This window comes from Chionomys nivalis, chromosome 1 (assembly GCF_950005125.1).
Source record: "Chionomys nivalis chromosome 1, mChiNiv1.1, whole genome shotgun sequence".
Taxonomy (NCBI): domain Eukaryota; kingdom Metazoa; phylum Chordata; class Mammalia; order Rodentia; family Cricetidae; genus Chionomys; species Chionomys nivalis.
Window position 1 is genome coordinate 22,622,219 of NC_080086.1, and position 62,924 is coordinate 22,685,142.

The window sequence follows — 62,924 nt, forward strand, 5'->3', positions numbered from 1 at the left end:
AGAACAAGATTTCTTATTGCTTCTACCTATCTATACACAACAGGAAATAAGATATAAAAAGACAGGTAAAGAATAGGAAATCAAAATTTTTGTCAAACTAGCAATAATCAATATCCATCCAAAGATACACAATCTCATCAAGGGAGCCAAATGTAGTATACATTTAATTTTATGAAAAAACAATTTTCAAACAAACTTTTCTCCTGACCCTCCTAGAGCCTCACACATGATAGGAAACACAAGGTCACTGAGTAACATTTCAGTCCTTTTTTTTTTTTTTTTTTTTAATTTGAGCGATGATCTCACTTTGTTCCCCTGGCTGGCCTAGAACTCACTGCATAAACCAATTTGGTCTTGAGCTGGTGAGCAATCCGCGCCTCTGCCACACAAGTGCTGGCATTATAGCCCTGTGCCACCCCACCTTTCCCCAGCCTGCTCTCCACTTCTTATTTTGAGTCAGGGTCAACAAATTTCTCAGGCTGGGCTTAAACTCACTCCTGCTCCCAGGCTAGCCTTGAAGTTATATCCTTCTGCCTCAGTCTCATGAGTACCAGGGGCACAGACATGCATCATAATAGCCAGCAAAATAGACAAACTTCAATCTTATGATGACTGTATATTAATTTCCTTATTTTCATGGCTCTGTAAAGTAGATCAACCAGTCCTATCTTGGAAAACAAAGAGAACAATGAATCAATACTGATGAAAATGTTTTATTTCATCTGTGAAAAATTCAATATGAATACTTATCAAATAGAAATCATTCCCTTATAGAATAATCAATCTTTATTTCCTTGATGTTTCGTGATTTATTAAATATGTACATATGGCTTAGGTACAGCTGAACTGTCATTTTCTTTATAATAAATGAAGATAAGAGAACCATAAAAAAAATAAAAGTCAAATTTCTACACATTGGAGGGAGGGCTGGGGAGGTAGTTCAATCAGTAAAATGCTTCCCATGTAAGCATCAGGACCTAAGTTTGTATCCCAGCATTCATTCACATAAAAAGCCAGGCATGGAGGTGTGCACCTGTGTTCATTCACACAAAAGGACAGGTGTGGAGGCATGCACCTGTGTTAATTCACATAAAAGGCCAGGTGTGGAGTTATGCACCTGTGTTCATTCACACAAAAGGCCAGGTGTAGAGGTATTCACCTGTGTTCATTCACATAAAAGGCCAGGCATGGAGGTGTGCACCTGTGTTCATTCACATAAAAGGCTAGGCATGGAGACATGCACCTGTGTTCATCCACATAAAAGGCCAGGTATGTGTGGAGGTGTGCACCTGTGTTCATTCACATAAAAAGCCAAGTGTGAAGGTATGCATCTGTGTTCCTAGCCCTATGAGGCAGAGATGGAATGATCACAGCAGCTTGCTGGCCAGCCAGTGTATCCAATTGGTGAGCTCTTGGATCAGTGAGAGATGGTTGCCTCCAAAATTAAGATGGGGAGCTGTTGGGAAGGTACCTGATGACATCATCTGACCTCCACACTTACATGCATCCTCAGACACACACACCTGTAATGTCAGACTTTCGCTGGGGAGGCCTGACACAAACATCTATTCACCCCAGAATAGGAAGCAATGACAGAACAAAGTCATGATTCTACCAAGGTCTAACTTGGCTTTATTTATTTCAATTTCTTAAAAAAGAAAAAGAAAAAAAAGACACTGAGGGACACTGAAGCACATACCTCTAAGCTTACCTTATCTAACATTCTGAGGTAAATTTCATTTATTATGTCATTTGGGAGAAGGCATTGCTCCCTGAATTACCAAGAGCAGATTGATATTAGATATTAGTATTCATTGTCCTTTTTTAAAAAAAATCAGACATATTGATTGATTTCATCAAACTGTGTGATTTATTTTATTTTTTAATTGTTTAAAGTGCTGAGTATTAGTCTGAGTTGCTGGCAGCCTTTAGGCACAATTTTTCAAATTTTACGGTAACTTCAAAAAGTCAATAAAAGAATAGAGATGGTATTGGAAATTATCTGGAATTGATTTTTTTAATAGTTAAGTGGTTAATATGTTACAAAAATAAGTGGTTGGTAGTTTACTTTCATTGCCCATCAGGTAAAATAAAAGCCAGTGGCTCTGGACAACGATCAGAGGTCAAGGGACCGAGGGCTCAGAACCATTCTCCGTTTCTGGCCCTCTCCACCATGAGGGGAAACCAGCAGCTCACACTAGTCTCCTTTTTACTGTTACTGCTTCTTCCCAGAGATGCCGCAGCTACTGCAAAACCGTAAGCAATTCTTACTTCATAAAACCCTTCCTTCCTACCGTGTTATCTCTTTCCTGGCTTCCTATGCAGTTACCCATTGTCAAAGAACTTGGAGGGACCAGTAAGTTGTCATGGGTCATGTAGAAGATCTACTCCAGTTCTAGAAACTTCAGATATATGGGGCAGGAATCTTGTCAAACAGCACTAGATAAAAATATAGAATTTCGGCCAAAAAAAAAAAAAAAAAGGATAAACTGTTTTTCACAGTGGTTCTCAACCTTCCTAACGCTGCAACTCTTTAATATAGTTCCTCATGTTGCGCTGACCCCAACCATAAAATTATTTGTATTGCTATTTCATTACTGTAATTTTGCTCTGTTATGAATTGTAATGTAAATATCTGATATGCGGGATATCTGACATGTCACCCCTGTGAAAGGGTCGTTCAGTCCCTCAAAGGGGTTACAACCGACCGGTTGAGAACCACTGGTTTATCAATTCATAAATGCCCTGCATCGTCCTGGTATTGGGAAGTAGCTCAGTGTCTCTGTTTCCCTAAGTTGAGGGGGCCACCCAAGGCAAATGGATGAGAGACTGCATGAGTCTCTTTTTTGAATCTTTCAGAAAACATAGGGGCTGCAGTAGATTTTAGAAAACATTGACAAAATTCAGACCCTTCCTGAAATATCTCACAATATGGAAAAAGAGATATGGTACTCAAGAAAAAGAAAGAAGTAAAGAGATAGCCCCAAAGAGAAACAGCAGAGACCCATGAAGAAAATCTTAGTCTTCATAGGGCCGATGCATGAAAGGGATCTTTGACAAGTTTGGCAAGTTCTAATGAGATAAAAATTTTCAGGACAGACAGACACTCAGGAGGTGAGAAGCAATGTGAAATATACAACCTTGCGGAGCGGGGCACGTTCGGGTGCCTGACCGTGAACAGCAAGGACGTGCCGGGAAAGGCGTGTTCTCCTCTTGGCAGTGTCTGGGATGTTTGCTGATTACATCAGCAGACTACTGGCTTACATCACCAGAGAGTGAGGGGAAGGAGGGAGCTGAGGTTGCTTCTTAAACTTGATTGTGAAGCAATTCAGCTTTCCCATGTGTGGCATGTTAGTTTCTAGTGCTTTCTGGGTGAGAGATTTGTGGTACTCGTATAGAGCCTGAGACCACAGACGGTTGAGTTTTTAAGGCTTCCAGTGATGAACTACTGATTAGTTCATGGTTTGGAAATTTGGAATTTTTAACCAAAATATATGATAGCTGTCATGTTGTAATAAGAGCGGCAGGGCTGCGTCCCCGGCACCCAGCCGCCCACATGGCTAGCTTATGCCCCGAAATAATTACACGGAAACTGTATTTTTTTAATCACTGCCTGGCCCATTAGTTCCAGCCTCTTATTGGCTAGCTCTTACATATTGATCTAACCCATTTCTAATATTCTGTGTAGCACCATGAGCTGGCTTACCAGGAAAGATCTTAACCTGCGTCTGTCTGGAGTGGGAGAATCATGGCGACTCCCTCACTCGACTTCTTTCTCCCAGCATTCTGTCTGTTTACTCCACCCACCTAAGGGCTGGCCTATAAATGGGCCAAGGCAGTTTCTTTATTAAATGAAAGAGAGAGTCTCCTACAGGGAGCTTGACTGGTCCAGGGACATCTTAGAGGCAACTCGGCCTCCTCTCTTCTCTCCAGAGGTTGTTCACTGCTTCTGTAACCATGGAGAGATGTCATCAATCCTGCTGGTCTCAGCTCTCCAGAACTCATAAGATTTACTTCTTGAGTCTCAAGTTCCTCCCTGCCCCTCTCCAGGAAGAAATGTTCCAATTTGGAGGAAATTGCTACACAGCAATAACTTGAATTGATCTCCCAAAGTCTCTAATATTAGATGTTGATATTAAACATTCTGTGGATGAACATTTCCTGAAAGCCAGAGAATCACGTCAGTATTTAATCTGGGATTTTTATGGTGACCTCTGGGGAACCCAATCTTGCTGAAACCTATTACTGATGGCAATATGAAATACACTAGGAAATTACATCCTTTTAATCCTTCATGGTTAATCCTCCTCCTCCCCACAGACAATATGTGGTGCTGGTCCCATCACAGCTTGACGCAGGAGTTCCTGAAAAGGCCTGTGTCAACCTCCAGCACCTGAACGAGACTGTGACCCTCGACATAATTCTACAGTATGAAAAGCAGACTACGAACCTCCTCACAGGCCAGATGGTAGAGAAGGATTCCTTCTACTGCAGCCCTTTCACGGTCAGTGTCCTTCCCGGGATGTGTGGTACTGGTAGAGAAAGAGTAACCAAGTTGAACGTTATGTTCTCATCTATCAAAAGGAAAAATATCTTAAGGAAAATCTAACTTAAATTTCTTTTTATGAAACTTACAAACAGATCTAATGAAGTGCTTGAAAGGTTACCATAGCTATAGGAAAGATTTAATTTTACGTTAAAATGACTTCTGATGGGGCTGGAGAGATGGCTCAGTGGTTAAGAGCATTGCCTGCTCTTCCAAAGGTCCTGAGTTCAATTCCCAGCAACCACATGGTGGCTCACAGACAGAATATTGTATACATAATAAATAAATAAATAAATATTTTTTTAAAAAAATGACTTCTGAGGTAAATACTCTTTATACTTTTACAGTATAAAGTATAAAGTATTGAGATTCTTCTTTTAAGATTTATTTTCACAAGCTGGATGGTGGTGGTGCACACCTTTAATCCCAGCACTCGGGAGGCAGAGGCAGGTGAATTTCTGTGAGTTCAAAACCAGCCTGATTTACAGAGCGAGTTCCAGGACAGACTCCAAAGTTACACAGACCCTGTCTCAATAAAACCAAAAAAAAAAAAAAGATTTATTAAAAGATTTATTTCACTGTCCATGTCTCTGTGTATGTGCACATGAGTGCAGGTAACTACTGAAGACAGAAGGGGGCACCCTAGAGCTAGAGCTGTGGAAAGTGGTGAGCCTCATGACATGGATATGGAACCCTAATTCCTCTGCAAGGGCAGTGTGTGCTCTTAACTGCTGAGCCATCCTCAGAGGTCTTGAATACAAACTCATAAAAGCCAAGTTACTCATGTAAGACAGACAGCTGATACTGGCCTTGGAAGGTGGAATGTGATAATTATTTTTAATACCAAGACTTCACTTGAAAATGAAGACACCATCTGCTTCATTGTGGTGGCTGCACTGAAGGATGTCCCGCTGTTTCCTCCCTCGACCTAAGTAGTGAATTGCTAACATCACGTGACACAATCGTAGCAGTCTCTGGATGTGACCGGAAATTGAATCCTTGACATTCCCTTGCCAGTTCTCAGGGTTTCACACGGAAAACAGACCCTGTAAAAGCTGAGCACTCAGACGCGAGTTTCTGTCTTGCAGATCTCCAGTTTGCCAGCATCCTCAGCATTCATTATCGTGCAGATAAAGGGACCGACCCAGAACTTCACAAGGACAAGGCCAATGCAGATAAGAAAAGCAGAGAACATAGTCTTTGTCCAGACAGACAAGCCCATATACAAACCGGGACAAACAGGTATAAGGAATTAACTGAGCAAGGACAACTGTGGGGATGTGGGTGGGTTGGTATTCTTTATGACTAAGCCGCAGTCACGGCACCTCTGGCCCTGGGTTCCCACTGTGCAGGAGTGGGGAGACTGTGTGCTCATTTCCCACCCCCCCACACCCAACACAGAAACTTTATTAATTACAACACTCTTTGGTCAATAGCTTAGGCATATTTCTAGCTAACTCTTACATCTTAAATTAACCCATTTCTATTAATCTGTGAATCACCCTAAGGGTGTGGCCTACTAGTAAGCTTCTGACTGGCGGCCAGTGTCCTTCTCCTTCAGCAGTTACATGACATCTGACTCCACCTACTTTCTCTCTATATCTCTGTTTGGATTTCCTGTCTGGCTTCATTCTATTAAGCCATTGGCCAAAACAGCTTCTTCAATAACCAATGGTAATAAAACATATTCATAGCATACAGAGGGGAACCAGTGGAGTCTCACAGAGAAAATCTCTGTTTCAGTGAAATTCCGTGTTGTCTCTGTGGACACCAGTTTTCACCCGCTGAATGAAACGGTGAGTCTCCTTTTGGTGGATGAATTTAAATGAGAAAAATATGCAAACACTTAAGTCTCATTCATTAAAAAAATAATAACTTGAAATCATGAAAGAGATACTAAGTCTACCACAGAAGATTGCCCGAGCGTACCAGTACCAGAAGCGTATGCAGTGGTGGCGTCCATGCGGTTCACCAACTGCTTTCTTAAAATAGATAAAGCACTCAAAAACAAGCAGCCATGGTGATGTATGCTCCTAGTCCCAGAATATGGGAAACTGAGTTGAAGGGTCACAAGGCCCTGGCCGCCTGTACCACACAGTAAGACACTGTCTAAAAAATAAATAAATAAAAAGATATTCAGTTGAAAATGTTCTCTTAAGAGATTCCAGTCACTCCAAAAGTGCATCTGGTTTCTCTTAAGCAAATATCATTTGCAAAACAATAGTATACTTATTATTCAGCTCTTTCACCCAGCTAGATTTCCTCAATCAGTTGTCATAAAAGGAAAGTTGTGACTTCTGAAGAGATTTATGTTCTACACTCAGGAGGCAGAGGCAGGCAGATTTCTGTGAGTTCGAGGCCAGCCTGGTCTATAGAGTGAGTTCTAGCCAGGCGATGGTGGCACATGCCTTTAATCCCAGCACTCGGAAGGCAGAGGCAGGCGGATCTCTGTGAGTTTGAGGCCAGCCTGGTCAGGAACCAAAAGCTACGGAGAAACCCTGTCTCGAAAAACCAAAAAAAAAAAAAAAAAAAAAAAAAAAAAAAAAAATTAGAGTGAGTTCCAGGACAGCCAGGGCCACACGGAGAAATCCTGTCTCGAAAAATGAGAGAGAGAGAGAGAGAGAGAGAGAGAGAGAGAGAGAGAGAGAGATTTATGTCCCAAACCAAACATGTAAAAAAGCTACAGATCAAACAGGGGATCTCTCCTAGCTCTGACAAGAGAAACAGAGACTTTGGTCCTCTGCGTCACAATTGCCTCTGACATCCGTGAATATGTGGGCAGCATGATTGGACTTTGGTGGGGGAAAAAAAATAGGAAGAGGAAGACCTGAAGTTGGGTGGGTAGAGAAGAGGGTATGGATCTGGGAGGAGAGGGGTGTGTGTGAATATGGTCAGAACACACTGTACAAAATTCTGAAAGAATTGGAAAGGACAAGTGATATGGGACAAGGAAATGAATCATAAATGAAAAAGGAGCAGTAAGTTCAGTAAACTTCTGAAGTTGTAATTTTATTCCACCACACACTCATATTCCTTTTTTTTCTTTTCAGTTCCCTGTCATTTACATTGAGGTAAGTCACAGACTGTACACCTAATTTAAAAGGAGGGTGCCCTACAAGACACTCTAGATTCTTTTCTCCTTTTAGATGCCACCTCAACTAAACAAGTGCTACATTTTTTTTTTGCCTACCTCAAGTTTTTTCTAAAAATAAAAGTTAAATGAAGAATTGCAGTTCTTTAGGGTAATGTGATTTCATGACTCCTCAAATATTTCAGGCCAAAATAAACATGTATCAAAAAGAGATTTACTATATCACATAGATGCAGGGTCTCCCTTCTAACCTGCTTGACTTCCAACATCAGGAGAAGTTGATGCATTCGGATGGTACAGCACAGGATCCATAGGATCCACAGCTGGTACACACACTGTCTGTTTTCTGTTATTCAGTCTGGGATTCTTTTTAAAAGTGGGTTCATGACTTTAGATCTAATTCTTCAACCACTGATTAATCTCCCAGTGTTATTATTGCCTGAAAAGCTGATCCTTAATCAAACTATATGTTTGAATTGTTTACACAACTCATATCTTTCTGTAGAATCCCAAGAGGAAACGAATTTTTCAATGGCTAAACATCGATTTACAAATAGGACTCCACCAGCTCTCTTTCCCACTGTCAGCTGAGCCAGCTCTTGGTACCTACAAGGTTGTAGTACAGAAGGACTCTGGGAATAAAATAGAGCACTCCTTTGAGGTGAACGAATATGGTAAGAAACCTCCAAGTATTTATGACACTGGAATCTTGGGGTTACTTCTGTGTATATGTGAGGTGCATGCATGTGTGTGGATGTTGGGGGCTGTATGTTTGCACTCTGTGTATTCATATGTGGATGGCAGAAGTCAGTGTCAGAAAACCAATTGAAAAACATGGCTCTCAACACTCCCGGAGCCTTCATAAGGTAGTGCCTTTCACAACCGTGAGAGAGGTTGGAAGAGAAGGATCCAACAAGAGGAAGTGGCAAATCTTAGAACGTGACTAACAAGTTCTGAAGTGGGCACAGGTTAGTTAGAGCATGAGGAAGTTGGGGTGGAAGAGGCGGCACCTTCAGCTGCTGGAGTGGAAGATTCCTGGGAATCAAAGACCCGCAGAGAGCTGTCACCTCTGATATTCTCCCACGCAGTAGACCACGGCTCTGGTAGCAAGGCTGGGGATGTCTGTCAGACTAGCTAGCACTTGATAAAAATGAGAGGCGGGGGGGAGGAAGCGAGGGAGGGAGGGACGGAGGGACGGAGAGAGGGAGGTCACACTGGAGCCCACTGGCCCTCTGTTCCTACATCTAACTGCGGTGGTCTTCAGACTCAGGGATATTCCACCCACCTTTGAAACCTTGCACAAAACTAGAGAAGTCTGGGAAATGCAGTCCCAATTTCACCAAGTTAGCACACAAACTGTCACAGTAATGAGTGCCAGCGTCTCTTTCCCGGTATTGACACTGGTGCTCCTTCCAGGTGACTCTATATCACAGGTTCCTCTAGTGAAATCCCCTGGTGGTAATGATGAGGTCTCCTACCGACTCTCACCTCCCTTTTCCCTCTATTCAAAACAGTTTTGCCCAAATTTGAGGTGAAAGTAAAATTGCCCAAGATCATTGCTTTCCTGGAAGAGGAATTTGAGGTGTCAGCCTGCGGCTTGTGAGTTACATCATTTTTTATCTTATTTTAATGTCCATATTCGATTTGAGAGGATGTACCTTAAATAATATTTAGTGGTGCATTACTTATCAGCACATACAAGCATTAGAAGGGATCTACAAAGCCGGGCAGTGGTGGCGCACGCCTTTAATCCCAGCACTCGGGAGGCAGAGGCAGGTGGATCTCTGGGAGTTCGAGACCAGCCTGGCCTACAAGAGCTAGTTCCGGGACAGGCTCCAAAACCACAGAGAAACCCTGTCTCGAAAAACCAAAAAAAAAAAAAAAAGGGATCTACAAGAAGAAAGCTGTGGCCGTGAGGCTATACCAACCTCCCGGCTGGGCAAAGGGGAGACTTTCAGGTATCGTTCTATATCAGCTCTATGGGAGGAGCTTAATTAAAATTAGAATCCCTGGCCCCACTCACAGAAATTCTAATTACAAATCTAAGGCAAGAGTCAAGAATCCTCCACCACAACAAGGATCACAGGTCTAAAAGAGCAAGCCAAGTCCAACCTTGCATGGTTCCTCACATCATATCCAGCAGAGACAAATTGAGTTATCGTGATATTATTTATAAATTTTGTAGATATTATTTATAAATTTTGTTGCCACTGCTTTCCCAAATCATCCTCTCACTATTTTAAAATACTTAGAAATATAGTCATTATATATCTTTCTCTTTTTTAAAGCTAAAATAACTCCGGTAATCTGATGCCAGAGACAATCGTTTTTTTAAATTAATTGTGTGGGTATGTAGGTATATGTATATACATGGACAGGTGCTCAAGAAGGCCAGAGGTATCAGATCCACTGAGGCACTGAAGTTGTAGCTGCAGAGAGTTGTGAGCCACCCGATGTGGGTGCTGGGGACAGAACTCAGGTCCTCCGGAAGCGCAGTAAGCACTCTTTGTGTGTGCGTGGCGGGGGGGGGGGGTTGCCCACAGTTATGTCTATGTACATGCATGCCTGATGACTGCAAAGGCCCAAAAGGGACATCAGATCCCATGGAGCTGGAGCTCCAGACAGTTCTTGACCACCAAGTGGATGCTGGAAACCAAACCTGGGTCCTCTAGAAGAGCAGCAAGTGCTCTTAACTGTTGAGCCACCTCGCCAGTGCACAAGGCAGTCTTAATAGCAAAACCTCACCTAAAGGAGAGAGAAAACTACGTGTTTAATCCCAGTACTCAGGAGACAGAGGCAGGCAGAGTTTACACCAGCCTGGTCTACACAGTGAAGACTACATAATGAGACCCAGTTTTTAAAAATTTTTTAAAAGGAAAGAAAAAGAGATAGAGGGAATGAGGGAGGGAATGAGGGAGGGAGGGAGGGAGGGAGGGAGGGAGGGAGGGAGGGAGGGAGGGAGGGAGGGAGGGAGAGAACTTTGGAAAAATACTAAATCAGTATCTTTCCATTTAGAGGCATTTTCAAATAACTCTCTGACTCTTTTGTCTTAGAATTATAGACACATTTCCATCCCCACTTAGATGTCAGGATGCAGCCTGTTGTCACAAGCTGTTCTAGAGTGCCAGGGACATAAAACAGGTGCTTTAGATGAAAACAATGGACCAGTGAAGGGGTCTGGTGAAGAGACATCTAAGTCATTCATACACAATGGCATTTGGAACGACCATTTTATTGTTCTAGATACACATATGGAAAGCCCGTTCCTGGTCTGGTGACGATTAGCGTGTGCAGAAGATATTCACGATTCCACTCCCAGTGCCATGGCCAAAATTCACAAAGTATCTGTGAAGAATTCAGTGGCCAGGTATGTAGAAACCACTCCAGGGGGTGCATTTGAAATGTCACCAAGCAAAACGTTGAGGTAGGGGAAGGAACGTGAGAATGGGTGGTTGTGGTAGGGGGCCAATTGAAGATGGAGCACATGAATCTACGCATGCATTTGACCAATTCTGTGATTTATCTTGCCAACAGCAATCAACATGCCATGTTCTAAAGGGATAAAGAAGTGTTCTGGTTTTTGTCACAGAATAGGTCAGGTGTTGAAAACTGGGATAGTAGCCAGGAGGTGGTGGTGCATGTATAATCTCAGCACTCAGGAGGCAGAGGCAGGCAGATCTCTGTGAGTTCGAGGCCAGCCTGGTCTACAGAATGAGTTCTAGGACAGGCTTCAAAACTACACAGAGAAACCCTGTCTTGAAAAGTCAAAAAAGGGGGGGGGGAGGAGAAGGAAGGAAGGAGAACTGGGATAGTGTGAGGATCCAGTGGCATGTCATCTCCAAATGGCAAAAAAAAAATTTTGAACAATGAATGAGCATCTGGCCCAGAAGGGGAAGATCTAGAAAACACAATTAGAGAGCCTATTATGTCACGGAAGAGATTTAATAAGAATAATTAAGAAAAACAACTGAGAGAAGAATATGTTGCATTGAAAACATTTAGATGCAGCCGAGTGTGGAGGCTCACACCTGTAATTCTAATAATTGAGAATCAAAGGCAAGAACAGGAGTTCAAGGTCATCTTTGGCCATATAATGAGGTCTAAGCCAGAGAAGGCTAAAAGAAAACCCATTTCCCCAAAAAACTGGAGAGACAGCTCAATGAGTAAGAGCACTGGCTGCTTGCTCTTGCTGAAGATCTAGGTTCAATTCCTAGAACCCACATGGCAGCTCACAACTTTCTGTAACTCCCATTTCAAGAGTATCCAACACCCTCTTCTAGCATCCGTGGGCACCGCATGCACGTGGCGCACAGACACACATGCAGGCAAAACGTCCGAACACATAAAATACAATTTAGAACAAAAATTTAAAGTTGGGTGCATGAACTCTGTTTTCAGGGGAAGAATTATAAAAATTCAGGGAATAAAAATTCAGGGATGGCTATTAGAGCAGACACTGCAAGGAGGCTATGATGGAAGTTATGGAGGCTGCAGGGGGCTGGTGAGCGAGAGGCTGCCATGGAACGTGCAAAGACGACCAGTAAGAAAAGCGCTGATGAACAAGATCAGTCCAGTCACACTCTAGTTGTCCCGGTCTTTAAAACAACTCGAAGACTAGTACAAAGTTTTTATTTTCAAATGACTCACAACGTCTATAAATTAATTATGATCAAATTTGAGGGGTCCACGTGTGTTGAGACTCACCAGTTGTTTTTTTTTTGTTTTTTTTTTTTTTTTTTTTTTTTTTTGGTTTTTTCGAGACAGGGTTTCTCTGTGGTTTTGGAGCCTGTCCTGGAACTAGCTCTTGTAGACCAGGCTGGCCTCGAACTCACAGAGATCCGCCTGCCTCTGCCTCCCGAGTGCTGGAATTAAAGGCGTGCGCCACCACCGCCCGGCCTCACCAGTTTTTTTGAGACTTGTTCTCTTTCAGCCCCCACTGGCTTCAACCTCATTATGTAGCCAAGGATGACCTCGAACTCCCGTTCTTACTTTCGCTTCCCAATTTTATAGTTAGCTTGGAATTCACTATGTAATCCAAACTGACCTCAAATTCACAATAATTTTCCTGCCTCAACCTGCCAAATGCTGGGATTACAAATGTTTGTCAAGTTGCACACCTATGATATGATCTTTATTAAAACCTAGGTCACAACATTTAGTTCAGAAACCTAATTACTATAAGGGTTTGTCTAGTCAATGGATATGCATGCTCCCAATGTTTCAGACATCAGTCACATGATTTAGAAAATACAGTCATAAATATGTAGAGTCCATGAAATAACAACAAATGCTGGCAAGTATACAGAGAAAAGGAAACCCTTATATAGTGGGAATGTAAGCTGCTCCAGCCACTAAGGAACCCGGAATGGAGGTTCAAAAGAATTAAAATAAAAGTTGATCTATTGTATGACCAGCTACAGCGGAGTCTTTACCTGAAGGACTCTAAGTCAACACACCACTGAGATGCTTGCTCATCCACCATTATTGTGGCATTGTTCACAATAGCTATGTTATAAACCAACTGAGGTGTCTGTCAGTGGATAAAGAAAATGCGGTGTAATCTGTACAATAAAACTTTTCAGCCATAAACAGAGCTAAATTATTAGGTTTTGCAGGAAAATGGACAGAATGAAAGATAATTGTGTTAAGAGAGTTGTCAATCTTGCCAGGCAGTAGTGGTGCATACCTTTAATCCCAGCACTCGGGAGGCAGAGGCAGGTGGGTCTTTGTGAGTTCGAGGTCAGGCTGGTCTACAAGAGCTAGTTCCAAGACAAGCTCCAAAGATACAGCAAAACCCTGTCTTTGAAAAAAGAAAAAAAAAGTTGTCAATCTCAAAAAACAAACATCACATGTTTGCTCTCATATGTGGATCCTATCTTATGTAAAGATACATAAAGTCATGCAAGCGTTTACCTATGGTGTGAAAATAGAAGCAGAACACCTAGGCCAGTGATTTTCAACCTTCCTATTTCTGTGACCCTTAAATACAGTTCCTCATGTAGTGGTGACCCCATAAAATTATCTTCATTGCTACATCATAACTATATTTTTGGTACTATGAATTGTAATGTAAATATCTGTGTTTTCCGATGGTCAGAGGTAACATCTGTAAAAGGATCATCCGACCCCCAAGAAGTCACAACCCACAGGCTGAGAACCACTGACTTAGGTGGACAAAAGAACTAAGGGGAGGGAGATAAAGAGAAGAGAGGGGAGAACGTGTTCAAAGTAAACCATAGACCTGCAGGAAAATATCCTGATAAAACCTGCTACCATATACAGTGAATGTTGACCAATATATTTAAATATATAAAAAGGGCACACATCCCAGTCAGTGTTGAGCTAGAGATGGTTATGGAAACCTCTTGGAAAATGTAATGCCTAAGTTGAGTTTGATAAGCAGGGGCTGTTTGTCAAGGGAAGAAAAAAGAGAAAGAATATCATTATTTGAGGAGCAACATATGCAAAGAATTACAATTACAAAATATGATGGCACACTTGGAAACTCCAGGAGAGCTGATGCGGTGGAAAAAGGATCCATTTTTGGAAGAGAGGAGAGGCAAAGGTTGGCTATAAATAACCCAGAGATTAACGAAGAAACCATTCATCCTTAGGGTTGGGAAAGGACACACACAAAATAGGTATCTGAATGCTTAAAATGCTTTTGCAAACTTATAATTGGCATTTTGATAGCAAATAAAAGAGCTTGGGAACTCTCTCCTCTTCTCTTCAGGCAGATGATAAAGGATGTTTCAGACAAGTTATAAAAACCAAAGCATTTCAGCTAAGACAAAAAGGCCATGACATGAATATACAAGTGGAAGCCAAGGTCAAAGAGGAGGGCACAGGTCTGTATTATTTTAAAATAAATGTCAATTAAGTGGGAACTTATCAAACTTCCATTCCATTTGGTATACTTTATAGAGTCTACATATTATGAAAATGACAGGTCACTGATCTCAAGAAATTAAATGTTTAAAAGCAGAGGGTGTACGTGTGTTGAGTGTATGTGTATAACTGTGATCAAATTTCCATAAGGAATTTGGGACTTAAGTAGTTAATTCTAATGCAGAGACAGAAGGGGGACCCTTACGCCGGCATTTGATGCACTCTGTGGTGGATGAGTGACATTTTGAAAGATTAGCAATAGGCCGGGGAAAGCACAAAAGCACTCTCATTCTCAGAATGAAGGAAATTGAGTCAGACGATGAGGTGCTTACTTGTGCTTCTGAAAAGCATGTCTAGCTTCAGATATATTTGATAATGACCTAAACAAACTGATATTTCAAAATAAGCCTAACAGAAGATGCAGGATAAATAAAAATGTATTGGATGTGATACCTCATAAAATTATTCAAAGATTAGTGGGCATTCTGTGATAACGGATGAGAGCTGAGGTGGAGGTAGAAGTGAGTTTGGGATTGATAAAACTAGCTTCTCTTTTATTTTTTCAGGAATGGAACTCACTGGTCATGGATCATGTGAAATAACAAACACCTTAAGCACACTGACATTTACTAAAGTGGACACGCACTACAGGCCGGGGCTACCTTTCTTTGGGCAGGTAAAATACTTTCCCCCATGATCATACTTAGGGGCATGAAATGTTCTTCTGTGTATATGTTTGTGCAGTCGTGATACACATACATGTGCATATGTCTTTACATAAGCGTAGGCACACATGTATGTGGGTACACTTGTGCTTGTGGTGTGCATGTCGGGAGACTCCAGGTTGACCCCAGGAGTCTTCCTCGGGCCTTCTCCACCTTATTCTTTGGCTCAGGGTCTCTCACTTGAACTCAAAGCTTGACAGTGCTGGCTAGTGTAGCTAGTCAGCTTGCTTCAGAGAGCCTCTGTCTCAGCCTTCCAAGCTCTGGAACCATAGGCAGGCTGCCATTTCCACTCAGCATCTCTGCAGTGCTGGGAATCGGAACCCTCGTGCACATACGAGAAGCATTTCATCCACTGAGCCATCGCCCCAACCCCAGGCACAAGATTCTTTTTTTTTTTTTATTCTTTTTTACTTAAAATTTCCAACTGCTCCCCGTTTCCCATTTCCCTCCCCCTCCTCCCACATATTGCCCCCTCCCCCGCTCCCTCCCCTTATCCCCACTCCACTTCTCCTCCCCCTAGTCCACTCCCCCTCCCTCTCGATACTGAAGAGCAGTCCAAATTCCCTGCTCTACAGGAAGACCAAGGTCCTCCCACTTCTATCTAGGTCCAGGAAGGTGAGCATCCAAACAGGCTACGCTCCCACAAAGCCAGTTCATGTATTAGGATCGAAACCTAGTGCCATTGTCCTTGGCTTCTCATCAGCCTTCATTGTCCATCTTGTTCAGAGAGTCCAGTTTCAACCCATGCTTATTCAGTCCCAGTCCAGCTGGCCTTGGAGAGCTCCCAATAGATCAGTTCCACTGTCACAGTGGGTGGGTGCACGCCTCGTGGTCCTGATTTCCTTGCTCATGTTCTCCCTCCTTCTGCTCCTCATTTGGACCTTAAGAGCTCAGATGGTTGATCCAAATTGGGTCTCTGTCTCTCTCTCGATCCATCGCCAGATGAAAGTTCCTGTGCCATTCTCCTTGGCCTCTCGTCAGCTCTCATTGTCCACCACATTCAGAGAGTCCGGTTTTATCCCATGTTTTTTTCAGTAGCAGTCCAGCTGGCCTTGGTGAGCTCCCAATAGATCGGCCCCCCTGTCTCAGTGGTTGGGTGCACCCCTCATGGTCCTGACTTCCTTGTTCATGTTCTCTCTCCTTCTGCTCCTCATTATAACCTTGGGAGCTCAGTCCGGTGCTCCAGTGTGGGTCTCTGTCTCTATCTCCATCCATCGCTAGATGAAGGTTCTATGGCGATATGCAAGATATTCATCAGTATGATTATAGAATAGGTTCATTTCAGGTTCCCTATCCTCAGGTGCCCCAATGAACTAACTGGGGACATTGCCCTGGGCTTCTGGTAGCCATTCCAGGTTCAAGTCTCTTGCCAACCCTTAGGTGGCTCCCTTAACTAAGGTATGAGTTTCCCTCTCCCCCATCCAACCTTCCTTTACCCCCAATCACCCCGATTCCCCCAGTTCCCCTCATCCTCTCCTTCACACTTTTCTCTCCCCATCTCCCCTCATCCCCATCCCACCCCACCCCCCAAGATTCCCATTTTTTGCCCATCAATCTTGTCTATTTCCCATAGCTGGGAGGATATCTATATGTTTTTCCTTGGATTTACCCTCTTGTTTAGCTTCTTTAGGATCACAAATTATAGACTCAGTGGCCCCTATCCATGGCTAGAAACCAATTATGAGTGAGTACATCCCATGATCTTCTTTTTGGGTCTGGGTTACCTCACTCAGGATCGTATTTTCTATTTCCATCCATTTGCATGCAAAATTCGAGAAGTCATTGTTTTTTACCGCAGAGTAGTACTCTAATGTATATATATTCCACACTTTCTTCATCCATTCTTCTATTGAAGGGCATCTAGGTTGCTTCCAGGTTCTGGCTATTACAAATAATGCTGCTATGAACATAGTTGGACAAATGCTTTTGTCATATGCTAGGGCATCTCTTGGGTATATTCCCAAGAGTGCTATTGCTGGGTCCAGGGGTAGGTTGATCCCAATTTTTCTGAGAAACCGCCACACTGATTTCCAAAGTGGTTGCACAAGTTTGCAGTCCCACCAGCAATGGATGAGGGTACCCCTTTCTCCACAACCTCTCCAGCAAAGGCTATCCTTGGTGTTTTTGATTTTAGCCATTCTGACAGGTGTAAGATGATATCTCAAAGTTGTTTTGATTTGCATTTCTCTGATCGCTAAGGAGGTTGAGCATGACCTTAAGTATCTTTTGGCCATTTTAACTTCTTCTGATGAGAATTCTCTGTTCAGTTCAGTGCCCCATTTTTTAATTGGGTTAATTATCCTTTTAAAGTCTAGTTTCTTGAGTTCTTTATATATTTTGGAGATCAGACCTTTGTCTGTAGCGGGGTTGGTGAAGATCTTCTCCCAGTCAGTAGGCCAGGCACAAGATTCTTAAGAAAAAAAATTTAATTGCAAAATCAAAATATATTACAGCAATTACATAGAAAAAGAAATAATAGAAAATTTCACGTTTATCAAGGAGAGTGAACTGTTGAAAAACAATGCAAATCTTAAACTATCACCTTCCTTACAGAACTCTGTAATTTTTTTTTCTGTGTAGTTTGGCTATGTTCTCTTTCATTCCCTCTTTATAAAAAAATAAAAAAAAAGCTTTTCTAATCCAGTTTTCCCCAGAAATAATTTTTAAAAGTAATTATGTTAGTCAGCTTTCCATTACTATAACAAGATACCTGAGACCCTTAACTTATAAAGGTAAAAAGTTTATTTTGGCCCAGGGAAGTCTCAGTCCATTGTGAGTTGTGTCTGTAGTGACACCACACATTATAGTGAAGATAAAAAGAAGGGCAAATTCTCCCGAGAGAGAGAGAGAGAGAGAGAGAGAGAGAGAGAGAGAGAGCCTAGATTCCAGTCTCCTTGGACAACACACTGCCAATGACCCAAGGACTACAAATTCAGTACCAATAGCACCACACTGGAATCCAAGCCTTTGGGAAACATTTAACATGCAAGAGATATCAACAGCCTTTTGTCTAGATGATAAAATTTTTAATTACTGAAACATTTTTAAAGATTTATTTTTCAGGGCTGAAGCAATGTTTGTAATAGCAACACTGGTAAATTCTAGGCCAGATAATACAATGGAGTAAACTGCCCTTTTCCTTTCATATATCGCATAGGTTTTGGGCAGTTTTCAACTTTGCTTTCACGACAAATAATCTTTGGACTAAGTTGATGAGCAATTTCCTCACTTTGCAAGTTTATATCTGAATTTGACTTTTATGCTTTCTTCATTCATTTTTACTATTTCCTATCAAATTGGAAGAGACACGGATAAGTGTGTTGGGGTTTGGCAAGGCCTTCACAGGTAGAGAGAAAATCACGAGAAAACGGAAACATGTGAGTTCCCTGGAAATGAAAGATCGAAAGGGAGATAGCAGCCTAACAGCCGGAAGTCAGGGCAGGAACTCAAGGCAGGAACCTGGAGGCAAGCATTGAAGCAGAGGCTATGAAGGAGTGCTGCTTACTGGCTTGTTCCTTATGGTTTGATGGGTTTACTTTTTTATGAAACCCATGGTCACCTGTCCAGGGGTGGGCCCACTCACAATGGACTGGGCCTTCCCACATCATCATAAAGAAAGTGCAGCACAGACTTGCCCACGGGCCAACCTAGGGAGGGCAACTTTTTTCAGTTCAGGTTCTGTCTTCTAAAAGGACTTTAGTTTGTATCACACTGATATAAAAGTAACTAGCACAAGGAGTTGGGGAGATGGCTCGGTGGTTAAGAGGTGGCTCCTCCTGAGGACCTGAGTTCAATTCCTAGCTCCCACATCAGGCAGCCATAATGGATAAGTTCACTAAGTGGATATAATCATTCTACATTATATGAAGTTATCAAGACATCACATCACATTGTACTCTAAAATTTAGACAGCATTCTTATTCTTCAATTAAAAAGAGTAAAATAGGGAGCTGGAGAAATGTGTCAGTGGCTAAGGACACTAGCTGCAGTTTCAGAGGACCCAGGTTCAATTCCCAGCACCCACAATACAACCACCTGAAACTCAGGGAATCTGATGCCCCCTTCCGAATTCCGACACACACATGGCACAAAATAAGAGGTAAATATGGTCAATTAAAAAAACAATAAAATTTTAAAAAATTAAAAAAAAAAAACAATAAAATAAAAATAAACTTTCAGGTTTTAAAAACTTAAGGAATATTTAAAGGAAATATCACAGTTTAAAACTCAGAAAATGTCTCATTTACAAATGTAAAGATCTTCAGTAAGGGACAGGGACAGAGCAAGAGGCAGAGATGTAAACAGAACAGACTGGAAAGATGGTGTGACTAGCTGGCATTGGTAACCAGACATCGCTTTCCTGTTTCTAGGTTCGTCTTGTCGATGAGAAGAATCAGCCAATGCCCAACAAAAACATAACTGTCCACGCGGATGTATATAAGTACCAGTCCACTTTCACCACTGATGAGCATGGCTTGGTCAACCTTGCCATTGACACGTCCAACTTCACGTCTTCATTCATGGGCATCACAGTAAGTGGAAATGGGAACGTGAGGCCGAAAAGGTTTAGGTCAGGGGACTACACAACATGAGGATGTGTGAGAGGTGCATGAACTCTGGGGACAAAAGAAATCATGATAGGAAATAACACAGAGTAATGTGGAAACTTTAATCAGGAAGGCCGGAAAGTTCTGTGTCAGGGACACTTACAGCATGGCCAGTCTTCAGGAACACAAAATACCAGCCTTGTATTGCCTTGAAGTTTTAAATATTTTCATAGTTCTATTACCAGTTAGATTATCCCTGATTCCTTTAGCATAATACGATTTTTGTTTGTGCTTAAACATTCAAATAATCTTAAGCAATAAAGTTTTAAGAAGATAAAGCAACAGCTACCTACACAAGACCTGTACATAACCGGGCCTATCAACACTTCATAACAGATGGGGGGTCATAAGGCCCCACCCTGCCAGAAGAGCAGATTGTGGAAGGTTGCAGGGGGAGGGGAATCATATTCCACATTGCCCCCACTCAATCAAATAACCCCCAACTGGGTCACACACAAAAAAAAAAAGGCACAAAAATAGAGAGGTTCAGGAAGAAGAGACTTAGTTCGATGGTCAATGGGATAAGAAAAAAAAATAAGTTTGAGGACTTGATTAAGAATATAGATATGAAATTATAAAAGGATGAATAAGTAAAGGAAAATAAGTATCCTGACATGCAAATAATAAAGTAAATCTATACAGAAAAAATTATACATGAGCCTTACAAGCACAGTGAGCATTCCTTCTTTCCTTTCTTTTTTCCTTCCTTTCTTCATGCTTCCTTTCTGGGCCAGAGGATTTTGAGACAGCCCTGGCTGTCCTAGAACTCACTCTGTAGAGCAGGCTAGCCTTGAGTTCACAGAGGTCTACCTGTCTCTGCCTCCTGAGTGCTGGGATTAAAAGTGTGCACCACCACATCTGACTCAGGGTGAGCATTTCTTAATCCCAGAACTTAGGAAACAGAAGGAAGAAGTGTAAGCTTTAAAGCCAACCTGAGATACAGAAGCTTAAATAAACTTGAGATGTTGACTGAGTTTTCTGTCCTGCCCAGTTTCTGCAATCATTAAGTCCCAAAGAAATCACACAGAGGTCTACACTAGTTATAAACTGATTGGCCCAGTATCTCAGGCTTCTTATTAACTCTTACAACTTATATTAGCTCATTATTCTTGTCTATGTCAGCCAAGTGGCTTGGTACCTTTTTCGGTGAGGCAGTTACATCTTGCTTGCTCTGTGGCCGGGTCAGGACTGCAGAAAGAACTTCCTTCTTCTCAGAATTCTCCTGTTCTCATTGACCCACCTCTATCTCCTGTCTGGTTGTCCCGCCTATACTTCCTGCCTGGCTACTGGCCAATCAGCATTTATTGAAAATATAATTGACAGAATACAGACCATTAAGAGGGAGGTGGGAAAGCAGCTATCGACTTAAGAAAACAGACTTTTTACAATATTTTTTACAAAAAGATATTGTATAGGTAGTTAGACAGACAGACAGACACTAAGCACAAATGTGCTCTTCGTTTTCCCATTAGGTCTCCTACAAGGAAAACAATAACTGCTATGATAACTGGTGGCTTAGTGAATTCCACACACAAGCACATCATTCCGCAACTCGTATCTTCTCCCCGAGCAAGAGTTATGTTCATCTTGAACTTGTTCTTGGTACTTTGTCCTGTGGGCAAACTCAGGAGATTCGGACACAATACATTTTGAACAGAGACCTCCTGAAGGATGAAAAAGATTTAACCTTTTACTATCTGGTAAGAATGAGAATCCCTGCATCTCTTTCTAATTGTATAAACTCCAGATTTACTAAATTCCTCTCAGAAGAGCAGGTTTTGTAGGACATCAGTGTTAATATTGGAGTTTTTGGGGGGTTGTACTAAAAGATAAACTGCTTCCTATGAAATTACTCAGGCTTTAGTTCATCATTTTTCCTGTTCACCACTGAAATATTGACTCTAGACATTTCTTTATTTCTTTGAAGAGGTAACAGATTTATAAGAGTTTTAATTTCTGTTTCATCTCTTCATGGTCCTGGGACCTTGGATAATTTACTGGACTTCATGCTCTAAAATGAGTAGAAGTCAGCTCACCTGAACACTGGAAACAACAGTCCACGTAATTATTATATATTTAATTATTATATATATATTGATTTCATATATTGATTATATATATTGATTTCAGAATCAGGCCCACAGAGAGCAAGTTTTGTTTATTTTAAAGGAAGAGTAACAGCAGAGGATACTTCTATTTTACATTTACCTCCACTGTTTACCTCACATACAGTAGGTGCTAAAGACGTACACATACATACTTTTCACAGATTCCTAGGAATGATAAATATTGAACAACATAAAACACAAAATTGTGTACTTATTATTTAAAATGTATATATGTACATATAGGAAAATGGTGGGAGGAAAATACCGTGATAGAAATAACTCCTAAGTTGCAGTAACATGGTAGTTGATTATATATCGTAAGTATGCTGAAGCTAGGCAGACAGGCCTTACGATGGATTTCCTTCTGTCTTCAGATAAAAGCAAGGGGAAGCATCTTTAGCTCAGGAACCCACCTGTTGTCGTTTGAACAGGGAAACAGTAAGTATCTTCCCTTTTTTATGCCCTCACATCTTGCCAAACCCTCTGGGCAAGATGGAAGCCCTCTCACATTACAGGAAGTGCATGCAGCTCTCAATTATCCCTGGAGGAAGCTGCTCTGAACACTTCTGCATCTTAGGGTATTTTCCCTGAATGAAAGAATATTAAATTTATAACTATTTTCAAAAAGTCAAAAATAATCAAAATGCAAGAAAAAAATGACCAAAGAAAACTTCTCTTCAGGTATTTGTGTGACAGATCCCTGTTGCTGCCTTGATGTGATACCACACATTTCCTGGCATATAACACATTTCTGTTCAGAAGCCTCACTGGGCTCAAGTCAGTGTATTAACAGGACTGCCTTAGATCTGCTAGAAGGACCTAATGTCCTTGCCTCTCCTACGTGCCTTTGCTATGTCCTGATTGATTCCTTTACCTTCAAAGCCAGCTCCAGCCTCAAAGCTCACCTGCCTTTGAAAACCATCCTTGTAATGACCTTGACTCTACCTGGATAATTCAAACTAATTTTCACATCTCAAGGTCCTGGTTTAGCATCTGGAGAGACTTTATTGCCACATAAAACAACATACTCAAAGATCCCGAGATCCAATATCCAGGGTTAAAATTCTGCTTATCACAATCATTCCAAAATCCACAAATACATCCAACAAGTCAAATTCAGTCTCTCCATCAACAAGTGCCTCAATCCGTCATGGCCTTTATATGAGCCCCCAAATCTCATATATCATACACAACAAACCAGTTCCAAATCGCATCATCTCAAATCTTCTAAATTAAGCATAAATACAATCCAAGCCAAGGAGAAAAATCATCCATCTAGAACAGCGTTTTTCAACCTATGGGTCATGACCCCTTCAGGGTCACTTATCAGCCATCCTCCATATCAAATATTTACATTATGATTCATAATAGTAGCAAAATTACAGTTATGAAGTATCAATGAAATAATCTTATAATTGGAGTCACCACCACATGAGGAGATGGATTAAAAGGTCGCAGCATCAGGAAGGTTGAGAACCACTGCTCTACAGAGATATGAAATCCACCTAGACAAACAGCCCCAGATCCCAACACAGACCTGTCCTCTTTGGTTGTCCTCTGTCCTCTTAACTGACTCTTAACTTGAAGCCACCCTTCCTTTTCCGCTAACACGGCATGTGTCTGCACGCTGGTTTTGTGTCCGGTACTTAGAGGGATCAAATGCCCTCCCTTCACTTACCCTTTTTGGGTAAATTCCTCAGGAATCATGTCGTCCTCCTATATGCCACACAATATTATACATCCTGCTGGACAAGGGCTTCTCCATGGATTTTCCTGGATAACTGCTCCTCTCATTTTGGCTTTTGCTCAGATGGAGTGGGGACTCTGTCAGCCACACTTATAATCTCTTCAAGGGAACTTTGAAGAGCGAGCTTTGGGGTGGAACATGGTGGCATTTTCACTTTTCTATGACGTTAGCAAGATGACATCCTTTATGTGGTTTCTCTCTCTAACGTGCAATCACCAGAAATCACTCTGTGTTCCTTAGAAGTTGGACAATGTGAGTTTCCAACAATTATCAAGTCCTGCTTGCTCCGTGGTGAGCAACTCTGTTATCACCTCCCCAGCATAGCAGTGTTGTATGGAGCAGCGGGCTATGTCCCTGGCATCTGGCTGCCCATATGGCTCGTTTATGTCCCAAAATAATTATATGGAAATTGTATTTTTTTAATCATTGTTTGGCCCATTAGTTTCAGCTTCTTATTGGTTAGCTCTTATATATTGATTTAACCTATTTTTAATATTTTGTGTAGCCCCATGAGTTGGCTTATCAGGGAGGATTTTAATCTGTGTCAGTCTGGAGTGGGAGAATCATGGCGACTTTTGATTCAGCTTTTTTCTCCCAGCATTCTTTTCTGTTTATTCCACCCACCTAAGGTTTGGCCTATCAAATGGGCTAAGGCAGTTTTCTTTAATAGTTAACCAATGAAAGCAACAGATAAGATACAAAAACCATCTCTATCATAGCAGGAAGAAACCAGGTTGGACATCAGGCTTCTCTCTGAACACCTCAATCCGTTCCCTACGTTTGCTTTCCACATAGCTTCAGGACATGGTTCAACTAGACTTTCCGCCATTGTACTTCAAGAATCCCCCTCCTCCATAGCCCTCACTGGCAGCAGATTTTTAAATTCTTCACCATTATAATCATCAATATTTATTGTTCACACAAATTACTGGAGTTTTACAGTGATGTCTCCAAGCATGTATGGAACATACTTTGGTCTCCATTCTCTTGCCCATCCTCCCCTTCCCCTTCCTGGACTCTTCTTATAGTTCTGAGTCGTTATTTTTCCTTATATAAGAAAAACCACATAATACTAATCTCTTTATCTGGCTTGTTTTGTTTAACATAGCATCCTCCAATTCCATCCATTTTCCTGATGATGATATAGTTTTGTTATTCTTTGTGGCTGAATAGTAATTGTCTGTTGTCTAAATGTACCACATTTTCTTGCCTGTTCATCTGTTGATGGATGCTTAAGTCGATTCCATATACCGGTAGCGGTGAACAGAGCCAAAGTGTGGATGTTTAGGCGTCTCTTTTGAATGCTGATCTCGTGTCCTTTTGATAAACACTGAAGAGTGAGTGGCATAGCTGGTTCATATGGTTAATCTATGTTCCGATTACTGAGGATCCTCCATGTTGTTTGCCACAGTGACTATGCTAAATTGCGTTCTCTGCATTTAGAGGTTCCCTCTCCTCCACTTCTTTGCTAGAGCTTGGGTTCTTTATGGTTTCTTTTTTGCTGTTCTGACTGGAATGAAGTGGAATTTCATTGTAAACATGATTTGCATTTCCCTAACTGAGTAGTCTGTGTCTTCACTTCTGAACTTGGCGTGCTTCCGCAGCCATTCACCTCTGAAAGCCGCTGCTCTCTGGTTGATTTGATTTTTCCCTAAGCTGAGGAAGTGATTGGTGACTACTATCCATCCACCATCTTGGATCTCCAAACATCAAGCCGCCATCTTGAATCTCCAAACACCTGGCACTACTTTCAATCTGTTTTTCCTAACCAACTGTTTGTACTATGTTACGCCTTCACTGAGATGTCTACTAGACCATGACTTTTACTCAGCACATTTCCTTGAGGACGTTTAGCCTCACAATTCTACCAGTCTAATAAAGATGCAGCATCCGTTACTCTAAAGTCAGCTCACTATGGGGGTCTTCTTAGGTCTGTAGCATCTCTTCATTCTCTGCAGTCTCACTATAGTTGTGTTATCAGTGTGTGTGTGTGTGTGTGTGTGTGTGTGTGTGTGTGTACATATGGCTAGAGAGACGGTTCAGTGGCTAAGAGCATTGGCTGCTCTTCCAGAGGACCCAGATTCAATTCCCAGCGCTCACACAGTGGCTCATAACCATCTGTAATTCCAGTTCCAAGGGATCTGATACCCTCTTCTGGCCTTTGTGAGCATTGCACACATATGCTGCACAGATATGCATGAATGCGAAGCACTCATACACATAAAATAAAATATAAAAACCTTTAGAAATAGAGCCATAGACTAAGTGGTTTTCCTACAGAACCGGAGGACAGAATTAAAGTTGTACCTATAAAAGCGTCATTTGTTCAGCGTGCACTTATCAAGCGCCACGTCACACAAGGGGTGGCAAAAGTGTGAGCCCTTCTTACGTGACTCAAATATAAATTCTTAAATATTTTAATAGCTGTTCTAATATAAAATCAAGAGTCCACTCCTAATCCGTAATCTCGAATCTTCTTCATTCTCCAGTGAAAGGGGTATTTTCCTTCCCACTTCAAGTGGAGCCAGGCATGGCTCCAGTGGCCCAGCTGCTCATCTATGCTATTTTACCTGATGGAGAAATTGTTGCCGACACTCAGAAACTCGAAATCGAAAAGTGTTTTGCCAATAAGGTGGGTGGTTATGTCTAAGCCCAATCCTTTTATTCTATCCTTTATAAGTGTGGGCAATAAATAAGTCATATCTATTTTCATTTTTTTTGAGACAGGGTCTCTCAGTGTAGCCCTGGATGTCCAAGAACTTGCTAGTAGACCAGGTTGACCTTGAGCTCCCAGAGATCCACCTGCCTCTGCCTTCCAAGTGTTGGGATTAAAGTCATGCACACCATAGCTGGCTTAATGCCCATTTTAAAGTCACCACACAGGGCTCTTTAGCTTTCCCCCAAGTACCTCTCAAGTTAGCCATCTGCTGGTACTGCCCAAAACAGGTGGCCACAGGCAGAATTTTTTTTTTAATTTAAAAGACTCATGTGGATTTCAAAATCTAGTCTACAGAAAACATATATATATATATATATATATATATATATATATATATATATATCCGTTTATTTTATGCCTATGGCTGTTTTGCCCAGATGTGTGTCTATGCACCTTATGTGTGCTTGTTACCTGTGAAGATCAGAAGAGGTCACAGGATCTTCTGGAACAGCCATGTGGGTGCTGAGAAGTGAACCCCGATCCTGTGGAAAAGCAGCTAGTGCTCTTAACTGTTAAGCCATCTCTCCAGGTCCCATATCAAACTTTTAAATTATTTTAAAACATTTTGTTACCGATTTTCCACTGAAAATGCTGTTTCACCAGGCTGTCAATCTTGTCCCGTCTATCTCCTGGCACACCTCTGATCCTGATCCAGTCATGGCAGAAGAGTGTGTGCTTTGAGCGTAAATTGAGCTCCTGAATATAGTCAGGAAAGTATACAGGTTCCTGACACTGTAGTAAGGATTAAATATAAAAAAGTAACTTGTCACAAGATCTTTTATTATGCTCCATCTAAGGAACACTGTTAAAGCTGGGCGTTGGGTCAGGAACATGGGGTAGGTTCTGTTTGGGTCTTCAGTGAGTTTCGTGTGGTGGGCCTCCTACATCAGCTCCAGGGTCTTCCGCTGTGGGTCGTGCATGGTTGCCAGGGAAATCCCGGGAGGGTTAAGTTTTGGCTCACACCACTCTAGCAGTGGGCAGCAGTCCCTCACTGGTGAGTTAGTCTCCCCTCATCACACGCCTCACACTCCAGACTTGAAACTGCCTGACAGCATATAACTGACAGAAAAAGATTACTTTCCACTCAGATTCAAATCTGAAAAATGCCTCTGAGTAAAACCATAAAAATTCTCAAAGGAAGCTCAAAGGTACATTCACTCCAGATCAAATGCCCTCTCACGTTGATCAATGGCAACAGAAAAAAAAAAAAAAAGCACTGATGATCACACAAAGGAAGACTCACACAACACTCACAAGAACACCGACTGCCACAGAGATGCCAGGAGGACGGGTCTAGGAGAGTCGCCAATTCAGGCCCCCGATGGCGTGGTGAGCAAATGGGGGGCTTGAGAGAGTGAGAAAGGACCTGGGGTCAGACAGGGACACATCTCTTCAAACCAATCTATTTTTTCCCATCTTTTACTGGATAGAGAGAAACTGTATCTATTTAAAACGTCTTCCCATTAAGACGCCGTGTACACATTAAATATGTATTAGTTTAAACTGTTTTTCTGGCAGCTAGCCCTGCAAATGTTTGCATATTATGGAAAGCTAAGTAAGAGAGAACAACACAGGGCAAATATGGTAGGTGCATGCCTCTGATCCCAGCAGAACCTGGGGTACACACTGAGTTCAAATCCAGCCTGGGCTGTGTGCAAGATCCTGTCTCAAATTCACTTAAAAACAAGTCAAATGAGAAAAAGAAAATGGTTCTGAACCCAGGGGTGGACACCGCTCAGTCCCCGAGATGAACAACTGCTGTCTTAGCTTTCTTCTTCCTCGGCTGTGGAGTGGTACACCCCACATGAGATGATTTTCCCTGGACTGCAGTGGAATGAAAGTGGCACGTGAGGTTTTCAGCTCAGATGTGATGGACCCCATGGTCTAATCTGCATCCATGCAATCCTTCCTCCTAAAAACACAAAGCAAAAAGTCCTGGGTGTCACATCGTCAGGCTGTTGGGCATTTATCCTATAATTCCATCATAATAAAAGAATAAGTAACTCTCTTCCTCTGAAACCTCACCCAAATTTTAGTCTCCACTGGCTGGGCCTATGCATTAAAGACAGCACTGATTCCTGCATCTAGTGCAGCTTCCGTCAGGATGCACATTCCGTGTCCCTTCTGGGTCCTGCGACAGGGAGCAGTTTTACGTTTTCCTGACATGTCCGGTTCTTGGCAAATAATATTTTCAGTTGATCATAATCTCAAATAGCTAACTTGTTCATTTGACATAGACATGAACTGATTCTAATGAACTTAAATTTTCTAAAAATCATATAACAAGTTGATGTCGAGCTATGATGCATATGTTCATCTCATGACAGCATGATTTCCAAGTGACCCCTTGTTGCAGCGAAATTCACTGACCCAAGTATCGTAATTTCACTGAGCATACTGACAACAGACTTCTGAAGGAAAATAAGTAAAATAAGATAAAGCACAACTAACACACTGGAATAAGGCAAAACAAGCAAGCAGGAGGAAAGGAAATTTAAGAAATATCTACATCAAGGGGAAAAACAACAGTTCCCTCACCCATGACTTTCTATTGGCCAAAGCACAATCAAAACCCTAAGAAAATTTGGGACAATTTCCCGTTGTTCTGTTCTTCTGTACTAAAACTTCAGGTATTTTTAATTTTAAGAAACTTTTTAATTTCCCAATATACATCTTAAAGTGCATATTAGATATTTAATTTTTGATGGCCCAGTAAATCTCCAGTGGCCATCAGCACTGCCCTGCTTTAGAATGTCACGTGACCATGACTGGAGGAGGCCAGGTGTCCCATCTCACCAGCTCCTTACAACCTATCCTTTGATAGGTCAGCCACCCAAGGTTTTGTGTCTTTCTTCCCAGGAGTGTTTTCAGTACCATACTGGATTCTATTTCAGAGGGATCAACATCAACTTTCTACATAAAGAAAAAAAAAAAAGTAAACCCGAGCCACACTTCCGGGTCATTCTGCAGATGCTGAATGAAGAGCCCCTAGAAAAGTCCGCGTTGTAAACCTGCTGAGATGGGAAAAGAAACTGGAAGTGAGAAACTCAGAATGGGCTGGAGGAGAGAGTCAAGCCATCTTTCTTTTAAGATATTGCTATAACCATATTCTCTTTACAGGTAAATTTGAGTTTCTCACCAGCGCAGAGCCTGCCAGCCTCTGATGCCAACCTGAAGGTCACAGCCACGCCCCTGTCCCTCTGCGCCCTCCGTGCGGTAGACCAGAGCGTGCTGCTGCTGAAGCCGGAAGCCGAGCTCTCACCTCAGTCAGTGAGTCCCACTGCGGTCTTGGTGTCAGGGAATGCTGACATGATAAGACCGTTTTTATTAACCATGACCACAGAGGACAAGAGCCTCAGCATGATTAGTATGACGTAATTCCCTAACAGTCGCTGGGCACAGGGTTTTACAGAATCATTGCGTTTTACTCTGGTGTTTCTTAACCAGTGAATAATAATTTGGGATAGGTCTTATTACTGCAGGTTATAAATAATAAAACACAGATAGGATGTGTTAATTATGGAGAGAGCATGCTTCAATACATTTTAGAGGAACTAAATTTCCAATCCACTTGCTAGCCTGTAACAACTCAGATTATGTAAGATGCCGGGCTTTTATGCTTTCTCTAAAATCAAGCACTTACTGGTCTTAAGAGTGGGCAAAGATAGTTTCTTTTCAAACATGCCTTCAAAATGTCTTTGTGTTTTCAAAGAAACATCCTTGCTTACTGGCTTTGTGGTGTCTTTAGCAGTTTTACAGTTATCCTCAGCTTCTTGCCTCCAGGTCCAGCACTACTGAGACCAGGGTAGCTAAGACAAACGGTTCAGAAGTCATCTAGTTGTCTCTGTGTGCGCATTACCCTGCCTCCCTCTGCACTGTTAACCTGAAAACTGCCAGCCTCTAGCTCTTGCCTTCATAGTCTTCTACACTTAGACCAATGCTGACAAATTCACTTCGTTTTTTTAGAAAGAGTCTCGTATAGTCCAGCTGTCATTGAACTCATAAGACAGTTACGGATGACCTTGAGTTTTTGATCCACAAGCCCCCACCTCCCAAGCGCTGGGATTACAGGCTTGCACCAGCATGCCTGGTTTATGTAGTGCTCGGATTGAAATCCAAGGTTTCATGCCTGTTAGACAAGTACTCCACCAACTGAGCTACATCGCCATCCTCTCAGCCCTTTAAATACTGTATTTATGCACAAGAAGATCAAAAACTTGGACATTCAGTCTTTTTCCATGATTCCCTGCCTCATCCCTGATAGCACACACGCAGCAAAGGCGAACACAACATGGTGGCTTAGATTCCATATTGAGCATTATCCCATTTAAAATTCTCTCAACAGGAGAACAAGAAACAGTTTCCCTTTGTTCTCCTCCAATGTACAGATCTATGGGTTACTGCCAGCAAAGCCTCCCCACGGTGTTCATTATGGCGGGAATGACGAAAACTGCATCACCGTAGACGATATCACTCACAACGGGATTGTGTACACACCAAAGCAGGACCTGGGCGATGACGACATGAGCAGTGTGTTTGAGGTAATCCCTCCTGGAACTCTCCAGAGCTGGTTGATAAGCCTGTGTTAAAATGCAAAATCCTGAAGCTTCTGAGCACTACAATCTTATCCTACCCTCTCTAACCAAACAATCATCAACAGAAAAGACTCTGAGTTTGTTACTTTGTGCACATACATATCTACCAGAATTTCTCTAGCACCTTAAGTAACAGTGGCTTACTGTTTTATAGCTTTATATGTAGATATGTAAATATGTATATATTATATCTTAGAGATTAATACATGAGTAGCTCCTTGGCAGCTGTAATATAAGTCATTTGAATGATAAATTCTTTAAAGTATCTGTATATACATTGTTGATCATATTCCCCAGGTATTGTGTCCCCTCTCTTTCCTTAATCCCCCCTTTCTGTGTGTTCCCTTTGTCCCCCAGAATGTTTTGCTTCTACTCTTATTAATATATGTAGACATGACTTTATAAAGTCATGGAACCACAAATGATAGAAAACATAGTCATTAAAAACATGCAATATTTTTTAATATTTTTCTTTCTAAGATGGGTTTAGTTCACTTAATATGATTACCTACAGTTGTGTATGTTTTCTTGCAAATGTCATGGCTTCATTGTTCTTTATGGCTGAAAATTCATATATGTATTTTATATGTACATATACATACACTTTTTCCCTTATCCATGTGTTGTAATATGAGCGGCAGGGCTGCGTCCCCGGCACCCGGCCGCCCGCATGGCTTATGCCCCAAAATAATTACACAGAAACTGTATTCTTTTGATCACTGCCTGGCCCATTATTTCCAGCCTCTTATTGGCTAGCTCTTACATATTGATCTAACCCATTTCTAATATTCTGTGTAGCACCATGAGCTGGCTTACCAGGGAAGATCTTAACCTGCGTCTGTCTGGAATGGGAGAATCATGGCGACTCCTCACTCGGCTTCTTTCTCCCAGCATTCTGTCTGTTTACTCCGCCTACCTAATTTTCTGTCCTATTAAAGGGGCCAAGGCAGTTTCTTTATTACTTAACCAATGAAACAACAGATAGAAAGATGACCCACCTCCATCATTTCCCCTTTTTCTGTTTAAACAAAAAAGAAAGACTTTAACTTTAACATAGTAAAATTACATATAACAAAACAGTTATCAAGCAAGAATTACAGTTACAATATTTATATCTATTTTATCTTTTATCATTACTAAGGAAAACTATAACTATAACTAACCATTCTTCAACTCCATCAAAGACTCCAGAAGGATATAATATTACGTAAGCAAACAAGAGATCCAAAACTCTAGAAATGACAGAGTCATCTCGCTGCCTGGACAGTCACCCAAAGTTCTTTTGTACTGTTGGGGCATCCATCTTCAGCCTTCAGGCCCATAGTATCCAGCAGACATTTTCATCAAGCAGGAAATTTCAAAGACAGTTCAGTCACTTTTTGCTGTGTGCTGCAGAATGTCTTGCAGACTCTTTCATGAGTCAGGAACCCCGAAAGACCATCTCACCTTTAGGCAAGTTCAGCAGTCCTTTTTCTGCGGGTTCTCTGTGTCCAGTTTATGCAACAGTCTGGGCAAGAGCAGTTTCTTGCCCAAATGGCTATCAAACTCCTTAAGGAGCCTCTTCAATGCCCATCTTCCTCTTGAAGTAGATTGGTGCTGCCAGGAGCAGACGTGTCTCATTGTCATGAAAAGCCCTAAGTTATTAAAACATTTAAATGCCATATTCTGCAGTCTTTGAAAGATATGAAGAATGCCTATCTAGCTGAAATATATCTATGCATATCTAGAAAATCTAACTAACATGACTACAAGCTTGACTATTATTTATGATTATCCAGTAGCAACCTATATTTCCTAATTATACATTACATTTTTAAATGAACTACACAATCACAATACCTTAATCAAGATCAGAAATACATATACATATAACAAAATTGACCTTAAAATCTATACCAATGCAAATTATTCATATCTATATCATATCCCCATTTAAATGTAAAAGAACATTTATAAACAATATTTGGGAATATGGGCGCAGTTTTTTCTCTCCAAACTGCTTCCTGCTGAATGGGGGCGTCGTTAATTAGGTCTTTCATGGTGTAACCTGTGTGCCAGGGTCATCTCAGTCGGCAGTTGAATGAAGTAATTTTCTGAAGGTGTTCACAGCAACCTTTCAGGAGGGCGTGGTCTATCATACCACATTGGGATAGACACAATCCACAGAGTCTCATCCTCTGTGAAAACAAAAGAAGACCCTCTCCAAAGCATCATATCCTTAGACCCATATTCTGAAATCATAATACCCTTATATCCATTCTGGTTTAGCTTGGCAGCCCATATAATGAAATGTCTCTCTGTACTTAGCTCCTTTACAGTCAAAAATTTTAAAGAAAACACAATAATACAAAGAATCCAGACTCTCTGTGAATTTTCCATTTTTACGTGGCTTATTTTTCTTTATTTCTTTTAATCTATAACTATCTGTACTCTGTCTCTTTAAAGACTTTACCCTTTTTTTAAGACATTAACTTTATTCTTTATATATATTTTTCTCTCTCTCTCAAGCCTACGTACATTCATCCAACAGTGTCTGAATCAGTTCTATTGTGAATCTAATTTTTTTACTATCCAGGAGCACTTTGTTTTGTGCTTTTAAATCGCTAAGCACTTAATCTAAGCTGTGACATTCCTAGGTCAAAAACAGGTACTGCCTGCTTGCCCCGCCCAGTCCAACATGGCGGAGCCGCTCGTGCCTCTGATCCTTGCACATTGCACCAGTAGCGTGGTGGAGCTGTTTGTGCCTCTGAGCCGCAGCACAAAATGACTTCCTTTTAGGCACACAGTGAGTCTAGTTGCCATCAAACAAATCGTAGCACTTTACTCCAAATGCTCCATTCAAAAGCTCTGTCTCCTGCAGGAGCCAGACAGAGATCGCAATGGCGGCACAGCCCAGAAAGCCGGCATTTTAAAACAGCCAGTTTTTTCCTGTTGCTGAGTCAGGACAATTTCTTTGCGGCACGCAATCCACAAACAGCAAAAAGCTGTCTTAAATTCTCTCTCTCTCTCCTTTTTAAGCCCTCTCAGGTTTTACGTGGAGTTCATTAGCACGTTGGGTGCCACTCTGTTGTAATAAGAGCTGCGGGGCTGCGTCCCCGGCACCCGGCCGCCCGCATGGCTTATGCCCCAAAATAATTACACAGAAACTGTATTCTTTTAATCACTGCCTGGCCCATTATTTCCAGCCTCTTATTGGCTAGCTCTTACATATTGATCTAACCCATTTCTAATATTCTGTGTAGCACCATGAGCTGGCTTACCAGGGAAGATCTTAACCTGCGTCTGTCTGGAATGGGAGAATCATGGCGACTCCTCACTCGGCTTCTTTCTCCCAGCATTCTGTCTGTTTACTCCGCCTACCTAATTTTCTGTCCTATTAAAGGGGCCAAGGCAGTTTCTTTATTACTTAACCAATGAAACAACAGATAGAAAGATGACCCACTTCCATCATCCATGCCTCTGGTTTTGGACTCCTAAGTGGGCTCCACAAGTTAGCTATTGCCAACAGTGATTCAGTGAACACTGGAGTGCAAGTGTCTCCATGGTGGGCTGGTTTGCGTGCTTTAGGTAAAGGGATAGTAGAGTCATATGGAATATTTACCTCCATTTAGTCTTTTGAGAAACCTCCATACTTCCACAGTGACTGAACTGGTTTACACGGCCAACAGCAGTGACCATTTCCTCGTCAGTGTTTGCTGTTGTGTTTTTCCTTCATGACTGCCATTCTGACTGGACTAACAGGGAATCTCAGTATGATTGATTTGCACTTCTCCAGTGGCTAGGGAAGCTGAACTCGTTTCATATGTTATTTGACCACTTACATTTCATTTTTGAGAACTATCAGTCTGTTAACTTCATTAACCTGTTTGCTTATTGGGTTGATATTTTGTTGTTTAGGATTTCTTAGCTATTTATATATTGCAGATAATTAATCCTCTGTCAGGTGTACAGTTGGTCAAGATTTTCTCCCCTTCTGTAGACAGTGCCTTCATGACCAGCTGACTGGTTTCTTTGCTTTGCAGAACTTTTTAATTTCACAGGGTCCCATTTGCCAATGTAAATTTTTTTTTTTTTGGTTTTTCAAGACAGGGTGTGGTGGCCAATGTAAATTTTTAAGATTAATTACAACTAAGCTGAGCCATGAGCGTTAAATATATCCAGACTGTGAACTAAATTTTATCTTATCAAAATAGACTAAAATCTTGTTTTTACCTTTAAAACATATATAATTCTTCCTATAGAGGACTGCAGCTTAGCTGAGAACAATTTAAGTCCCCTCTCTGGAGTTTCCAATATGCTTTAACATGTAATATTTTCCAGTCTGTAGGATTAAATATTTTTACCAACTCCAAAATCCACAAACCACGCTTTTGCCAGCCGGTTCGTGCCTATTCAGGAATGGGAAGCAGCTATAGAGGTAAATGTATGATTTCTTTGTCTGCTAGAATAAAAGGAGAAAAAAAATGATGTTTCACTGGGGTAGGGTGGGAGTTTAAAGAATGTTTTTATACAATTGGCTTATACATATATACATATACATCATATACATGTATATCATATACATGTACGTCTTAGGCACCACTCAACTCCTTTGGCAATGTATTCACAAGTCACATCTTCTGCCAAAAATAGAACTCAGACGAGATTATTGCTTCTCTCCCTAGCATGCCCTCCCCCCTCCCCACTTCTCTCTTCCCCCACATCCCTCCCCTCTCTCCCTCTTCTTGTCAAAATTGTTTTTTTATCCTAGACATCAATCATCTCGCTTCTTCACATCCCTTCTGTAGACACCACAGCTCAGTCAGTCGTGACAGCATTTGAGGCTTCGGGCCACGGCCAGCACTCCATCTCAGTGGCTGAGCTTCGGGCCACAGCCAGCACTCCATCTCAGTGGCTGAGCTTCGGGCCACGGCCAGCACTCCATCTCAGTGGCTGAGCTTCGGGCCACGGCCAGCACTCCATCTCAGTGGCTGAGCTTCGGGCCACGGCCAGCACTCCATCTCAGTGGCTGGACTTCGGGCCACGGCCAGCACTCCATCTCAGTGGCTGAGCTTCAGGCCACGGCCAGCACTCTATCTCAGTGGCTGAGCTCCATGTGGCTTATCTTTAGGCTCACACAGAAGCTGTTTGTGAGTCTGTTTCTTTTGCCTCACTGAGTCTTGCCTTAAAAGACATCTTTATCCTAACCTCTACAGCGTTTTATTCTATTACACTAATGACTTGTTTGACTATGGTAAGCACACTCCTGAAATACACATTCTACCCTAGAGAGGCTTTCCATTAACCTCTGAAGGTGCCTTTCCACCTTTGTGATTACATTTGCACAGCTGTTTCCCTGGAACTCCCTCCCATTCCTTGACTTCCCATCAACCAATGACCACCTTAAGCTCCACGTGGTGAAGTCACGAGGACCAGCTGTAGTGACACCTGATCCCGTGGTGAATAGTGGACTTGTTAAACTTTGTGCACTTGGAGCCTCTTTTCAGATGCAACCCTGGCATGTAGCTGTGTCAAACAGCTATGAATGTAAAATATTTAATGACAGTGAATGATTAAGAAATTTATTTTAAAACAATTCTTTGGTACACCTATGCATTTGCCATTTATTAAAAACAAGGGCAAATAAGCATGCTAATGAGATGAATATGATCGTCTCTCTTGCACAAAGGATTAAATTTTGGATGCGTGTTGGATACTATAGGACCTGAAGCATCTTCAGTGTTTCTCAGCCTTGGCTGTTATGTTAGCTTTATCCTCATCAGTGCTAACAGTGGTACTTCACATAAACACACAGTAAAAACAGTAGTCACGTGTTTATGGCCATTTCAGAAATGATTGGCAGTTCCGGGCTAATTCCACACTAAAATTCATTGAACCATTTTTTTTAATCAAACTCAAGCCAACAACTCAAACAGCAGCAGTTTTTAAAACTCAGACATTCTAAATGATACAATCCAGAGACAGACCAACCCGATGTCTCTGTGCTGAAAGGAAAATATTAAAACTCTTTATTTTTGCAATTCGGCCATTATGCTTCTCTGAGGGCAGCAGCCTTTCTGTGGACAACAAAACTAGCGCAGCTCACAGCACACACCAGCCTGGAGTCTGTGCCAGGTGTTTCGAGCACTGATGGGCAGTGCAAAGTGCACACGTAGTTTGCTCAGAGCCAAGGTTACAGCAAAATCGATGACGCCAAGTGAGGGAGCACTCGACTCATCACACCTTTGACCATGGCCTAGTTTTTGCTGTGGCATCTTCAGAGACCTTCTTGCTGTTGCCCATCTTTTCCCAACCTCTAGACTGGGATACACAGTCCCGCATGGAGCTGGGATCCGTGTCCAAGGCTAGGGTGTGTAGCACACACATTCCAAGAGCCTACTGTTTACTGCTTGTGTCTCTATCTTGTGCACTGTTAAATGAGTCATATTTCTGAAACCTGGCTGCAGTGAATTTCCTTTCCTGGTCTTTGGTGTTGACTGCCAGTGCCAGTGTGAAACATGACTATCATTTCAAGAGAACAGCCATCTTAGAGAAAGTTATGTTTGCTTTACAAAGAAAAAATATACTCACCTCTAGTCCATGAAGCAATAGAACAAATGTATAAAATATAAAAAGTAATAAACAAAAATATTTTTTAAAAAAGTTACTATCAGGTAGATGTCCCTCTCCTACTTAAGAAACAAGAACCACTCAAAGTCAGTTATGAGAATTGGTCTCACTGTGGGGCTTGCGTGTTGTCTACTCAATAGCACCTCAAGTCTTACCTATGGCAGGAGTCGTAGCAGAGAACATCAGAGGAATGAGTTATGCGATGGCTGTAGACTCGGCAATGGAGGGAGAATTTTCAGTGGAGGAAGTAAGAGAGACCGTGAGGAAGTACTTCCCGGAGACCTGGATCTGGGACATGGTGCCACTGGAGTGAGTTCGGTGCCCCTGGGACTTAGCATAGGTGATTGTATGAGTCCTGCTCTGGGACTTTGGTGTTGTCCTTGGTTCCGAATCCTTTCCATTCACAGCGAAACATTTCTTCTCCTCCTTATGTGGCTCCCGGTTTACAGAAGTAACAGAAAACTGGAAGCTGTCTTCTCCACCAGGGGAAAAGAAAAGGAACAAAGGAAAAGAGAAAGGGAGGGGAGAAGACATTAAGAATGGGGGGAGAGACAGATCAGGGGTGGGGGAAGAGGAGGAATTCCAGAGAACCCCAAACAGAAGCATCTAGTCCCGAGATCTAGTCCCATGTTTGCTGCACTTGATTTCTGAGTCACCACATTCTGGTTGTTCTTGTTTTTGTTTTTTTCCTGCCCTTTCTCCTCCACACCAGCATATCAGGCAGCAGTGAGCTGGCAGTGAAGGTCCCTGATTCCATCACTGAGTGGAAGGCCAGCGCATTCTGCTTGTCCAGAGCTACCGGCCTCGGTCTCTCCCCCACCATCTCTCTCACCGTCTTCCAGCCCTTCTTCCTGGAACTCACCCTCCCCTACTCTGTGGTGCGCGGAGAAGCCTTCACCCTCAAAGCTACCGTGTTCAATTATATGTCTCACTGCATTCGGGTAAGGGCACTTCTCTGGAAGCGAGTGCGAACCTCATCACCCTCCATTACCTAGGGCTCTTCAGACCCCTCCTAGAGCTGGGTGACGTGCCCTCATTTCAGAAAGGAACTTACTCAGAGAAAAGCTTTCTGGTGACATGCTGTTTTGTAAATGTTCCCTAAATTCAGATATGGTTTCCACATGATTAGTCTTTCCTTTTGAGATTTTTTTTTTTTTTTTGAGGCAGATAGTCTCACTGTGCACACAGCTCAGGCTGACCTAAAAGTGCCCACCTTCTTGCCTCAACCAGCAGTGTGCTGGAATTATAGGACTATGCCACCATGCCCAACTAAATGACTTTGTATTTAAAGTCTGTCTAGAGAAACATCTCTTCCTCCACTGGTGCAGAAAAGTGCCAGGCATTGGCACCATTCTTATGTGTAAAAATCTAAATTTCAAAGTGTGTACCCATTATGACACATCGCAAAGTCTCTGACCTTGTCTGCACCCTCGACTTCTGACTCTCTCTGCCTGTCTGGGTTTGGGGACAGATCCGTGTGGACCTAGAGAACTCTCCTGATTTCCTGGCAGTCCCAGTGGGAGACCATAAAGACTCTCACTGTATCTATGGAAATGGAAGGAAAACTGTGTCCTGGGCTGTGACCCCGAAGTCACTGGGTGAGTGTCAAAGCTGTTGACTGATTTCATGCTCTGTGTTGCAATGGTTTGCTCTGGCTGTGTTTTCTCTCCTCTTGAATTTAAAACAACCAAGCAGAAAACCACTGTGTACACTGGGGGGGGGGGGGGGACTTAGCACAGTATAACTGTGCTCTTCTGAATTTTCAAATACGTTTATTCACTGTGCATGTGTGCCAGGATGTACATGTGGAAGTCAGGTGGCAGCTTGTGAGGAGCTGGTTCTGTTTCTAGCATGTGGGTCCCAGGGATCAAATCCGGGGTGTCAGGCTTGGCAACAAGCTTTCTTCAACAGCTGGGTCATCTCCCTGGCCCGAGTATTACCATTTAAAGCCATCAAAATTTTCTCTCCCAGGGGAGGTGAACTTCACAGCCACCGCAGAAGCTTTGCAGTCTGCAGAATTGTGTGGCAATGAGGTGGCAAAAGTGCCAGCCCTCGTACGGAAGGACACCGTAGTCAAGCCCTTGATAGTCGAGGTGTGTGAGTACTGAGTCTGTCGTATGACATTGTGTGTGTTTGTAATCTGGGTGACTGTAATTCACTTCCAAGATTGTGCATGGGTCTATAGCTCAGTGTACTTCAAAGTGTTTAGTTTGGGGTCTTGTTTGGTTTGGTTTGGTTGGTTTGGTTTGGTTTTGTATGTTATGTATCATTTTACCTTTTTTTTTTTTCAACTCTAAGCCTGAAGGAATCGAGAAGGAACAAACATTCAACTCACTACTGTGTGCATCAGGTAAGTGTAACAAAACACAAAATTCTCAAGGTAAGCAATTTGTAGCTGTGGAAAAATCATCTCTGGGATACGGCTTACTCTGAAGAAAAAAATAAACAAAAACTTGTATGCTCTTTCCATGAAAACCTAAAGATATCTCATGAAGAAAAGCCCTTTTTGATGAAAATCTCTCAAAATATGCTCAATTTTCCCAAGGGAATAAAGAATAAATACTATTGATGATATTATCATATTATATTATCATTATTATTATATTTTTAAGGATAAAAAAAGAGGCATGGTGAAAAAGTTGCTGGAAAGCTCCTGGTTAGTGACAAGAACTAAAAGCTTTGACCTGGGACAAGATTCTTTCTAAGCCATCTGTGTCTGTAAAACTCCTCCTCAAACTATGTTGAGGCTATTGAAGGAACTGTGTGTCCTTGCTCGGTTGTACTGTTACATTAGTAATTTAAATATTTCCATACTTATGCTTTGATTGGCAGTATCTCTAGAATACCAACAAAGACTCCCCCAACAGTATTTGATTGATACTGCTAGTTTGACCATATAAAGATCTCCATCTAAAAAGTTGTATGCCATCTAGAATGTTCCTCAAGGTAAGGCTTTACCTACAAGCCCATTCCTTATAGAGATGCCCTTCAACTTACAAAGGGGTTGCAACCTATTAAGTCCATCACGAATTGAAAATAATGAGTCAAAATTCCATTTCATATACCTAACCTGTGGGTTCTCATAGATTAGCAACACAATTGTTTGCTCTTCTATTCCTTCCCATGCTGGCTCAGTTGAAGCTGAGGACAGCTGTGTCTGCCCGGCATCACTAGAGAATGCTGCATCCCTCATCACTGGTCCAGGGAAAGGGTGATGCTCAGAATTCTAGGTGCTTATGGCTTCCACTGACTGTGCATCACTTTCACACTATAGTGACTGGAACCATCGTGAGTTAGAGACCATTCATGGAAATATTCTTGGTAGTCTCATCTACATACAGTGTGTGTGTGTGTGTGTGTGTGTGTGTGTGTTCATGTTCCTGTGGAGGGTGTATGTATGTGCATGTATATGGGGGACAAAGGTCAACCATAGGCATTGTAAGCTGGGTGCTATCCACCATGTTTTTGCAAGACAAGGTCCCTCACTAACCCAGGAAGCTGAGCCAGCTGGCCAGCAAACCCATGGAATCTGCCTGTCTCTGCCTCCCCAGAGCTGAGATTACAATACGTCTGGCATTTCCTCCCCACACAGGTTCTGGGTCTCGAACTCAAGTCCTCACACTTGCAAGGCAAACACCTTACTGACTAAGCCACCTCCCCAGACCTAGGACATAGCTTTAATAACAACTGAGTGCCAGAGTCCACAGATTTACATGCTTCATTGGTGCAGATCCGCTTCCTGAATTCCTGTTTAGCCATCATCCGTGCTTACAGGACTGCAGGTCTAACAGGTACCTCAAAACCACCCTGCTGGCAAAGGGAAGCACTACTGGCCCCACTATGTGCTCCTCCCAACTCCCTTCATCTCTTAGTGTGGCAATTTCATTCTTCTACATGTCAAGAATAAAAAATTGTATCTGCTTTTATCATGTTATTTCTCTTCTACTCCACTCCAATCCATTCACAAACATAATCGACTCCACTTTCGAGTTATATCAGAATTTACCCACTTCTCGCCACATCTCCTTCTACGGTAGCCCTTCTCTCTGGCTGGCCTATTTCAGTGACATTCTAACTGGGCTGCACGTGGTGGCACATGCTTGAAACCCTAGCCATTAGAGAAATGACACAGAAACATCACAAGTTTGAGGCCAACCAAGGCAAGACAGTAAGACCAGGTCTCAAAAAAAAAAAGTGAAGTTAGCATTTTCCTAACTGGCCACCTGACCATACCCTCTTGTCCCTGTACAGCAAGGAGGTTCCCTTCAAGAACATGTCAAATCCATCAGAACCTGTCCTTCCTCTGCCACACCTTTCCTACATTCCACGGTGCCAAAACCCTCACCATCACCCTCAAGCCCTCCCTACCCCTAACATCATGGCCTGATGCTCTGTCTCTCACTCACTGTGAGCCGGTCACACCAACCTTCTCCTTCCTCTTGGGACAATTATCACACTTCAGGCTCTAACGTCTTTTTCCTTTTGATTCATTTTTCCTGGACATATCTTACTCCATGACTTACTGATGGGCTCTGAACACAGTGACTTTATCGAGGAGTCTTTCTATAGCAAGTCACCTCCCCAGCCCTCCACTTCCCGATTGCCCACACTTGACTAGTTCAGCCCTGAAACAGCCTCTTCTAACTTTCTCCAGGAGCCACCAACGTCAGTCTCACTAAATACATCTTCACTTGCTTACCTAACCCTTCTCGTAAAAGTAAAAGCTCTAAAAAGTTAGGAAATGAGTTTTGAAAGTCACCATGTAAGGCAGAACCCAGCACAATAACACATTTAGTGCATATTCGTGGGATCGAGGCCTGTGTAAAAACATTAACATTGACAGGAATTGTGGCTGGGGAGACGGCTCAGTAGGTAAAGCACTATCTGTGCCAGCCTGAGGACCTGAATCTTGGTCCCCAGCCCTCACACAAAATCTGAGCAAGACAGTAAGACTACCTGTAATTACACTGTAATCCCAGTCAACACCAGGGGACTGAGGAACAGGGGCAGGAGGACCCCAGAGGACCACCGGTCAGCCAGTCTGGCTGAAGCAGCAAGTTCTAGATTCAGTGAGAGACCCTGGCTCGTGGGTGTATGTACACACACACACACAGAGAAAGAGAGAGAGAGAGAGAGAGAGAATTAATATAATCCGTAAGGGGAAAGAAGGGAGCCTTTGTAATGTATATGCTTATAAGAAAAGCTATAGACATTTAGTACAAACATATAAGCCATATGAACTTTGCCGTGAAACAGATGGTGACTTTGGGAGAAACTGAATTGCATCAAGAAATTGCTTAAGGTTTAAGAGAAACAAAAAGACTGCATCTAGATAATGTTGAGGAACAATATTCATGACAACATAGAGTGTTTCTTTCACCCCTCCCCACGCGCACTATTACTGTCTAATATCTCGTTTGTCTTCTTTCTTAGATACTGAATTACTTGACGAGTGGTCACTGATCCTTCCACCCAATGTGGTTGAAGGATCTGCCAGGGCTACACACTCTGTTCTGGGTAAGTCTCTCAGCTCCAGCTATAACGGCTGTCTCTCTCTGTACGCCCAGTACACACGGGGCCTCGCCATGCATGACGGGCACCAGCTGTTGACTTGAGGAAGGAGTCACAAGTTCAGGGCTACCCTGTGTGAGAGAGAGGAAGAGGGTTTGACAGCTGCTGTATGCTTTGGATAACTCTGACAGCTGATAAGGACTGTGCCTCATCTTCAGTGATCAACAGGGTGATAGTGTGCCTAGCAGATATGAAAATGGTAATTCCATTTTCCCAGACATTATGGCCCACCAGAAAAGATGTTATCTCTTGCCATTCAATTTCTTCCCTGCTCTCTGTTTTTCTCATTTTTTGTATAATTCTTTTTGTCTTTCATTCCATTAGTAACATGGCCTCTTGTTCATATTTTCTTATTCCAGCACAAACCAACTCCATATCCCTCTAATTTGTAATAACCTTTTACTCCTCAGGCGATATACTAGGCTCTGCAATGCAAAACCTCCAAAATCTTCTCAAGATGCCCTATGGCTGTGGAGAACAAAATATGGTCCTTTTTGTTCCTAACATCTATGTCCTAAACTATCTGAATGAGACACAACAGCTGTCGGAGGCAATCAAGTCCAAAGCCATCGGCTACCTCATCAGTGGTGAGCAATTTTACCTGCACTCCTAAATACCTGCTGTTTGGTTCAGATTCAGTCATCACTGTTGCTGTGATTTCCAATCAAATGCCCCTCACTAGAATAATAACTCCCAACACTATTGATACCTTTGGAAACATGTTGAGTAAAACATGTTCACTCAATGGTTCTCTGATAGGGTTAAGACAGGTGAAGAATTGCCACGCACCGCCCCCGTGTCTGCGCTCTGTGCACTGGTACCCAGTTCGCGAGCTTCGGGCAAGGGGGTTGGAGGTTAAAATACACAGACACACACAGACAGACAGCAACACAGGTCATCCTTGAATTCCCCAAGAATGCCCCCTTTATTGTGTTCGGGGGCAGATTATATAGAGATACCCACACCCCAGCCAAACCCACCAGAAATCACTCTCCTGCCATCAGGAACTCCTGAAGGTCTCGTGCTCAGAGCAGCTGTAGGCACTCAGATCAGGGGATTACAAGAAATTCAGGATCTGGGGTCTCACTGCTCCCAACAAAGAATAATAATTGTCTAATATCACTCTACTTCATAAACGACTGAATTCCCTCTTCAGGGTATCAGCGGCAGCTGAACTATCAGCACAGTGATGGTTCATTCAGCACATTCGGGGACCGTGGTGGGAACAGCCCGGGAAATACCTGGTAAGATGAAATTAACTGTGTCTTCATACTCTCCTGATCCAAGGCATTTCAGGAGTCTAGAAACTGCTGTTCTCTGTACCTGGGATTCTTTTCTGGAAGGGTTACTTATTCTCAAAACTCCAAATGTCATCCCTCCTGACCGCTGCAACCCCACCTGCTCTGCCGGCACAGCTGGTAAAAGCAAAGCAAAGAAATAAAGGTGTAAGGCTGGAAGTACAGTTGTCCACCATGGAAACTTTCTCACTGCCCTTGAGAAGAGGCAAGATGGAGATCAGGGAGAGAGATGCCGAGCGGTACAACTGGAAGTCATCTGGGAAATGCAGTTTTGATGGGAGGGTTTTGTGACAGCTCAAAAAAAAAAGAGCCGGGCGGTGGTGGCGCACGCCTTTAATCCCAGCACTCGGGAGGCAGAGGCAGGCGGATCTCTGTGAGTTCGAGGCCAGCCTGGTCTACAAAGGGAGTTCCAGGACAGGCTCCAAAACTACAAAGAAACCCTGTCTCGAAAAGCCAAAAAAAAAAAAAAAAAGATAAATTTCGTAAGACCAAAAGATTGAAAACTATCAACTAAGACCCTCCAAAACGGCCTCCACCCAACTGTGAAGACCAGGGTCTGCAGAAAGCACATGGCAAACTGTAAAGTGAGGTGGCCCTGCTCTCGGCCCCTTTTCTGCCTGCAGGCTCACTGCATTCGTCCTCAAGGCCTTCGCTCAAGCGCAGTCTCACATCTTTATAGAGAAGACGCACATCACGAAAGCGCTCAACTGGCTCTCAGGGAAGCAGAAGGAAAACGGTTGCTTCCAGCAGTCTGGAAACCTGCTAAACAACGCAATGAAGGTGATGCCCTGGTCCTCTGGACTGAGCGCTGTGATGTGTAGGGAGGAGGTGGTGCCCTGGTCCTCTGGACTGAGCGCTGTGATGTGTAGGGAGGAGGTGGTGCCCTGGTCCTCTGGACTAAACACTGTGATGGGTAGGGAAGAAAGTGATGGCCTTGTCCTCTAGACTGAACGCTGTGATGGGTAGGGAGGAAGGCTTCTCTAAGAGTTCTCCAGTCCTTGGGACTGGAGAGATGACTCCGTGGTTAAGAGGGTTTGGTGCTATTGCAGAGGACCAGTTTGATTCCCAGCATCCTCCTCAAGCAGTTCACAACCACCCGTAACTCCAGCTCCAGATGACCCGGTGCCCTCTTCTGGCCTCTGTGGGTATTTCATTCGTGCACAAATGGACACATAAATACCCAAATATACACGATTTAAAAAAAAAAAGAAAGATAGTTTGTTTTCTTTTAAAAAAAAAATTTAAAAAAGAGTTCTCCAGTCCTAATGGCATAGCAGGGACGTCTAATGTTCAGCAAATGCTGAAATGTGAGAGTTCTCGCTCTATCCTTCCAGGGTGGCGTGAGTGATGAGGTGACGCTCTCTGCCTACATCACCATTGCCCTGCTGGAGATTCCACTGTCTGCCGAGGTACGTACACACCCATTCCTACACCTCCCTCACAGACATAAAGAATAAAAATAAAAACCATAGAACTACGATCCCCTGAGGGAAACCTCTAGTTTCTGTGGTCTTTGATTTTGGTACATTTCACTGTCACCTTTTTAACCACTCCCCGAAACAAACTCTACTGCCGGGGTGTCGCAGCATGACTCTCAACCTGGGGTTAGCCTGGGCATAGTTCCTTAGCCTGGTTCTGCTATTTTGAAATTGGCTCTCATCTTCTTTTATAGCACAGTATCGTCCGCAATGCTCTCTATTGCCTGGAAACAGCCTGGGCCTCCATCTCAGGGAGCCAAGGAAGTCATGTCTATACTAAGGCATTGTTGGCCTATGCCTTCGCCCTGGCAGGAAACCAAGCCAAGCGAAGTGAGCTGCTTGAATCACTAAACAGAGAGGCTGTGAAAGAAGGTAGGTGCTTCTATTGCAAAGTCTATCTAACTAGAAGTCACTAACGATGCAAAGGCAGAGTCACTCTTGTGCCACCTTAACCAGAAAGACAGCAAGAGAAACTGTCATTGACTCAACACTTAGGTGATATGAACCATTTTAGTGACACATGCATTACTGATTTTATATAATCCAACTGCTTGTGCCACACAAGTATGTAAGAGACACAAAGACTCCCCAAGTGATCATCTGGGAGTTTGGTCAAGATCTGCTTGTTAGCAGGCATGGTGGCTCATGCCCATAATCCCAGAACTTGGGAGGCAGAGACAGGGGGATCTCTGCGTTCGAGTTTGAGGCCAGCCTGGTCTAGATAATGAGTATCTGTCTCCAAAAAAACCCAAAATATGTGCTTGATATATCTGATATAGACTGTTCTAAAGCATCCACTTATTTCATCTGTGCCAGTTCATTAGATGACCTCATCATCACTCATGGGATAGATCTTAAAGCCATGTTTTAAACTTAAAATCTTTTTCTTTCCATTTGAAAGAGGATTCAATCCACTGGCGACGTCCAGGGAACATTCAGGAAGCAAAGACACCCTACTATCAACCACGGGCCCCTTCTGCTGAAGTGGAAATGACAGCTTATGTGCTTCTCGCCTACCTTACGGCTGGGCCATCCCGGTCTTCAGAGGACCTGTCTTCCGCATCCCAAATTGTGAAGTGGATCGTCAGGCAGCAAAACTCCTACGGAGGCTTCTCCTCCACTCAGGTCTGTGGGGAGACCCTAGAAGGGAAAGATAAATCAACTAATCCATATATAAACGCAAACATATTCTAGGGATTAAAGAGCTGAAACATCGTCCCTCCATCACCAAGTCCCAGCCTGATTCACATATGGATCAAGGTTCTGTCCTCCTTACCTTCTCATTGTCTTCTCCCCTCAAAGCGGGTCCTCAACATCCCCAGGGGCCAGTTTTCCAAAGCACTATTTCTGTAGAATTACTTCCATGAGAAAATTAACTTCATGTTCATCTGCAGACTAAAATTCTCTAATATTCTGCCCAAGCCCCTTCCGTCCACAATAAATGTGTACTCATGAGCTAGTTAGGCAAGTCCTTAGGTGGAATGGACTTGCTGCCATTGCTGGGGCCATTTAAAACATCCCAGCTCTTCCACGATGCCCATCACCCTCTCCATAAATACTTTTTGTTATTCAAGAATTATCTCATTTCTCATCTTCAGTCTTCTTTTCCTGTCTTAGCCTACATTTTCTTCTCCATTTCACATTTCTACAACAAATACTGCTAGAGAGACTTATAAATTACTAATGATATATGTTCAGTTCAGATCTCTGTATATATTGTAATCTGTGTAGATGATAAAACTTATACTCTGTAATACCTAGACTGGGTCACCACTAGTAAGCAGGATGGAATGGTATTGAAATTACAGTGATTAACTGTGTTTTTTGTCTAAATAATCCTGAAAGGAAGCAATGTTGGCACTATGCATCCAGTGTAGACTGCTATCTCTCCATCCACTGTGATTTCTGTATCTTTCCTTTTCTCAGGATACGGTGGTGGCCCTCCAAGCCCTCTCCAAATACGGAGCAGCCACTTTCACAAAAAGTAAGAAAGAAGTGTTGGTCACCATCAGGTCTTCAGGGACATACTCTCAGAAGTTTACTGTTCACAACACCAACCGCCTGCTGCTGCAGGAAGTCAGACTGCCGGATCTTCCTGGAAATTACATCACCACAGTGTCAGGGTCTGGATGTGCGTACCTCCAGGTGAGACCCCCAGGGCCCAGATACTGGGCACATGGAAGAGAAAGTGTCAAGGGTTTCATGTTCATTGCAAAACTAAAAGGGGAAATCTGTGCTAAATCAAGAGTTGAGTTATTTAGCCAGGCAGTGGTGGTGCATGCCTTTAATCCCAGCACTTGGGAGGCAGAGGCAGGCAGATCTTTTGAGTCCAGCCTGGTCTACAAGATCTTGTTCCAGGACAGGCTCCAAAGCTACAGAGAAAAACTGTCTCAAAAAACAAACAAACAAACAAAGAGTTGAGTTAACTTAGAAACTTCAAAGAGGCTGTAAGATGTTTTCAGCACTGAGATAAGGAATTTTGTTCTCGTTGTTTTCAGACATCGCTAAAATACAACATCCTTCCAAAGACAGAAGGAAGAGCGCCCTTCACTCTGCAGGTCAATACTCTCCCCATAAACATTGATGAAAATCACAGAACATTCCAGATTCACATCAACGTAAGGTAAAACCTAAGTTGCAACCAGTCTGCTTATAAGACATGGAAAAAATGGGTTAATGCCTATGGAAGAAATTACATTATGCAAAGTTAATCTTAACAAAAATGGGGTCTTGTATTCATGAACCAGGACATTATCTTAACTCTTACTGAAAGGCCTTAGCGTTGAGACTATATCTCAGGAATATACATATACACATACATATACACATACATCATCTCTCTAAAGAGAGGAGAGGAAAATAGTGAGATTTCAAATAACTACACAGATACGGTTGATAGAGAAATGAGTGACAAAGAAGATTAGACTTCTGGTTCCATCAATCCCGAGGAACCTTGTTGAAAGGACTTAACTCTGTGCGTTACCTTCCCAGTTACACTGGAGAACGATCCAGCTCCAACATGGTCATTGTTGACGTGAAAATGGTATCAGGCTTCATACCTGTGAAGTCAACTGTGAAAAAGGTAAACCCTACACCATCAGTAGAAAAGGCTTAATGCAGGAGGGGCTTGGTCCTGCCTCTACTTAATATGCCAGGCTTTGTTGACTCCCCATTAGAGGAGACCTTACCCTTTCTGAGGAATGGATAGGGGGTGTGGGGGACATGTGGGGGGAGCGGGAGGAAGAACTGTGGTAGGTAGGCAAAGTGAATTTTAAAAAGAAAGAAAAAGGCTGAACACTAAACCACAGGTGGAAAGGGTTACACTAACCCTTGCAGGTGCCAATGCCATACAGTTTGTCTGTTTGATTTCACTGATGCAGTTTTCAAAAGACTTACTCCTGCAAACTTGTCTCTCCAGAGTGTGATTCCTTCTTTTATTATTGCCTGTTGTGTATGAGGCCTAAGTCTTACCATTAGGTTTAGATAAAATGCTGCAGTTCCCCAAGGGGTGACAATGGGCAGCAAACCACGAGGGGCAGCCAGGTCCCATCACCCCAGGCCTCTGTAAGTCCCAGGCAGGTGGGAGGCAGTGTCTGAGAGACCTCAGCGGGTCATTGGCAGGGCAGCAAGTTCCACGAGGAAGTGGCTGGTGAGGGACAGAGAGGGATAGTCACTCCATGCAGAGAGAGGGTTTGGGTATTTTATTCAATGGGTTATGGGAAGAAAGGGAAGGGGGAGAAAGAGAGAAACAGAGAAGCGGGGAGAGAAGAGGAGAGGAGCCATAGCAGCCACCTCTGCAGACAGGGCAGAGAGAGCACAGACTGGAAGCAGAAGGAAAATCTGCTTGCCCATGTAGAAGGGGGGGAGGAGTGGGCAGGGTTTGTCTCTTAAAGGGACAGGACAGACCATTACACTAAGTTCTAGCCTATATCCAATTCTAGCAAACCATTAGTTATCAGATTTGTGGACACACCACACACACACACACACACATATGTATGTATCTCCTTATACATTCCTAGTATGTGTATTTATCACATATGTGTATCTATATACATATGTATGAATAGAAAGGATTAATAAATATTAGCATTATGACTACTGTTCCTAAAGAAATAAAAAATTAGTAGTTTGGATTCTCCAGAAAAGCCTCGTATGTGAAAAATACCTGAAAGCTTCTCCTAACATAAACCTTCCTCACTCCATAATTCTGGCTTATCAACAGCTCCTAAACCAGCCTAACATTCAGAGGACTGACGTGACCACCAACCATGTTCTAGTCTACACTGAAAAGGTAAGATTTGTGACTCTGGGGTCTGTAAGAATTGCTGGAGTGTCTAAACCAGACCAGCAGGATTCCACACAGTCAGTCTCCACCACCCTTCTCTCTCTCTCTCTCTCTCTCTCTCTCTCTCTCTCTCTCTCACACACACACACACACACACACATATGTGTAAAGACAAAAATAGCTACTAAGGAAAATGAACCAGGACTGGCCAGCAAAGCTGTTTATGACACTTTTAACCATCCGCAGAACTTTGTTCTTTCATTTTTATTGGTTATGTTATAGAGATCAAAACATCCCGTTTTGGCCGGGCGGTGGTGGCGCACGCCTTTAATCCCAGCACTCGGGAGGCAGAGGCAGGCGGATCTCTGTGAGTTCGAGACCAGCCTGGTCTACAGAGCTAGTTCCAGGACAGGCTCCAAAACCACAGAGAAACCCTGTCTCGAAAAACCAAAAAAAAAAAAAAAAAAAAAAAAAAAAAAAAAAAAAAAAAAAAAAACAAAACAAAAAAAACATCCCGTTTTCTTCTAGGCTATGAGAGAGGAGATAGCACACTCCTACAACTTAGTATATCTTAAGAAAACAAGATGGCGACTGACGACTGACGACTGAGTTAATCATTGAGTCCAATTCTGTTCTCTCGTCTTTTCAGCTAACCAATCAAAGCCTGAGTTTCTCCTTCTTGGTGGAACAAGACATTCCAGTAAAGAACTTAAAACCAGCTCCAGTAAAAGTCTATGATTATTATGAGACAGGTAAGTGGAATCCAGATATGCTGCGCTTTGATAGGAAATAGAGCCTAGCCTAATTAGAGGTTATCTTAAATAAAATGAAACTCCACAATCTTTCACTGGAAGAAAAAATGAGTTTTTATGGTCACTACAGTTACGTTTCTGTGTATTATCCTTTTGGGTGCACTTAAACAAGCCTTAGGGCCACTCTGGTGAAAGGCATCATGAAGCAATTGGCCATGGGTTCTATTTAAATTTCCCTCTAAAGTTGCTTGCTCTAGGCTGGATTATTCTGGAAAGGTAAGAGTAGCAATAATTTTTTTAATCGCATCTTGCTACTGATGTGTGATATAGAACCTATCATTTGATCTAGTTTTTAAAGTGCTGTGGATAAACCCCCAAAATGGGAGGAGACTGGATAGAGCAAGAAATTCTTCTGTTTCTTCCTGACTTTGAACTTGAAACTTGCCAGCGTTATATCATGTTGGCAGTATTAAACGATGTCTCCTCATTAAATGGAGGAAAGATGCAGAGAAGAAGGCACAATGCCAGCAGGAAAGCACAGGCATGGGAAGGGACCATCTGAGTCTTGTGGATACAGAGAGACAGCAAGCCCTCAATTCCGTTCCAGATCCTGGTTCTCTTGGTCTCCACCACCAAACAAAATAGCTTAGTGTAGACTTTATTTCCATTGATTCTGCAGCTGTGATTTAAACTTTCGTTCTTTGCCAACAGGATTTACCCACAATTAACCGCTTTCTACCTAATCATTTCTGTGTTCTAGATGAATTCGCCATTGAAGAATACAGTGCCCCTTTCAACACTGGTATGGTATAAATAGTCAAATTGAATGCCAATTTAAAGAAAATAAATGAGCATCTGCTTTAGTTTTCCATACTAGGGTGGTTTTTTAGTATAACATTTCGTATTATATTAATTCTGATGTATCATCAATAAATTGGACTGTATCAGATACATTGTAGAATTTTTTAATAGAAATATGCTAGTGAAATATAGTTACTGATGCCTGGTAGTGACTTATCTTTAACTGAATTTAAGAATTTGAGAGATTTATTTGAGAGATAGAGAGACAGAACATGAAGTTGGGTAGGGAGAAGGTGGGAAAGATCTGGGAGGAGGTGAAGGAGGGGAAATAATATGATCAAAATATACTTAATTTTTCAAATTAAAAAATATATGAATTTTTAAGGCACAAAAATTAAATCAACTAATGTTTACATTCTACACCCGGTGGCCACCAACATTTTAAAGACATTTTTAAGTGTGCACTGGTTAAATCAGTGTCCCTGTGATTAGCCACGTGGCACAACCTGAGAAGACACATATAAAAGACATTCCTTTAGGCTGATTGATAGAATCATTTTCTGTGGCAGTTTTGACTCTCTCTCTTAAACTTTGAAGAAAATCTGAGAACAGTTTCCTTGTTAAATATAATTAAATTTGCTGGGGGGTGGTGGCACATGCCTTTAATGCCAGCACTCGGGAGGCAGAGGCAGGCGGATCTCTGGGAGTTCGAGGCCAGCCTGGTCTACAAGAGCTAGTTCCGGGACCGGCACCAAAGCTACAGAGAAACCCTGTCTCGAAAAACCAAATATATATATATATAATATATATATATATACATATGTATATTTAAATTTAAAGATTTATAATTGAATGTTAAAATTAGTTCTTTTAGTAGGTTCTTGACGTCCCTTGATATTTCTACTCTTCTGTTTAGACTCTGAACAAGGAAATGCTTAAAAATGGGAACCTGTAGATCCCGCCCGATGGACGTCTTCAGGCATGAAGAACCAAGACCTGTTAGAAGAACGGACAGTGAATAGATGGGAGGGAATTAGAGATATATGAAATTTATATATTGAATAAAGTAATGGCATTTACAATTATACTTTCTTTTCTTTTCATACTTTTATCATTATATTTATTTTCTGAAATATGGTTTTAGCTCTTTAAGAGTGCCTAAAGAAGCTACAGAAAGAGATACACTAGAAAACACTATAAAGTAGAATTTAAAAAAAAAAGTGTTTGGTCAACCCACAAGAACACAGAGGAAATGATCCCATGTTTTCTAACATTGGAAAACAGCCCAAAAGCTCATCAGTAGGCCCACAACAGTCTAACACGCTGTGTCTGTCCAGACCAGGGTGCTACTGCACAATATTAGATGGTGCACACCTGCCTAAGTCTGTTCAGGGACAAACTAAAAGAATTCCAGACAAAGAGAGAAAGGGGTGATATCAGGGGTGAGAGTGACTGGGTTGGTTTGTCTTTTCCAGTTCATTTTAAAAACTGTTTCTAACTTTACTATCTAGTTTCATTTGCTCTATCCCATGAGAACTCTTTCAATGCTCACAAAGGAAAGCGACCAACAGCCCTCTTTTAGTTGCATATTTTTATGTTGCATTTGTTCCCATCCTGTAAGCTTGTCTTTCTTTGGTTTCTTCTGGAATGCCTTCTCTTCTGTGCAGCCTCCTGATCCGGCTCTGGAACACCTTGTTCATTTTCAGTAAGGATCATCTCAGTGTGGAGGGGCAGGGGGACATCATTTGAGGGTTAAGGACATATCTTGGGTGCTTTGCTCACCCGGATGTGTTCAGTGACCAGAGAATCTGCATCTAAACCCCTGAGTTCTGCATCGTTTTATTTTATTTATTTATACTTTAAGTATAAGTGGTCTGCATGTGTCCCTGCAGGCCAGAAGAGGGCATCAGATCCTATTATAGATGGTTGTGAGCCCCCATGTGGTTGCTGGGTACTGAACTCAGGACCTCTGGAAGAGCAGCCGTTGCTCTTAATCCCTGCATCATCTCTCCAGTCCCCACTCTCTGCATTTCTAAGCGCGTGTAGCTGTGTCAAAAACATAAAAAAGCAATTCTTTAATCAGTGTTCAGACCTGGCCTCTGCCTCAGCAGACTGCATGTCTTGCACTGAACATTGGCCCTGCCTGCTCTGTGTTCTCTTGTCTTCAGATTGACCTGTCTTTTGGTTCTCAGGTGCCCTGTCTCATTAACGTTCACTCCCAGAAATTACTGCCCAACTCTAAGGTGACATCATCCACAGCTACTCAGACTGAGGCACAGATAGATCCTTGTTTCCAAAGAAATCCACATCCATGGGCTACAAAGCTCCACAGATGGAGCAGCCGGAATGTGCAGAGACATTCCAAGTGTGTTGTTCATCCTCTGATATTTCCACAATGCTGTAAGCGTCAGACAAGCTCAGCCTGACCTGAGACTAGAAATCAAGGCACGGAAAATTCTGTGCACGTATTTTAAACTCCTGTGTGTAGATCATGTGCTATCTTCCAGAGTGTGATAGAGGCACAAACCATAGATCTACAATGAGATACTGGAAATGTCTGATGAAATCATCTGTCTGGGCAGGCTTTGAACAATCAGAGTCTTTTGGTGGTGCCCTGCCGTCATATAATCCAGCCAAGTTCAGAATCACAAAATAGGCTTGGTTTCTCAGTTTGTGTGGTTGTTAGGGGTTAGTTTGATTTGATTTGATTTATGAGTTTTAGAAGAGCTTCAGAAGGTGAGCAGTGTTGTTGGGTTTTGGTTTTTTTGGTTTTATGGGACATAATCTTGCTGTATATTACAGACTGGTCTCAAACTCAAAATCCTTCTCCCCAGCCTTCCAGATACTGGGATTACAGATGTGTGAAACTCAACCTGGATATGTATAATATATTCTTCCTTACATATTTATTCTTTCCTCATACATTACATCCTGACTGCAGTTTATTCTTAAAAGAAGCAAAGCCCAGAAAATTCCCCACCAAAGTTTTGATAGGAGTGTCTCCAGAGACCTAGCTAGATAGGATCTGGGAAATGTTGAAACTGTATCCTCCAGGATCTATCTGTAGGAGGCACCAGGGAGAGGTCACTGCTATGCGAGATTTGATAAGCTAATTCCTAAACTCAACAAAATGCTGATGTTGTAAACAAAGAATTCATTGCAAATGAACACTAGAAAGTATCTCTTAAATAAGTCTTGTTTTCATGACATTGAATTTTCTTGAGTTGCTTTTGACCTCGATACTTGTTGGGGACCAGCCTCAACAAAAATACCTCTGCCAGGGTAGAGGCGTGGGGATTTAGAAATATAGTAAAATATATTAAGACACCAATAAATAAATAATAAAACAGAGAAACATAGAATAGTGCCGGGAGGAAATTCTAGTGAGTACTGAAGTTCACCTGCGTTTAATTTTCCACTGTTTAAAATACCCCTGATCCCAAAAGGTAGGAGTAAGACAAAAAACTGCATTAACAAGAGACAAGGAAATGAACAGACCAGTTGAAGATCGCAGGTTATGTCCAAAGTTAAATATTCTGTTCCTAGAACAAAACAAGTGACACTCACACCCTAGACCAAGACATTCTATAGGCAAATCACTCCCTGGGTGGAATCCCAAGTTATTTCCATAAAGGAACTGTACCCTTAGTTGGATCCTTAGACTTTTGTTTGAGGTAGAAACACGTCTACTTTTCTTTTTCTGAAGTACGAGGTCTGGCCATTAGCCACACCTGTTGACAATAACCTTGAGAGAGCAATTGGTTAGGTGGGACCTTCCTTTGAGGTAGAAGCAAGCACAATAACCTTGAAAAAACCCTCTGACCTTTGGTCAATATGGAAATAGGTTCATATTTTGGGGGCCTCCACAGGTACTGTGTGTGTGTTGCACACATGTGACTATAAAGTTGTGTATGTACAACCACACATGCAGATACCCAAGGAAGACAATAGTATCCTCTTATGTTAGTCTCTATCTTACTCCCTTGTGACAGGGTCCCTCAGTGAACCAGGAGCTGGCCATGTCAGCTGGGCTGAGTGGCCAATGAGCTCCAGGACCCCTGTCTCCTCATTCCAATAGCAGGGTTACAGGCACACACGCAGCCGTGCTCAGCTTTTTATGGGCATTCTGGGAATTCAAATTCAGTCCTCAGGCTTACAGAGAAAGTTCTCACCCATGGAGTCATCTTTGCAGATTTAGATACTATATTTTTTATTGTAGGTTGACTTAACTACATTTACAATGCTGGGTATTGAACCCAGGATCTCACCAAGACCAGGCAAGCACTGAACGACACCCCATCTATGAAAGTGAAGGTTTTTGTGAAGTAGGTAGACACTAACACATATAAAGGCACAGGCTGGGGCTGGAGAGATGGCTCAGTGGTTAAGAGCATTGCCTGCTCTTCCAAAGGTCCTGAGTTCAATTCCCGGCAACCACATGGTGGCTCACAACCATCTATAATGAGGTCTGGTGCCCTCTTCTGGCCTGCAGACATACTCACAGACAGAATATTGTATGCATAATAAATAAATAAATAAATATAAAAAAAGCACAGGCTATAATAGAAAGAAACACAGAATAGAGTGCTAAGAGATCACCTGATACTCTCTGCTTCCTGATAGGTAAGTGGGGGAGATGGGGCAGGGCCTAAGGTCTCATAGAAGAGTCATTGCAGTAGCTAGACTACTTCATTAAATCTCCCTTCAATTTTAAAAAAAGTGTAAGCAGAGTGGACCCTGTCGCATTTATACTCTAACCACATTTGAAACCTGCTTTGCTGTATCCTCTAGGGGTATAGACAGTTGAAGCGTGTCAATTTGCCACTATTGAATTTCTGGGAATTTTGGACAATTCAGTGATGCTCTCGGGATCCACATGGTGGCAGTGTATGGAAAGACAGGACTCCTGGGCATTGCAGCTCAGGTGGCATGTGGGTTCTGTCTTAGTCTGGGTGTGCTTTGCCATCGTGAGGCCTCTGATAGCAGAGGCAGGATGCTCAGATGACAACTGACAGGGAAAGATGTGGGAACCAAATGCCAGAGTCCACAGAGCCCTCCTTTCCCTACTCCTTGTTGACCTTGGAGGGGCCTGAAGGAGGAGCAGTAGGTGCAGAGACCAGGAGAGAAGCTATATACTGTGCCCTAGAGTCTTAGCGGGCGAGGAGTGTGGGGATTGCCCTCAAACGTCAGGAGTCATGGACACCTGAGTACGAGGATGAACAGTGTCTGCCTATGCTGGGAGGGATCCAGATGCCTGTGTCCATCTACCCGCTACTCTGGTTATACTCCAAGCTGAGTCCTAGGCACGTGCCAGCCTCCAAGGATGCTTTTCCTTGACCGTTATCAGCTGGTATGATGTCCCCACTGTGGCCCCCTAGTGGAATATACCATCTTTGCAATCCCAGTGGGAGAGAGTCAGCCACAGTGCCTAGGATCACCCAGGCCAGCCTCATTCAGGCTCTGTCCACACCGCTTCCTCCTTCAGCAGTTCTCTCTCTCCTGCTCTGCTCGGAAGTCTGACAAACCCACAGGAATGGAGACTGTGTCTAAGGCAAACCAAGGGTTTAACAGCCTCTAGGAGCCTGCTCTGTCCTGTGGGGAAGCATGTCTAAGGGAGAAGTAGGAGTGAGCAAGGGCTGGGCAGAGGGAAGAAGACATGATCATTGCTATGACCAAATCTACTAAGTCTAAAAGCCAACAAGGAGACCAAGTTCCATAGGTAAAAGCAAGGAGCCTTCATTTTATGCAAGTTTGCAAACTTGTAGTCTCTCCGCATGTCCAACGTATTGGAATAAACGGAGAGCCCCGAGCTTAGTTAGAGTAGGATTTTTATAGTAGTAAAGGTGGGGGTGAGGGTTTTCTGAGGTTCAGGACCCCTGATTGGCTGACATTTGTCTAGGGATGACCTAGTGAGTGTATGCTGGCAGGTCATCCTATCTACAACTGTTGGAATGTTAAGCATTTCCTGTGGATGGTCTGTTTTCGGGTGGTGCTCCGGAATCTCGGTTTGTGGTTCTTCCTGCAACCAGGTATTGCTTCAGGGTAAACTACTGAGACTCTCGGGCCTCTATGGCTGAGTCTTACTCTGGAAGGTGATAATGGTTGGAAGTAAAGAATTTCCTGGGGGGGGGGGGGAATGGGAGGAAGTGAGGAGGTGGAAATTTTTAATAATAATAATCATAATTTTAAAAAAACTGAAAAAAAAAGAATTTCCTTTGGGTGATCTATTCATATTTAGCTTATCATTAGCTTATCATGGCTGGCTCCTACAATCACCAGCAGCCCCTGCTGGCTGAGTGATCCTGGCCCATGCCACGTGTTGCTACAGCCAGTGACAAAGGCGTGTGTTCTTCTATCCTGCAGTCGCATCCACAGTGAGACTCTGCCATTGACTTTTCAATTAAAGTGATGATGGGGCCACAGGTGCCTGTCATCCAGAGTGCCAGAAACACCAAGATGCTGCTCCTGTGGGAAAGAGGCCTGGTCCTCCTGCCATCCTGCTGTGCTGGCTGTCACGGGTGCTGGCCCACTGGAGGCGTGGCCGTCCCTGAGCCCTGCAGGCCCATAGATAAGATGGGAGATAAAACATTGAGGAGACCCTTCCCCACACCGCGTTTCTATTGTCTGTCTGTCTGTCTGTCTGCTCTTGGGGAAATTTTCCTGGGGGAAAAAAAAACCGCAAGACGGAGAACCATTCTTCTGCCTGCGCCCCTGCTGTGGGCCTTTCGTGCCATCCAAGCAGGCAGCCAGCAGAGGGGGCAAGAGCCATTCTGTTTTCTTGTCCCCGGCTCCCTCCTCCAAGAGGAACTCCGCCGCAGGGGCGAGCCGTGGGGAGAATGCTGTCCTTAGCGGTCTCTGCTGGAAATTCAACACAGATCAGAAAAACAGGGTCCTGAGAAACATTTCCCTCACTTCCCAACCCTGAGCTGATCTTTATTTCATTGAATGTCTAGGAGTCCGGAGAGGTGTAAAAGCCCCACCCACCCGCCGCAGTCTGTAGCTGCGTAGCTGCGCTCTGTTATCTTCTCTTTAAGGAAGCTGGAAAGGAAAATAAAGAAAACAAAGACAAGAAGGTCAAAAACACCCGTGTGTTTGATAACCCACTCTGAATTCTTTTCAAAAAGTGTGAGTGGAGCAGTGGATGAATAGGGAGGTTTCCTCCTGATCACTGCAGCTGAACTTGGGGTTCTGGGGTATTCCCCAGGACCTTCTCTGTGTTCAAGTGTTTGTATAAAATGTCTTTATTAGAATTCAAAACAATAACCCAGATCATCAGGACCTGGTGACTCAATATTGTCTGCGCTGAGGTATCATTGAAGCAGGCTGTAATTTCAAGTAAAGCCTCCAGTTAGAGATTTAAAGCATAGAGACAGATGATTTTGGGTGTCTCTAGTTCTTCATTTGTATGCTCTAAGTCCACTTCCTCACACTCTGGGCAAAATTACGTGAGAGTCAAGTCAGTGTGTCTCAGCTACTTCAGGTACAAGCAAAGAGGAGGCCCCTCCATACACGTCAGTGTACCAAGAAAGAGGACAGTCCCTGAAGGGTGTGCCTATCACCTGAGACAGGGACAGTGGAGACCCAGAGTCAAGGACAGGTTCTCAAACTTGGCTTGGAGAACAACGTCCATCTCGCCCCAGAAATCATTGCTCAGCCACCTCCTGTTTCACTGGGTGAACACCTTGGAAATTCATAAGTCTCACTGAAGCCTGAGGTGGAATCACCCTGAAAGCAGTGAGTTTGGTGGCTTAGGCCCCTCCATCATCCAGGCTCTCATGATCAATTAATTACTCGGTTTTGTAAAAGATTTTGTATTTATCCTTTTTGTACTTTTTTTCTAAACATGATCCCCAAAATCGAGTAATCTTCCCTTCCTCAAAACATTTCTGTTTGGTTTTAGGGTGGAAAAGGAGAGGAGGTTCGAAAGAGGTTAGCTGAGTCAAATCACCCTTGTCAACAAATTTTATTAACAACAGCAACAATGCCAGGACTCTGACTACCACAAAGCAGATAAACCAAGGTGTCTACTGTTAAAGACTTCAGACAAAAGGGAAGGGTCTTACACCAAGAGGAAGCAGGTTCAGTTAATGTGACCTATGCTATATGACCACGGTAGGGAATAGGGCGTCCTTGGGGCACTCTGTCTGAGGAAGGGAATAGGGTCTAGATATGTGTGAGCCATGTTACACGACAGTAGGCAGACCGCCTCTGATCCCTGAGGAGCGGGAGCAGGAGCCTGAGTTTGTTCTTGCCCTCATGTAGCCCTCCTGCTTATGGCCTGGTAACCTGGAGGACTCGGGTTCCCTAACATTTTCAGATATATGTGTGTGTGTGTGTGTGTGTGTGTGTGTGTGTGTGTGTGTGTGTGTAGATTACTTTATAGAAATGATGAGATCCTAAAGATTAGCAAGTATCTGAGTCATGAAGCCAGCTACTTCATGCTGAACTGGGGCAGGATTGGATTAGAAGGGCTCTTTGTTTGGTGGTGGGTAGTCAGGAGGTGATCTTTGGGTCAGAGCCTGGCATCTGAATTCATACATCAGGGGGACATTGTGAAACCATTTGGAGTTGGATTTGTTGAATTATGAATTGCGTAAGTTTATGGGGGGAGGGCAAAGGTAAGTATAGGAATTACCGTCAGATGAAGGAGTGTCCACAACATCCCCAAGTTTTTACTCAACATTCTGAAAGATACATTTTTGAGTTCAAACCAGGAAAACAGATTGGCAGGGATTAGCTGTTCAAGTCTTGATCTGATACCCACAAATACAGAGGACCAGAAAAACTAGTTTTATGCACTTCTCTGTAAGGAGGAGTTTGCTGAAATCCAACATCGTATTTCCCGGAGTATACTTAAAACAAGCGCTGATTTAGGTTTGAATTTCAAATCCTCCAGCCTCCACCTCCTATGGATAACAGGCTTGGGACATCACTACCACCAGGTGATGCTCAGCATCCTGGCTCCCAAAGGTGTAAGAGATACAAGTGAGCGATGTGGCGGCTCACCTGAGTGACAGTTAATCTTCATAATCAGTTTAACCGGACTTAGAGTCACTTAGGAGAGAGATACACTCCAGGGGGATCGAGAGTGTTCCAGTGAGAAATAACGAAGGAGGGAGGGCCCACCTGGAAGGTGGATAGCCCCATACATAAGTCCCAGACTGAATTTTAAAAAAGGAAAGAAAAGGGTCAGTTGTATCTTGTTTTTTAATGTTTGGTAGTTGTCTCTTGGAAGCCTGCTCCTTTCTGAGGGGAAAGAGATGGGGAGTGGATCTGAAGGAACAGGGAGGTAAAGGAGAAGTGGGAGGAGTGGAGGTAAACTGAGGTCAGGGTGTAGTGTATGAGAGAAGATTCTATTTTCAATAAAACTAAAGAAAAACTGTAAATATTTTCACATAAGACTCTTTCTGTGGCATGGATAGCCATCTGTGACTGTAGCAACATTTTTACTCTCCGTACAACAGCAAGAGAGAGCTTTATAAATAAAATTTGAACATTTGGGGCCTCTTTAAAAAAAACTGTAAAAGCCAACTGAATGCAAGCACTCATCTGTGTAGATGTGAGGTACCCCAGCCACAACTCCTGGCACTAGAAATTCTGCCATGCATCACCACCACGATGGACGGCATCCCTCAAACTGTGAGCCAAAATGGACCTCTCCTTCATTTTGTCAAAACAACAAAGAAAAGCGGCACTTTGGGAGAAGAAAAGTTATAACATACACAAGAAAACATTCCATGTGGATCTGTGAATAAAATGCCACTGGGTAAAAAGAGAAAAAAAAGAGAAGGTAATTCTAAACTATCATCTTGGAGAGCACACCTATTTGCAACAGCTCCCATGGAAAAGCAGATCAGATAACTCACACTGACTCGACAAAAAGCTTTCCACTAGATCTGTGTAACCTACTAAATGTCCTACTAATGACCTTGAAAGAGTTATCAGAAAGACAAGAAGCTGGATATGGCCTAAAACCTAACTCCTGACTGTAGGATTTGCAGGATTGATTGATCCCATAATGCCTTCTCTTAGGCCAGGTCCTTTGACAATTGTGTTGTACTCTGTTTGGCTCCTCCTTCTCCTCCTTCTCCTCCTTCCCTCTCTCCCTCTGCTAATCCTAGTGAATGGAAATAGACTCTCCAGGGAGGGTAATACAGCAGTGATAATTCCTCAGATAACTGTGTGTCAGACATGTGACAAAACTTTGTTCCTTCTAGGACACACCGTGAAAGTGAAAGAGCTTCCTCAAGTGAGCCACTCCTGGCTGTGATTCCCACTGCAGCAGCAGAGCCAGCCCCTCTGCCTGGACAGTGCTGCTTCCCACCGCTGTCTTCTTTCTACATCTCCACTGTCTGTTCAGAGTGCTCCTGCCCTTCGGCTTTAGCCTCCTGTCCCTCTACCTTGGTCCTACTGCTGGACCCAGCCCTTTTAAAGCTCTTAAGCCTCTTGGCCAACCCTGGCTTTCTCATATCTCACTCACCATTTAAGTTATTTTACTATGCAACTTTCCAAATGTAAATCCCTCAGCAATGTGCTTTTCAGTTTAATCTTCATCCCAACTTCCTGCCAGTTTTATTTCCTTTAAACCATGCCAGGTCCTAATATATCCTAATCACTCAAAACCTATTTTTTTCTCTGTTCCTGAGATAGTCTGGGTATGTCCTTCTGCTCTGACATCCACAAGACCTTCTTCTTTGCCAGAATCTCCTCAACACAGGTGTCTTCTGGCTTTGCTCCACACAACTTCACTCCTGTGATTTCCCCTTGTCTCCTCTGCCTTAGCTACTTTTCTATATCTGCAAAGAGACCCCATGACCAAGGCCATTTATAAGAGAAGGCATTTGTGGGCTCGTTTGCAGTTTCAGAGGCTGAGTCTATGACCTTAATGGCAGGCAGCACAACAGCAAGCAGGCTGGCAGGCACTTACGCAGTAGCTGAGGGCTTATATGGTGAGACAACCATAAGGCAGAGAAGAGTGTGCTAATTGGGAAATGGAATGAGCTTCTGAAACTTCAAGGCCCACCCCAGAGACACTATCAACTAAGGACCAAGATTTCAATTATATGAGCCTATGGAGGACATTATCATTCGAGTCACCATA

General features: G+C 42.8%; 1 protein-coding gene across 1 annotated transcript; it reads left to right on the top strand.

The window, feature by feature from the left end:
* Nucleotides 1–2,173: 2,173 nt before the first annotated feature.
* Nucleotides 2,174–52,834, top strand: LOC130886847 (pregnancy zone protein-like). The gene is made up of 36 exons (XM_057789051.1): nt 2,174–2,256; nt 4,321–4,504; nt 5,635–5,788; nt 6,290–6,342; nt 7,597–7,617; nt 8,143–8,311; nt 9,152–9,236; nt 10,881–11,004; nt 14,371–14,485; nt 15,092–15,201; nt 19,621–19,782; nt 21,330–21,557; nt 22,340–22,403; nt 26,202–26,344; nt 29,552–29,701; nt 30,820–30,972; nt 35,347–35,454; nt 37,769–37,944; nt 38,348–38,576; nt 39,107–39,233; nt 39,607–39,728; nt 39,934–39,985; nt 43,069–43,152; nt 43,617–43,793; nt 44,363–44,450; nt 45,128–45,284; nt 45,839–45,913; nt 46,177–46,354; nt 46,884–47,107; nt 47,909–48,127; nt 48,481–48,605; nt 48,974–49,064; nt 50,208–50,276; nt 50,920–51,022; nt 51,783–51,824; nt 52,740–52,834. Exons 1-36 carry the CDS (start codon nt 2,174–2,176, stop codon nt 52,760–52,762), a joined length of 4,467 nt encoding a protein of 1,488 aa, XP_057645034.1. The 3' UTR covers nt 52,763–52,834.
* The last annotated feature ends 10,090 nt before the right edge of the window (nt 52,835–62,924 follow it).

Excerpts from the sequence above, each read along its gene's own strand:
- LOC130886847 (XM_057789051.1), top strand. The coding sequence starts at position 2,174 with ATGAGGGGAAACCAGCAGCTCACACTAGTCTCCTTTTTACTGTTACTG. Across the intron at positions 47,108-47,908 it reads GAGGCTTCTCCTCCACTCAG|GATACGGTGGTGGCCCTCCA; the intron begins GTCTGTGGGGAG and ends TCCTTTTCTCAG. Across the intron at positions 51,825-52,739 it reads CAGTGCCCCTTTCAACACTG|ACTCTGAACAAGGAAATGCT; the intron begins GTATGGTATAAA and ends TCTTCTGTTTAG.